Source organism: Suncus etruscus, chromosome 8 (genome assembly GCF_024139225.1).
Source record: "Suncus etruscus isolate mSunEtr1 chromosome 8, mSunEtr1.pri.cur, whole genome shotgun sequence".
Lineage (NCBI taxonomy): Eukaryota > Metazoa > Chordata > Mammalia > Eulipotyphla > Soricidae > Suncus > Suncus etruscus.
In genome coordinates this window covers 70717803-70789891 of record NC_064855.1, presented here as the reverse complement: position 1 = coordinate 70789891, position 72089 = coordinate 70717803, and the positions used below count along the sequence as shown (strand labels likewise).

Genomic DNA, 72089 nt, shown 5'->3' with positions numbered 1-72089 from the left:
GCCCCCCCCCCCAAAAAAAGTTGCCTTTTCTTTTTAAACAAATAGGAATATTTATAATGACAACTGTAATTATAAAGACTGGGGATTACAGCCAGTAGTTTAGCACTTCCTTGCATGTGTAAGGCCCTGAGTCCAATTGCTAAAAATGAAAGTTGTAGAGTGGGGCTCAGCCTAAAGATAGATCAGTAACAGAAAGTGCCTGTTCAGCAAGTAAAAGACCATTAATTTGAATCCTGTTCTGCCTGTATGCCACGAGCATGGTTTCATTAGTTCTACCTGTCTGGAATCTCTGGCACTGCAACAGAGTATATAATTTCCAACATACAGCCCAATATGAATGAGATGTATAACTGAAGTGTGCAACCTTGGCAAACATTGTCCTCTCATGGGTGAGCACCACCATGACCCTCAGCAAGCAGTCTGTGCATGAAATCCCCAGTAAGCACGGAAACCAAATGTATAGCCACTTTGAACACCAAAACTAAATGTGCAGGTACCACAAGCAAACATGTGTCTGAGTCCCTATTATCTCAACAAAGGAAGGAAAGTCATATCACATTTTATTTTATTTTATTGGTTTTTAGGTCACACCGGTGGCACTCAGGGGTTACTCCTGGCTCTATGCTCAGAAATCACTCCTGGCAGGCTCAGGGGACCATATGGGATGCCGGGATTTGAACCACCGTCCTTCTTCTGCATGCAAGGCAAACACTCTACCTCCATTGTATTTCTCTGGCCCCCATATCATGTATTTGATAGAATTATTCAAAAAACTCTCTCCAGGACAGAGGGCAGTTCAAATCCTGGCATCCCATATGGTCTCCCGAGTCTGCCAGAGTTGATTTCTGAGCAGACAGAGCCAGGAATAATCCCTGAGCTGAGCGCCGCCGGGTGTGACCCCAAAACCAAAACCAAACAAACAAACAAATGAAAAGCTCCCTGGCAGTTTTACTATAGTTTACACAAAGAAAATTGTATTCTATGTATGTATTTAATCTGACCATCTCTAAGAATTCAGCAATAGGGGCCGGAGATATAGCATGGAAGTAAGGCATTTGCCTTGCACACAGAAGGTCGGTGGTTTGAATCCTGGCATCCTATATAGTCCCCTGAGCCTGCTAGGAGCGATTTCTGAGTGTAGAGCCAGTAGTAACCCCTGAGCACTGCCGGGTGTGACCCAAAAACAAACAAAACAAAACAAAAAAGAATTCAGCAAGAAACTAAATTTAAACAGGTATTGTGACTAATGGTTTAGGCTTCAACACTGACAGAAATACGTTACTTTCGAAAACAGAACATCACAAAGATAACTCAGGCACAGAAAACGTTACTGTCTTGCATGGGATAAGAAAAAATTCTATTTTTCTTTATTATGCCGATTGATACCTCTTATTTTGAACAGAGGAACATTTGTTAAGATATTTAATACTACCATTGTTTATACAAAGTCATTTTTCAATATTCTATCCTTTTCAAATGCTGGAACATTCCATGACACAATGCCAACACTATAGCACATGATCTAAGATATATTAGGACACGATTTTGAAACTCAATTTAATAAGACAAGAGGAAACACCCGTATCTTTACTGCAGGGAAGCAAAGGGGAGGGGACGGGAAGCCTAGCCCAGGTTGTGTAGACTGTAATAACTCTTGAGGCTATATTAAATTGTCATGTTGATGAAATCTGGTCTGACAGATGGTACAGCAGAGATTGCTCCTTAATGTGAAAGAGAACAGTCACAGCAATATCAAAAATATTGGTGAGTAAACCAGCTTGGAACATGTGGGTCAGGACTATTCCCTAAGGGCAACAAAACAGGAAAACAAAATCTTGGGTCTCAACTGATTGAAGGGTGTAACAAATTATAATTTCAAATGAGAAAGCTTTAATTTAAATACTCTATGAATCCTCTTACATAGAAACACACTTAAAATCCTAACCAATGCACAAAATAGAACATTCACCTGTATCTTCTCTGTAAAATGAAGTCCTGAAGACACTGAGACTCTGGATCAGGCTTTGCCAAGGCTGAGTTTTTCATGAATACCATAAGAAAATTTTTTTCAAGAATAGGTGAACTAATATGCCATTTAAATTTTTAGTTCAAAGGGGCTGGAGTAATAGCTCAGTGGTAGGGTGTTTGCCTTGCATACAGCTGACACAGGATGGACCTGAGTTCGAACCCCGCATCCCATATGGTCCCTACCCTGAGCCAGGAGTGATTTCTGAGCACAGAGCCAGGAGTAACCCCTAAGCATCACTGGGTATGGCCCCCCAAAAAACAAAAACAAAACAAACGAACGAAAAGTTAGTTCTTAATTTTTTAGGGCACAAACATTCCTGCTTTGGAAAAAAATTTTTCTTGATACAAAGTCCCTTTAAACTGATCTTTCCAGAAATAACAAATTATTGTCCCAGAATTTTTTTTTCACTTTTGAGTTTCACTCAGCAATGTCAGGGCTACTCCCAGCTCAGTCCTCAAACCTATTGTTAAGGATTGACTGGGTTCCAGCATGCAAATTATATGCTCCAGGCCTTCAAGTCATCTCCCTGGCCCATCCTCAAGAATATTTCTGGGGCCAGGCGGTGGCGCTAAAGGTAAGGTGCCTGCCTTGCCTGCGCTAGCCTTGGACGGACCCGCGGTTTGATCCCCCGGTGTCCCATATGGTCCCCCAAGCCAGGAGCAACTTCTGAGCGCATAGCCAGGAGTAACCCCTGAGCATTACCGGGTGTGGCCCAAAAACCAAAAAAAAAAAAAAAAAAAAAAAAAAGAATATTTCTATAATTGAGATATGGTGGTTATATTCTCACCTCCAATACTAAAAACTACTGATTCCAATTGAGTGATAACTTTCTACAGAGTAAGTGATTATTTTATTTTGGGGGAGGGGCAGACCTGGAGATGGTAGAGGTACTCCCTGGCTCTGTGCTACTTCTAGTGGTGCTCAAGAGACTATTTGGTACGAGGGATCATAGCTGGGTCTCCCACATACAAAGTGTACTCTCAAACATCAATGTTATTATTATATTTTTCTGTGTTGAAAGACCACATCCTAAAGGCTCGTGGTGATCACTCACAGCAGTATCTGGGGGACATGAGGTACTAGGAATCGAACCTAGGCCTCCATTATGCAAAGTATGCACACTAGCCCATTTAAGCAACAATCCCAACCTCTGCATAAGTTGTTTTAAAAGAAAATGTCTCAGATATAAATGGAATGTAGTGCAACAATAGCTGTTCTTGAACCAATACACTTCCACAGAGGTAGAGGAAAAGAAGTTTGAATACACAGAAATATTTCACTAACACAGAGTCAAAGCAATAGTATAGTGAGTAGGGCATTTGCCTTGCACGTGGCCAATTTAATTTCAATCTTGCATTCCATGTGGTCCCTGGAACCTGCCAGGAGTTATTTCTGAGCACAGAGCCAGGAATAATCCTTGAGCACCTCAAGATGTGGCAAAAAAAAAAAGGAAGAAGAAATATTTCACTAACAAGACTGGAGCATCTGTGAACAGTATCATATAAATTTTCTTTTCTTTTTGTTTTAAAGGATGGAACATATATTGAATCATCTTATTGATTCTAAACTTAACATTAAGGCAGCCTAGAGAAAGGTGGTTCAATACTGGAGCACCTGACTTGGACACATGAGGCCATTCAATGCTTGTCACTACCCCCACATTTTCAGTTGCAATCCTTACACTGCCTTTGTAGCATACTCCAACCAAGTGGGTGAGAATATCACAATCAAGTCTGTGATCACCAGATATAAGAGAAGGGAAAATTAAAATATTAAAGAAGCATTCTTTGGTTTCAACTGAGTTTCTTTTTTTTTTTTCAACTGAGTTTCTATAAAAATTTTCCGTCTACCATTCCCATTTTAGCTTACGTGCTACAATAAATTTTCCTCCTGTAAAGTTAGGATGACACAAAGGGAGTTTTGAGTTTGTCAAGAACTGTCATAAATACTCTTACCTTGGATCCTAAGCTTCCATACCCTTAAAATTTTTTTTTTTTTTTGTGATTTTTTGGGTCACACCCGGCAGTGCTCAGGGGTTATTCCTGGCTCCATGCTCAGAAATTGCTCCTGGCAGGCACGGGGGACCATATGGGACGCCGGGATTCGAACCGATGACCTTCTGCATGAAAGGCAAACGCCTTACCTCCATGCTATCTCTCCGGCCCCAACCCTTAAAATTTTTAAATTAACAGTCTTAAAATGATAGATTATGAACAGGGCCAGGGAAATCATTCAAAGGGTTTGTTCACATGCTTTGAATACAGGAAACCCAATTTGTTCCCTGGCAGCCTAATGATCCCTAACCTTATCAGGAGTAACAAGTGCTTGCCAGGAGTATCCCCTGAGCACCATGTTTGGTTCAAAACACACACACAAAATTAGAAAAAAAAAATATATGGACCAGAGTGTACAGTGGGTAGGGTGCTTACCTTGCACACAGCCAACCTTGCATACAGCTTACCTGAATACAGGTTCAATCTTGGCCACTCCAGATTGTCCCTCAAGCCTGCTGGAGTAATCCCTGAGTGCAGAGGCAGGATTGGCCCTAAGCACATCCAACACTACCCAAAAGCACTGTCCTTTATATTCTGCTCAAGTGTATAAAATGTCACTCTGCTATCAGTGACAATAAACATAACAGAGGCATTAGCATCTTATTTTGAAGATTAAGATCTTGTTATTAATTATTAATTATAAAAATTATTAATTTTAATTAATCATTATTAATCTTATTAAGATTAAGATCTTATTATTGGGGCCGGGCAGTGGCGCTAGAGGTAAGGTGCCTGCCTTGCCTGCGCTAGCCTTGGACGGACTGGACCATGGTTCGATCCCCCGGCGTCCCATATGGTCCCCCAAGCCAGGAGCAACTTCTGAGCGCATAGCCAGGAGTAACCCCTGAGCGTCAACGGGTGTGGCCCAAAAACCAAAAAAAAAAAAAAAAAAGATCTTATTATTGAAGATAAGGGAAGATTATTCCAACTGGCTATGGAAAGATACACAATACAAGCATCTGTTTCTCATATATATGTACAATGATAAACATGCTTAGTAAATCATTGAGGTAAGCCTATAAGAGTTTCTTGTCTACACCCATATGTAAATTATGAACACTTGCCTTTTTCTTGGAACTAGATCAAAAGTTTTCTCCGTGTTTTATTTTTCTTGCCTTTCCTTTCTCCATGCTTTTAATAAGCTCAGGTACAGAAAATTAAATCCCTATTAAACTAAAAATAAAAAGAACTATTATAACTTTATTTTTATATGTCAATGGATAAATGCTTACTGTGGGGATGGTTTGGGCTACTCCTAGAAATGGTCAGGGTGTACTACTACCTCTGAACTCAGGGATCACTCCTGGTGAGTTCAGGGGAACAATACGAAGTGTCAGGGATTAAACACAGGTCAGCTACATACAAGGCAAGCACCTTATCCACTATATTAACTTTTCGGTTCCCTAATCCATCCTTTCTGAAACCCTAAATCATTTACAATTTGATCTTAAAAGAACTTGCAAAAAATCCAAGCTCATGGAGCCCGATTGATAGCACAACGGGTAGGGCATTCATCTTGCACGTGGCTGACCCAGGTTCTATCCCCAGCATCCTATACGGTTCCCCGAGCCTGCCAGGAGTGACATTTGAGCTTAGAGCCAGGACTAACATCAGAGTCCTGCTGGGTGGGTCCCTCCAAAAAAGATACACACTTTTGAGCTAGTTCAGACTATAAAACAGCTATAAAATTTCAAATGAAGATGATTATAAACCTTAAAAATAGTAATTCTGCAAACATATTGAACATTTATTGAAATATAATTTAAACTATAACTGAAAAATAATTAATTAAAAAAGCAACAGGATTTCAGCAATACCAGTTTTGTCACTGGGTATCTGAACAATAATCTTATATACCTAGTGAAACACAATTAAAAGCAAGTCAGAATTCTAGTACCAGTTTTTATTTATAACTAATCACATACAAATCACTTATCTATAAAATAATGATTAACATCTATTCCTTATTTCACAAACACATCACAAAACCAAAATTCTTCCCAGAAAACTTCTTTGTAAACAAATCTATTACTACTATTTAACTTAGGCTTTACCTCAAAGGCAGAAAATAACAAATTAAAGAATTTGTCATTTATAAATTGGCAGCATACTTAAATTCTGCAGACTGAATCAGCTTTATAGTATTTCATCCCGACAAGACAAACGTCCAACAAGAAGTTACTGGTGAAGAGAAGATGGCCAAAAAAAAAAAATAGCACTACTGAAAAACAGGATTGTGTTAAGTGTAATGCTTATACAACTCTGTTGTCAAATGGAACAACACTTAGCCTTAGACAACTAGAGCACGTTGGCCCTTTTGAAGGAACATGTACTGTTAGGACAAGTCACTAAAAAAAATGTTAAGCAGGAATGTTTTGTAGAATCTTCAGATGGCCAAATTAACTTAGATATTTTTACCTTTGTGTCTCCCTCTTTTCCTTTTTTATTCCTCTGTATATATTAAAAATTTAGCTCTAGGCAAAAGTACATTCCTTTATACTCTGCTCAAGTGCATCAAATGCCATTCTACTATCAGTAACAATAAATATAACAGAGGAATTAGCATCTTATTGAAGATTATGGGAGATTATTCCAAATGGATATGAAAAAAGATACACTATAAACATCTGGTTGTTTATCATATCTATGTACAATGATAAACATGTTTAGTAAATCGTTATGAGGTAAGCACTTACGAATTTCTTGTACTAAATCAGAGTTGTGTGATTTAGTCTAAAGCTTTGGACTTTCCCTTGACAGAAAGACTGGAACATGGTTCACAGAGAAACACAGAACAAATACAAATACTGTAACAAAATAGTCATGTATACCACTGCTTGAGGAATTTTTGACAAAAGAAATATACTTTCACTACTGGCCCTAACTGCCATCATCCACTTGTGTTATTTAACTGTATACTTTTAATACAAAAATATTTTTAAGCTGATAATAACATTTAGTGACTTACAAAACTGACAGGATATGTCAATGGCACACAAAACAGTTCTATACACAATGAAGTTTTAAAGTTCTTGGCTGGCACTTGATTTTAGAATTGATAGACACAACAACTATTGATTCTCAACAAAATACTATTCTTAGCTTATACATACTTTCAAAATCAATATTACCCACAAAACATTAATAATAATTACACTTGACAAAAATCTCTAAGATGAACACCAAAATTGTACCATCAAAATATTTTAAGAATCACATAAATTTTTTAAACACAATTAATAAAAATTTACATAATCATCTTCAGTGAAAAGGATTTCCTTTGATTCAATGAAGCATGTGTCAAGTATAGATTTTTTTTAAAAAAAATATGAACTACAAAGCAAGTTAAAATTTTATGTTTTTTTTTAGGCAATTGATGATATCACTAGAATGAAACTTTGTTAGATGAAAAATTGGTCACTTTTGGTAAATACACATTTTATATTGTAATTAAAACTGAAAGTTCCTTCAAATAAGAGTATCATGATTTTTTTGCTTTTACTTCAGTGAGTTTACAGCTATTTTGTCCATAACTGCAAATGAAATCACTAGTCAATCACATTAAATGTATAAGTATCATTCTTCACATAAAGAGCAAACTAAGCTAAAACTTAGCAAACTAAATTTTAATTGTAACACATTTAAAATAGTGTCAATGTTAATTTAGTGTTGACATCTATCACACTACACTGAAGGAAAAGATAAACTCTCAAAACTCTATCTAATAATTTCTATCTGATAAATTTTCTATTATAAAAACTAAAATTCAAGTTACAGCACTTGTGGCACTAAACAGAATGTAAGATTTAATAATAAAAATGTAAGAGCATATGAAATATAAATATACTAAATAAACCAATACTGGCATTGTATAACATTAAGTTAATTAAATAAGTGAAATTGAATGTTTTAAAATTCTGTATCATTAAGTGACATTAGTACTACAAACATACCCCTTCTAAACAAATACTGAAACCAGTCGTTAGTTTTTTTCTTCAGAAAACAGAAAGGGTATCTAAAATACATTCCAAAGCAGAAAACCACATTAGGTTTCAAACTATCTATTTAAAAAAACTGCCTATCCTGTGCATTTCACTGAGGCGCTACCTGTACCCATAAATCATCATCAGATAAAGAACTGGAGCTTCCTGACTCAGAATCCAGCTCACTGAATCCACCTAAGTCCCATTCAGTACTGGATTCACTTGGCACCTCTTCTTCCTCAGTGAGGAAACTGTGACCAGATTCCAGGCAGGAAGGATAAACACGAGCTGAAAGACAAAAAAAGTTGGAATCAAACTGGAAGAGACCTAATGTGGTACCTATATTAATCCACTGGTCTGCCCCGATGTCATATTCATATACAGTCACACGGTTTTTCTTCCACTGTGGAGTACGTGAGGTGATCAGCAATAATTTCTGACCATGATTGATGATTCGGTAGTTGTTGGTCTCCGACACCAGGGGAATGTTATTCATCTGCCTCCATTCTCCCCTGACTGGATTGTACACTTTCATGACAGGGATGTCACAGATACAGTAGATCTCATCATTGAAGACACAGGCTTCTTGAAAGTCATTCCGCTTAAGAGACACACACTTTAGCCATATATTATGGCTAGGATCATAGCAAAACATGCGCTTACTATTGAGAGCATAGAGATAGTTCTGAATTACCATTAGATCAAAGGATATGAAAGAGTGGGGTAGCGGTGCCACTAGAGCCCACTGATTCCTCTGAACATTGTAGCATTCCACTTCCTTCAGCTTAACTCCAGTAATGGGGTCTCGTCCACCCAAAATGTAAATGTAGCCATTGAGGTAGGCCACATCCATGCCTTCGCGGCAGAGCAAGCGGTCAGCCAACTGTTGCCAACTGTTCTGGGCTGGCTTATATACCCACAGATCCTTCCTGGGCTGAGCTGCAAGATAGATGTCATGGTCTGGAGATACACAGACTGCTAAAGTAGTCACAGACCTAGTGTGAGCAAGGCAGGTCACAGGTGAGGGCACTTTGTACATGTCCCCAGTATATGGGTCACAGCACAGAAAGGGATCTCTAGGGTGCCCAAAGAAGATCACCATCTTCTTGGCACACACCCCCAGTCTCTGGGATGAGTTTTCCACAGCAGATACAAGAGAGCTGCTGCTGCTGGTCTCAGGCTTGGGCACCACAGCCTTGTATAACATGTCCCCATAGCGCATCTGCAGGGCGCCTTCAATGAGCTCTGAGCAGTACTTCTTCACAGTATTATTGGTCAACAGTCCTTCCAGATAATCCTGATCTTGGTCAGTGAAGTGAGCCCAGCGGATGCACTTAAAGATTTCTGCAGCATTGGGCCCACGTTCCTTCGGGGCGGCCTCTAACCACTGCACCGCCACATGACACACTGTTTGCTCATGCTCTATGTTGAGGCTATCCAGGCGCAGGATGGTGAGCATCTGGGCCAGGGTCAGATCAGCCAGGCTCTCCTCCCGGATCGATCCCATCTGACTGAGCTGCTTGAAATTGTGTGCAATGAAGGCCTGGGCTTGCGAGCGCAGCTTGCGATGACCAAAAGCATCAGCAAACTTGAGGATGGCGGTGCAGTTGGACAGGTCGAGGCGCCGGGCCAGGAAGGAGGCGCAGGCTTCGCGCACGTACTCGAGCTGCAGCATGTCGGAGGCTGCATAAAGCCGCTCCACGTTGGCCTCGCTCAGGGCCACGCGCCCCGTGTAGCAGTAGTCCACCAGCACCTCGAAGGACTCGGCGTCCACGTCGTGCATGGTGATGCTGGTCTGCTGGCTCTCGAACATGCCGCCCGTGAACATGCTCTTGAAGTAGGGGCAGGCGGCCGCCAGCACGTTGCGGTTGCAGGGGAAGAGGCGGCCGGTGCCGGGCCCGCTGCCGGGCGTCACCACCTCGATGGTCACGTCGCACAGCAGCCGCGCGTCGTAGAAGGCCTTGAGCTGCGCCAGCAGCGCGGCCGAGTGCGCCGAGTCCTTGAGCTCCTCGGGGCCGGTGAAGAACGCCGCCACGGTGGGCTTGTGGATCCTCTTGGGCCGCTTGCCGCTCCGGGGACTGGCGAGGCGGCGAGAGCGTGGAGCTTCATCCCGGGATTGCATGGTGGAGAGAGATGGTGGCCCAGCACTGAGGACGCTGCAAATAGGTGCAAAGAACCGGGCTCTGCCTCCTCCTCAGGCGCCGCTTGCTGGCCCTCAGAGCTTGGAGTCTCTGCTGAGAGACTACTGCAGCACGTGTCCATTTATTTAATTGAACCCGGCTCGCTGAAGCCACCTCCCTCAAGCACGCTGACCGACGGACTGACTCACCCCTTTGCCAGTTCTGCGCCTCGGCTCGTCGTCTTCACTTGGAACTGCTGGCAAGAGCCAAGACAAGATGCTGCTGCTGCTGCTGCTGCCGCCACCGCCACCAACGCGTTGGCAGGACTGAGTGGTTCCCCCCACCCCCCCAGGGAGACTACAAGTCCCAGGTCGCCTCTCGAGCCTTGAGGCATGCCGGGGCCTCAGACTCCTAGGGAGAGGCTATGGGGCAGCTGCCGCGTTGCGTGTCGGGAGTTGTAGTTCCCGTGATGTCGCGAGATTTGGCCGGCCTTCATTGTCTCCGCTCCTCTCGGTTTTAGGGAATCGGAAAAATCGGTCCATGCTCTTTTCGCTTTTGCTTTTCATGGCGGAGGGTTTTTCTGGATTTTGAATGCATATGAGAGGTTCGTTCGATATTATTTGTCCTTTGGGAATTTTTATCTCGGAATTGGCTCCTGTGTGAAATGTACGATTTTTCTAAACACTTGGACCGTGAATGCAACTTGTATCGCGTGATGGCGTAGAATGCATCAAACACTTGGCGTAGATCTTTGTACAACACTGGTGGAAATAGAAAAAGGACTTTCATGGTGCCTATAAACTAAGAGCTTTAATACATTTTAGTTTTCCCCTCCATTTTTTTTATTTTAGCATTTATGAGAATTGGAGTATACCACCCGCAAATTTGATCAAGATTACAAGTGGGTAGGGAAAATTGGAAAACCTGCACATTTCAGCAAAAATCTATTTAAGTTTTTTCATCTTTTGATTACCACTTTTAATTTCTTTTTTAGATCAATGTTAGCTTTACAGGGAAAAGTACAGTTAAAGGTTGCTCACGTGTACTTAACCCCTTACTCTTTGTAGTTCTTAAGCCCTGGTTTTAGCATTTGGATTGCATTTGTATCAAATAAAGAACTTTCATAGATGTTATTAAATCACATAATTTTTATGCTTCTCTCTCTTTTTTACATTACACAATTGTATAGTTTTGAACCATATATAGTGTCATGCGCCCAACATTAAAGTAATAAACAGAATTTTCATCCCCCCCCCAAATGAATGTGCATATATAGGCTTATCCCTCCAACTCATGCCCCAACCTACCTGCCTAACTAGGAACCACAGTTCTTCTTACTCTATATGTAGTTTTACTTAGAACTATACAAGACAACATTTTAAAATATCAGTTCTTAATTTGCACCTGTGTCGAATCCTGAGGGTATCCTGTTGAGTGAAATTTTCTGCAAAGGAGAGATTGGGAACCGGAGAGATAGCATGGAGGTAAGGCGTTTGCCTTTCATGCAGAAGGTCATCAGTTCGAATCCAGCTTCCCATATGGTCCAGGAGCAATTTCTGAGCATGGAGCCAGGAGTTTCCCCTGAGCATGCCGGGTGTGACCCAAAAACTACAAAAAAAAAAAAAAAAAAGGAGAGATTGGGGCTGGAGAGATAGCATGTGGAGGTAGAGCATTTGCCTTGCATACTGAAGGACAGTGGTTCGAATCCTAGCATCCCATATGGTCCCCCGAGCCTGCCAGGAGCAATTTTTGAGCGTAGAGCCAGGAGGAACCCCTGAGCGCAGCTGGGTGTGACCCAAAATTCAAAAGCAAAAAAAAAAAAAAAAAGGAGAGAGATGAACAGTCTCAAATGGAGGAAATGAGGAAAAAAGCAAAGAAGCAACAAGACCAAAGACAAGAAAATCTTAAAACTGGTCTCCAGAACTGAGCTTACCTGGGTGAATTTACCTACTGGGAATGGAAAGGTACTATCCCTGGGACTTTGGTTCAGATAAGCAGGCATGGTCGTGGGCATGAAACTATGATTAGCAGCATTCTAAATAGGGTGCCTCAATTAAAATGGACAAAGGAAAAAAATGACACCATCTTTTATTAGTATTCATTTCAGATTTGTCAATTTATTTTCATGACTTAATAGCTCTTTATTTCATTGTGAACGATAGATATTACATTATATGGATTCAGGAGTTTACTAGTCAGTTCATTCACTGAAAGTTTGTTTGCTTTAAATTTTAGCATTTGTGACTTTGCCCTCTCAAGCTCATGTTCTCCCTTAAACATTTGTCTTTGCTTGTTTGCTTTTCCCACTCTAGAGAGCCCTTGTTCTCCTTTAATATATAGTCCTCTTTCTCTTCCCTCAATCTCCCTATAAATTTCATCAATTAAAATTTATCTTGCTCCACACACACAAATTTGCAGTTGCCTGCTACAGATACTCATCCTAGAAAGGCAAGGAAGGGGAACGAGAAGATTGTTTCTAATGATTTCTTTCTTTTGCTTTCTCTCCTCCTCTCTTCCTCTCCTCCTCTCCTCTTCTCTTCCTCCTCTCCTCCTCCTCCTCTCCTCTCCTCCTCCTCTCCTTCTCTCCTCTCCTTCTTTCTTCCTCCTCCTCTCCTCCTCCTCTCTTCCTTTCCTCCTCCTCTCTTCCTCTCCTGCTCTCCTCCTCCTCTCCTCCTCTCCTCCTCTCCTGCTCTCCTCTCCTCTCCTCTGCTCTCCTCCCTCCCTCCCTCTGCTCTCCTCCCTCCCTCCCTCTGCTCTCCTCCCTCCCTCCCTCCCTCCCTCCCTCCCTCCCTCCCTCCCTCCCTCCCTCCCTTCCTTCCTTCCTTCCTTCCTTCCTTCCTTCCTTCCTTCCTTCCTTCCTTCCTTCCTTCCTTCCTTCCTTCCTTCCTTCCTTCCTTCCGTTTGTTTATTTTTGGGCCAAACGCAGCACTGCTCAGATGTTACTACTGGCTCTGAGCTCAGAAATCACTCCTGGTGGGCTCAGGGACCATATGGGATGCTGGAGATTGAACCCAGGTTGGCTGCATGCAAGGCAAATGCCCTACCCACTGTGCTATCACTCTGGCCATAGTTTCTAATGATTTCTAACTAATTACATCAATGGTTCAATGCTAGGAGATGAGCTAGAGAGATCTCCTAACTGGAGGAGGGACCACAGCACTTGGTGTGTACCTTTTATGTTTCCAGACATAAGTTTAATTTTTCTTTCTTCTTTGAACAGTAGTTCGTAATACATATTGGTATATACTAAGGGGTGGTTGCTGAATAGTATGATAAGACTATATTGTGCTTTGTAAGAAAATGCTAAAAAAATGTCTAATATGGTGGCTATATTGTTTAAGATTACCAACAATTAATGACCATTTCTAATTTTTACAGTATTTTTACTGGTCCTGACAGTGTTTTGAATTTTAGATCTTATAAAACTTTACACTTGGCCTCTGGGATAATGAGGACAGAGTGTAATGTATTAAACATTCACAACTTCTCCAGATTCATTAAGTTGTTGTGTCTGTTAAATCTTCTAAAATAATACAAAGAGGAATATAAGGAGATGATTTGTGGTCTTATGAAATCACATTTTATATTTAAGAAAAGATGCTAAAATTAAAATATTTTCAGTAACCTTGTAATATAGTTTTACCTAGTTCAATACTTCTCCTTTCACTCTCCCCAAATCAACAGTTTAGAATTAGATATCTAGAATTAGATATATTAGTAATCACAAGGATTACTCCTAGTTCTGCTCTCAGAAATTACTTCTTTACATAATTATGGTGCTTAAATAAAGATAAAAAAATCACTTCTGGCAGACTCAGGGAATCATTTGGGAAGCTAGGGAATGGAACTCAGGTTGGACGCATGCAAGTAAAGGCCTTACCTGCTATGCTATTGATCCAGCTCCAGAATTTATTTATTTTTTTGTTTATTTTGTTTGTTTTGGACCATACCTTAAACTGGTGTTATTCCTGGCTCTACACTCAAAAACCACTCTGGACAGGCTCAGGAAACTATATGATATCCTGGGAATCAAACCCAGATCAACTATATGTAAGGCAATGCCCTACCTGCTGTGCTATGGTTCTGATCCTCAAAATCATTTTTTTTTTTTTTTTGGTTTTGGGGTCACACCCAGCAGCGCTCAGAGTTACTCCTGGCTCCATGCTCAGAAATCGCTCCTGGCAAGCTCGAGGGATCATATGGGGCGCTGGGATTCGAACCAATGACCTTCTGCATGAAAGGCAAACGCTTTACCTCCATGCTATCTCTCCAGCTCCCAGAATCATATTTTTAACTACCAATTTTATTCACTTTTTCTTTTTTTGGCCACAGTGCTAGAGGCTACACCCAGCATGGTAGTCAGAGAGAGTATAGTGGGGCCGGAGAGATAGCATGGAGGTAAGGCATTTGTCTTTCATGCAGAAGGGCGGTGGTTTGAATCCCGGCATCCCATATGGTTCCCCGAGCCTGCCAGGAGCGACCCCTGAGCGCTGCCAGGTGTGACCCCCTCATCCCCCCCCCCAAAAAAAAAACAAACAGACAAACAAAAAAAATAAAATAAAAAACAGAGAGTTGGGGCCAGGTAGGTGGCGCTGGAGGTAAGGTGTCTGCCTTGCAAGCGCTAGCCAAGGAAGGACCGCGGTTCGATCCCCGGCGTCCCATATGGTCCCCCCAAGCCAGGGGCGATTTCTGAGCACATAGCCAGGAGTAACCCCTGAGCGTCAAATGGGTGTGGCCCAAAAACAAAAAAAAAAAAACCCAGAGAGTCAAAGGATAAGTGGTTGCTTTGCATACTGCTGACCCAGTTTGACCTCCAGATCCTTATGGGCTCCAAACCCTTACCAGGACTGATCCCTGAGTGCAGAGCTGGGAGTAAATACAAAGCATGCCTGGGAGAGGTTACAAAACACAAAATAAAACTAAAATTAAAAACTCCCCCACCCCATTCAGTTACAATTCTATACTAACAATTTGAGGTCTGGGACAAAGACTATGTCAAAGAATGTATGGTCCAATGTGATAATAAGCTTTAAGAGTGCATGATACACTGGAGTGATAGAACAGTGGATAAGGTGTTTGCCTTGAACGTGGCCTACCCAGGTTTGTTCCCTGGCATCCTATATGGTCCCCCTAGCCTGCCAGAAGTGATTTCTGAGCGCAGAGCAAGGAGTAACCAGTGAGCCATGTGTGTCCCCCCCCCCAAAAGAATCTGATACAGAAGGCAGAACCGTAGCACAGAGGGGTAAGACATTTGCCTTGCATGTGACCAATCCAGGTTCAATCCTGGCATTACATATGTCCCCTGAGCCCACCAAGAGTGACTCCTGAGTACACTAACCCCAATAAACTTAATTTCATGGAGATTGAGCCACACCTGACAATGCTCAGAGACTACTCCTGATTTTGTGCTCTATGGTGGTATTTGAAAGACAATATGCAGTGCTACAGATTGACTGGCATCCATCATATGCATGACAAGTGTCTTAATCCATGTGCAATCTCTCTGATTCCATTTATGAATTTTAAATATATCACCATTTTTTTTTACTTATACCAGATTCTTATTTGTTTGGGTTTTTATTATTGGGGAGGACTGGTTGTGCTTCGGATTCACTCCTGTCTCTGTGCTTAGGGACCATTCCTTGTGATGCTCAGGGTACCAAATGGAGTATCAGGTATCAAATTTGAGGCAGCCATGCACAAGGCAAACACTCTTAACACTGTACTATTGCTCTGGCCCTGTACCAGGGGTTATTCCTAGCTCTTTCTTCATAAATTACTCCTGGCAGGCTTGGAGGACCATACGGGATGCCAGGATCAAACCTGGGTCAAGTGCCTTAACTGCTATGCTATGGCTTCGGCCCCACAAACCAGATTCTTTGTTTTTTTTGGGTTTTTCTTGTTTTTTTGTTTTTGTTTTTGGGCCACACCCGTTTGATGCTCAGGGGTTACTCCTGGCTATGCGCTCAGAAATCGCCCCTGGCTTGGGGGGACCATATGGGACGCCGGGGGATCGAACTGCGGTCCGTCCTATGCTAGCGCTTGCAAGGCAGACACCTTACGTCTAGCGCCACCTTCCCGGCCCCCAGATTCTTAATCCTTATCATCACACATGACCAAACATCCCTTAACTTAATCTTAGACCTAACTTCAAATAGTTAGCATGGAATTGTAACTGAATGAGGGAGGGTTTCTCTCTCTCTCTCTCCCTCTCTCTCCCTCTCTCCCTCTCCCTCCCTCTCTCATTCCCTCTTTCCCTCCCTCTCTCCCTCGCTCTCCCCCTCCCTCTCCCCTCCCTTTCCCTCTCTCTCTCTCTCTCTCTCTCTCTCTCTCTCTCTCTCTCTCTCTCACACACACACACACACACACACATCTACTTTTATAAAAACTTAAGGGGTGGGTCAGTATATAGTACAAGGGTCAGGGTACATCGTAGTATGAGCCCAACCAGGGATTGATTCCCCACCACTGCATATTGAGTACTGCCAGGAACAATACCTGAGTACCACTTGGGTGATTCAAAAAACAAACCAAAAATATTATCATGTTACCTTCCATTTATTTTTTAATTAAAAAAAATTAATTGGGGGGGTGGAATCATACCCAGCAATGCTTAGGCCTTACTCCTGGCTCATGGATTATGGTGTACCATCTAGGCTGCAGAGATCAAACCCAAGGCAGCCACAGGCAGGGCAAGCACCTTACCTGCTGTTCTATGGCTCTGGATTCTATCATTTCTGTTTTAATCTTTTGTTTGCTTGTTTATTTTGGTGCCGCATCCAGTGACGCTCAGGGGTTACTCCTGGTTATGCGTTCAGAAATCGCTCCTGGCTTGGGACGCTGGAGGATCAAACCGTAGCCTGTCCTTAGACGTGTTACGTGTTACAGCTTGAACCACCACTCCGGCCCCTTCTGTTTTAATCTTGATACATATTTCATACCACTAACCCACATACTTTAACAATGCTACTTGTTTCAGATTGTTTTTCGCACCATACAAAATATTTACTGGACATTGCTAGACATTGCACTATAAGTCCTAGAGCATTACTAGAATTTTGTAATGATGGAAATGTTATATACCCTCACATATTCACTCTGATAGCCATGATCCATGGGGATTTTTAAGCACTTGAAGTGGAGCTAATGCAACTAAGGAACAGCTTTACATTTAGAAATAGCATTGACAAAAATGTTTGTTTGTTTGTTTGTTTGATTTTTTTGGGTCACACCCATTTGATGCTCAGGGGTTACTCCTGGCTAAGTGCTCAGAAAGTGCCCCTGGCTTGGGGGGAACATTTGGGGTGCCAGGGAATCGAACCGCTGTCTTTTCTTGGCTAGTGCTTGCAAGGTAGACACCTTACCTCTAGCGCCACCTCACCGGCCCGACAAAAATATTTTAATCAATAAATATTTTAAAACAAATAACAAGAACCAATTGACAGCAAAACATTCAAAAGAGGAAAAATTTTCTACAAGTGGCAATAGAAATAGCTGGATCATGATATGAACAACAAACTTTGAGATCCACAGCATTGAATTTGATCTAATCCCTGTACCCTGAAAAAAGAGCAATAATTATATTCTCTCAACCTTTTTTCCCCAGATTTTCCCACCCTCTTGGGTTCACTATAGTTTACTATAAAAAAAAGGCAGTTACCTTTCCCCATATGATTTACATACACTCACTGTCCACTCTTTTTCATAGCTACCGTCATAATCACATGTTATGTCATAATCACTGTTATGTGTGAAAGGTTAAGCAAAATGTTTGCATTTTTCCTAGTCTTGCCAACAAAGCCACAGAATTTCTAACTTCTAGTCCTTTGTCTTGTGAATGAATACTATATCCCAAACCTGAAAACATCTGTATTCTCCTGTCCCATATTTGTGTACTCCAGTTATTCTTATTATACCCTTTCTTTTTTTATACCCTCCTTCTTAAAAACATTTTTTTTGTTTGGGGTCATACTTGGTGGTGCTCAGGTGATTCTGAGCTTGGGCATCACTCTTGGTGGGATATGGGGACCGGATGGAATGCTAGGGAATTGAACCTTGCTGGACATGTGCAAGACAAGCACCTTATTCATTGTACTATTGCTCTGGTCCCTAAAATTAATTTTTTGTTAAAGAATTCATAGTTGGGCCTGGAGAGTTAGCATAGCGGCGTTTGCCTTGCAAGCAGCCGATCCAGGACTAAAAGGTGATTGGTTCGAATCCCGGTGTCCCATATGGTCCCCCGTGCCTGCCAGGAGCTATTTCTGAGCAGACAGCCAGGAGTAACCCCTGAGCACTGCCGGGTGTGGCCCAAAAACCAAAAAAAAAAAAAAATTCATAGTTGATTATACTCATTCTCTCTCTCTCTCTCTCTCTCTCTCTCTCTCTCTCTCTCTCTCTCTCTCTCTCTCTCTCTCTCTCTCTCTCTTTCTCTCTCTTTCTCTTAGGATGCCTCTTAATAGGCATATTTCATAGTCTGAATCTCAGGCTTTCAGGGTTTATCCCTCTTTTATACACAATAAGAAAGGATTTTTTGAAAATGGTTACTAGAGGGCCCGGAGAGATAGCACAGCGGCGTTTGCCTGTAGCCGATCCAGGACCAAAGGTGGTTGGTTCGAATCCCGGTGTCCCATATGGTCCCCTGTGCCTGCCAGGAGCTATTTCTGAGCAGACAGCCAGGAGTAACCAACCCCTGAGCACCGCCGGGTGTGGCCCCAAAACCGAAAAAAAAAAATGAAAAGAAAAAAAAAAAAGAAAATGTTTACTAGAAAAGGCTATAATCACAAGTGTAACTAATCTGTTCCATAGTAAATTTTCAACTCAGGAGAATTCCTTTGTATTTTAATCAAAGAGGAACTACCTAAATGCTGATTGTTAAAATAAAACTTGCACTATCTTTACCACTCACAATTCTCCGCAAATGTGAAATAGGTCATTACCTTAATAAATTAATACTGGCAGACTTACTCAGGTGCTCAATCATCACAAGTCTTGAACTTAGCTTTGAAGAACTTTGAGTCATTCCCCCTTCAGACAGTATTTGGTAATACCATTATAAGATGCTACTGGAATATCTTTTTTTTTTAACTTTATTTATGTATTTATTGATTGGTTGGTTTATTGGTCTTTGGGTCACACCCATCGGTACTAAAAGGTTACTCCTGGCTCTGAGTTCAGAAATTGCTCCTGGCAGGCTTGGGAGATCAAATGGGATGCCAGAAATCAAATACCCTACCACTATACTATCTCTCCAGCCCCACTACTATAATATCTTACATTTTCTTTGCTTTAGGTGACTATAATTGCATCCAGTTCAGTTTATATTATTACATACACCCAAAGTATTATTAAACACACCCTATAGGCGCAAGGGTCCTCAAACTTTTTAAACAAGGGGCCAGTTCACTGTCCCTCAGACAATTGGAGAGTCTGACTATAGTAAAAACAAAACTTATGAATGAATTCTTATGCACACTGCATATATCTTATTTTGCAATGAAGAAACAAAACAGATACAAATACAATATGTGGCCCGCGGGCCATAGTTTGAGGACAACGCAGGGCTAAGGAAAGAGCACACAGAGGTACTTGTTTTTATGCTCATGACCTTAGTTTGCTCCCTTACACTGAGTAACCACATTTAGCCCCTTGAGGAAAAGTCCTAGAGGCCCCCAGTACCACAAAGTGTGGCCCTGATGGTACCTAATGTCAGGAGGTCTGCATAGTGTTGCATCCTTATGCCCTGGAATTGAACTGCCTGGCCTCGTATCTCCAATAGATTTCTGAGCCCCATGAACACTGCTTAGTAGCTCTTCCCCACCACAATGATTTTTTTCTAAATACATGTATTATGTCAACAGGTTAAGTTTTCTTTCCCACCATCTACCATATATAATCTTCTAAGCAATTTCATCTTCTAGAAAAAAATACGTTTTTTCCAAAGACCAAAGATGAATCTATGTACAAGTGAATGGGATCAAATTCTGTTTCCTAAACACCAAATTCTACTGAAAAACGGCAAGGGATAAAATTTGTACTTTCTGTTTCATGGAGCTTAGTAGTTACCACTCTGTTTTAACAACAAGCAAAACACTGAATAGATGGAAAATCAACAAGTCACCTGGGACCATGAGAAGGGATGAGAAATAGCAGTTTTCAAGATTAGAGAGACAGGATATTCTGGCTTACCTGATAAGAGAGGCACATATCTCTGTCAGGAGAGTAAACCCAGAGATGAATCGCTATCACTTCACTAGAATTGCAGCCAATTCTAGTGATAAAAATGTCAAGTGATCCTGTTATGAGGAATAGTTTACGTAGAAGTATGACTTAACTCCAGAAGCTCTACTAGTTTCACAACAAATATGAAGGAAATCTAGTCATACTTCTAGAAGGTAGAGGGAAAAGTTTCCATTTTTCAAGTTCACCAGAACTTGCTTTTTTTTTTTTTTTTTTTTTTTTTGCGCCACACCTGGTGGTGCTCAGGGGTTACTCCTGGTTGTCTGCTCAGAAATAGCTCCAGGCAGGCACGGGGGACCATATGGGACACCAGCATCGAACCAACCACCTTGGGTCCTGGATCGGCTGCTTGCAAGGCAAACACCGCTGTGCTATCTCTCCAGGCCCAGAACTTACTTATTAAAGCCTACTCACTAGTGAAACTAACTAGAACCTAACTTTCTGGGATCTTATTTGCCTAATTGATCTAAAAAAAGAAAAAAATTATAATTAGCCTTCCATGTGAGAAGGAAAACAAGTAACTACAGCTTCCTCTAGCCATTCTACCTATTGTATGAGCAAGAAAAAAGAAATAGGAGATTGGAGAAATAGTTGAAAGGGCTGAGAGAATGCTTTGCATGTGAGAGACATGGATTTGATCCCTATTACCACAATCCTGAGCACTTCTGGGAGTGACCCTAGTACTTTCTAGTGTAAGCCAAAAGAGTAAATAAATAAGTAAAAATGGGCACCTGAGAGTCAGTGTGTGCTCAGGTGATATAGTATATGTTTAGCATGACGTGTGAGTCAACCTTCACCTTAGCATCTCGGGATGTGATGTTTCTATAAAATAATAAGAAAATAGGGGCCAGAGTGATAGCACAGTGGATAAGGCCCTTGCTTTGCATTAAGCTAATCAGGGTTTTATCGCCAGTCTCCCATATAGTCCCCTCAAACACTACCAGTAGTGATTCCTGAGTGCACATCCAGGAGAAACCCCTAAACATCAATGGATATAGCCTAAAAACAAAAAAATAATGCAATATACCAGATACAATAATATAAATCCATGTTACTCAATAAAATAAAAAATACAAAATAAAATAAATAAAATAAAAAATACATAAATGTTGACCTATTTACCCATTAAGAGGTTGTTGCTATATATTGGCTATATATGTGTATATATATCATGCTATAGTGAACATGGGAATGCCTATAATAATTAGATACTAGTTGATTTCCTTTTTTGTTGTTGTATATATTATATACACAGGATTCTGATATTTATCTAATTTATTTGAAATTGTTTTATATATATATATGTATATATATATATATATATATATATTTTTTTTTTTTTGGTTTTTGGGTCACGCCCGGCAGTGCTCAGGGGTTACTCCTGGCTCTACGCTCAGAAATCACCCCTGGCAGGCTCGGGACCATATGGGACACCGGGATTCGAACCACTGACCTTCTGCATGAGAGGCAAATGCCTTACCTCCATGCTATATCTCCGGCCCCTATATATATATTTAGGGGGCCATATCCAGTGGTGCTCAGGGACTAATACTGGTATAGTGCCCAGGATCAGTCCTAGAAATGTTTGGGGACTATGCGTGATGCTTGAATCCAGGCCTCCTACATGCTATTCATATGCTCCAGCCCATTGAACTATCTCCTTACCCCTGAAAGTTTTCTTTTCTTTTCTTCTTTCTGGTTTTTGGGTCACATCCATATGCTCAGGGGACCATATGGGATGCCGGGATTCGAACCACCGTCTTCCTGCATGAAAGGCAAATGCCTTACCTCCATGCTATCTCTCCGGCCCCGAAAGTTTTATTTTATAATTAATAGTTAATATAAAAAATTATGACATTTGTATTTTATTCACAAACTGTGCTCAGAGATTACTCCTGGCTCTGCACTCAGAAATTACTTCTGGGCCAGAGATGTAGCATGGAGGTAAGGCGTTTGCTTTGCATGCAGAATGTTGGTGATTCGAATCCTGGCATCCCATATAGTCCCCCAAACCTGCTGGGGGCGATTTCTGAGCTTAAAGCAAGGAGTAACCCCTGAGCACTGCCGGGTGTGACCCAAAAATCAAAAACCAAAAAAAAAAAAAAGAAGAAGAAATACTCCTGGCAGGCTTGGGGGCCCTTTTAGAATGCTAGGGATCAAAGCCAGGTTGGCCACATGCATGGCAAACACTTTACCCTCTGTGCTATAGATCTGGCCCCTTTATTTCACTCTTAATAATTTAGTCAGTCTGGTTCTATAGCCAAATTCAATCACATGAAGTTTAGTAATAATTGAATGTCCAAACTTCTAAAGCAGAGGACTGTCACAAATACAGTCACAAATTAATCACTGCAAGATCTGTATGGCAAGGGGCTATGATAGATAGTACAGCTCTAATGGCTGTATTATCCTGGTACCTGGTCCCTCAGACCTTACCAGAAGTGATCCTTGAGCTCAGAGCAGGGAGTAAGCACTGCTACGGTGGAAACAAACAAACAAAAACAAAGAAATAAAAGATCTGTATGACTAAATATCTAGTCCTCACCTGCCACTTCAGTGAACCATTTTCAATTTTTATCAAATAATAGATATCTAGCCGAACACTCTATTCTTGAAAGAGATTTATACCAACCTATGAAAAATCATGGGTACACTGGTTTCACAGCTGAAAACAGTAATCATGAAGGAGACAGCTGTGAACCAAATCCCTGCCCTGTTGAAATTATGCTAGCTGCACCCACTACCCACAATTGCTGCTTCAACAATGGCCCAGCTTCACCACTCAACCACCAAGCTCTGCAGAAATACCAATTTGACCAAAATTCCGGGTATGCTGATATTTGGGTTGAACTCTCCATGGCTTTTTAGGAGTGTGGGCATTTTTCCTCCCTAACCCCCAATGTGTCTCCATTTTTTTTTTTACTTCCAGAAGTTTGGACAATTGAAACTATGCCTTGCAAAAGCCACAGAGTTTGCAACTCCACATTTTTTCAATACTGTCATCTCAGTACTGTTTTCAGCTGTGAAACCAGTGTACCCATGATTTTTCATAGGTTGGTATAAATCTCTTTCAAGAATAAAGTGTTCAGCTAGAAATCTATTATTTGTCATCAAGTTAGACTGTATTCTAACAGGTATTCAAAACCACCTAATATTCAGAAACAAAGCAATAGAAAATCAACTAACAATAAATTCTTAGCAAACCTTCTGACAATGACTTAATGATCTCATTGCATGATATATTAATTTTCACTAATTTTCTTGTTACTGTACTGATTGGGTTGGGTTACTCCTTATTTTGCCTAAAACAAAAATCATCCCTAGTTCCTTTGTGTGTTTGTTTACAGCTTGGATTTACCCCCAGAGATTGTCTTACTTGTAAACTTGGTGTGTTTACTGCCCCACCCAGGGGTGATCTTTGTCCTCAAAAATGCTGGGCTCCATACTAAGTAGAAGACAGCCAGACTACAAGGGCTTCACCCTCATCGTGCTTTTGATTATTTCTTGTGCAACTCTGATTCAGGCTTGAAGATATGGCGCATGGGATGATTTTACACTGTACTTTTAAAAAATAATTTCATTTTCACTTACCTGTAAACAGGCAATATAAAATATGTTATTTTATATCTGTCAAAGGCATAGGCATGGGAATGGGTAGGAATCAGGGGACAATGGTGAAGGGAATTTTATATTGGTGGTGGGACTGGTATTGAAACGAATGTATCCTGAGCAACTACATAATATATGGTCTTTCAATAAAATAATTTATTTAAAAAGAAATCTAGCTTTAGCTGACTCAAAGGTTTGAAATCTTATCTAATGTGTGGCACTGATTGCTTACTTAAAAGAAAACAGCAAAGGAGAAAAAGTTCAATGTGCTGAGCACATGTTTTACATGCAGGAGGTCTGGGTTTGATCTGCAGCACCACATGTTGTCCTTAACATCAAGCAAGGATTAGGATTAGCCTTTGATAACTGTTTAGTTTGCATGAAGAGTTCTAGAAATGTAACATGAAGCTCCTACCTATATGTATATCAAAATATCTTAGTGTTCCAGTACCCAGTTATTTTGTCATTACATATTATACACTGTTCCTCTTTTTCTCTTTGTCCTCTTGATACCCATCAATAATATCACATTGCATGTTATTGGATCTGTCTCCTTGCATAAGAGTGGTTGCTGATATTGACAAAATCCAGGAGATAAACTAGTGGATATCACTTCTTTTAGATAAGACACTGTTTATTGGTGTGAAAACTCATAATCCTCTGTATGAGAACAGCATTCTGAACTAGAGAGAAAGAATGTAGAGAATGAAATATTTATTCTAGGATCCATCTTGAAGCTGATTCTTCCTAATACATTTAAATCTAAGCTACATAAGAGAAAATGTAGTTTAAATGTGTGTAAAATACCCTTAGCATTTCTTCCTTCCTTTAGAAAATAGAAGTAAAAGAAAAACCTACATTCATGTCTTGCTGAATGGCACAGATGAATGCTGTATTATTGACTGCTAATTATGAAATTTCTATGACGACTAAGCCTTAATAAAATATTTCTCAGTCCCTAAATTGTCCCTACCTTACGATATGGACTGGGTTTGATTCCAGCAAGAAAAAATAAATATGTAATGCTAGGGAGAGAGTTCAAAGAACTACAAATGCATGCTAGAGCTCTCTCTGGCTTGATTCCTACCATAGCTTGCTCTCTCTGATAAATACCAGGAGTTACCTTTGAGCATTAAGCAGGGAGTAGCCGCCAAGCATTGCAAGATAGAGCCCTAAAAACAAAAATAATGCATACATAAAGAAATATGTGCTAGGCAGGAACAGAGGGTACTTTTTCCCCCTTTTTGAGCCACACTGGGTAGTGCTCAGGTCTTACTGCTGACTCAGTTCTCAGGGATCACTTCTGTTGGTCGATGGGGATCTTATGGGGTCCTAAGGGTTGAATCTTTATAGGCTGCAAGCAAAGCAAGCTCCCTACTTTCTGTATTCTCTCCAGACACAAAATACTTCTTTGAGAGGGAGAGAGTTGTCAGGGGTTATTCCTGAGCTCAAAGGTCGTTCCTGGCAGTGCTCAGGGAACCAAATAGGATGATAGGGATGGAATCCCAGTCAGTCACATGCAAATGCACCAACAGAAAGTACTTTTTTAAATGAATGTTTTCAGAAAAAAAATTTCTCTTTAACATGTTATTTTAAGCAAAAGGCAACAAGAAATATTAAGGAACCTTAAAAATCTTTGTTTGGCAGCAATTATCTTAGTAACTTGATCAGAAAAAAACAACCAAATTTATAAATACACATGGAAAGGTCAAGGCAATGAGTTTAAAGTGGAAATGTGTCTTGTATTGCTTTTTTTGTTTTTTTGTAGAAGCACTTACTGGTTTGAATAGATATTCCCTTTCTAATTCTCTCCCATATTCATGAAAGATAAAGAGAAAACATCTCAATGTCCTTTTATATATGAAAATATGATTTATAATAGCACCATTATTTCAAAATTGAAAATACAGTGTGGTCTTCTGTAAAAATACGTGCATCAGAATTAATTTGTAGCTCTGGAGGCCAGTGGATTGCTATAACAACCAGAATAAAAATGGTGCAGTAAAAGCTTTCCTCATATGGATAACTCAATAAATGATGAAATCTGTAAAAGCAGGTATTTGTTATATAAATGCAAGCAAATACCAAAGACTTTTATTTTTCATGAACACCAACTCCATATTTTGTACTATGCTAGGAACTTGTGAAAAAGATAGACTTGGTTCTTCTTATGGAGTAAACATTCTAGTGGAGGAAACAGACAATAACGAGTAAATAATATATTATTCCAACAGGCTAAAAAGGAACTGAAACATAGAATTGAGGCTGGACAAAGCAGAGAATTATTGCTGTAGAAAATAAATATATAATAAATTTTTTGTTTTGTTTTTTTGTTTTCTTTTATATATAATAAATTTTTACCTTAATGATCTTAGTAAAACAAAGGAATAAGTATAAAGTTGAGTTAGAGAGCTGGCATGGGAATTAGGAGCTTACCTTGCATGTGCCTTTTATATATAATTTTCTGAGTGTCCACCAACCTCAGACCCTAGAGTAGTCCCTGAGCACCATTGAGTGTTCTTTTAAAAAAACAACTCTTCCAGTAGCTGTAGCAATCGCACAGTGGGTAGAGCTTTTGCCTTGCACACAGCTCACCCAGATTCAATCTCTGGCATCCCATATCATCCTCTGAACCTGCTAAAAGTAATTTCTGAGTGTATAGCCAGTTGTAACCCCTTAATAGCACTGGGTGTGCCCTCCCCCAAATAAAATAATGCTGGGGCCAGAAAGCTAGTACAGTGGGCAGGGAGCTTGCACTTGTACTTGGCTGTCTTGGGTTCAATAAGTTTCTGCAAACTGGTCAGGAGTGATTTCTGAGTGCAGAAACCTGAGTGAAGAAATCCTGGTCACTACTAGATGTGGCTCCACAACAAAACAAGACATAAAAAAAAAACCCACAAAAACAATGCTTTGGAGATATTATTAAAATACTAGACTTTATCTTTTGTTTGTCTTTTGGGCCACACCCAGTGACACTCAGGGGTTACTCCTGGCTATGTACTTAGAAATCACTCCTAGGTTAGGGGACCATATAGGACTCTGGGGATCAAACCCAGGTTCATCCTGGGTCAGCCACATGCAAGGCAAATGCCCTACACTGTGCTATCGCTTTGGCCCCCAGATTTTATCTTTTTAAGTTTATAATTCACTTACTTTTTGATTTAATCATGATATAAAACTAGATAACTAATTGTGCAATCACCATTGCATCACTAATTCCAAATCATCTTTTCACCACCACCAAAAAAAGCTTCATACCCATGAAGAGTCTCTACTATTTCTACCAGATATCTAGGACTACCTGCTCCCTTACACTTAGGTAATCACCAATCTACTGTCTACCTTAATAGATTTTCCTAATGAGGGTATTTTATATAAATGAAATAATATAAAATGTTTTATGTTTTTTTACTTAGCATATCTTTAGTATTCATCTGTGCCGTAACCAAATTATATGGCCTAATTTATGGCCAAATAATATTCATTGCATTGATACTAACATTTTTCCATGTGCCTCAAGATGGCATACTCGTCCATTAATATACCATTTACTGGTCCTGTGATAATCTTGCTTCAGTTTGGAGTAACTACAAATTGTTTTCCAAAGCACTGGCCCCAGTTTATTGTGAAAAGGGGTATCTAATGTTGACTAAACTGATTCCATCTTGTATCCCAAACTCCATCTTACTAAACTGTTGTTTGCTTTGTAGGTACACTCAGCAATGTTCAGTCGTTACTTATCCATCATTTAAGAACTACTTCTGGCAGTGGGGGAGGGGACAATATGCAAAGCTGGGGGTTGAACCCAGATTCGGCCCCTTACCTTCTGTAGTATCCCTCCAGCCCCAATATTACTAAACTTTTTGTTTGCTTGGGGGCCACACCTGGTGGTGCTCAGAAATCACTCATGGTTCATTGCTCCTGGCTTTCAGTTTTGTTCTCTTGCATACAAAACATGAAGCTTCTTTGGGCCCTTCAATCATTAAAGTACAAAGGAAAATTAATAAAGGAGGTTCAAGAACTCCCTCAATTTCTCTTCTTTCCTTCTTTTGAGGGAGAATGGTGGCCCTGAGGGAGACTCCCAAGGCTAACGACCCTGTTAGCAGTTCTTAGTCAACTGAGCCTGCCTTTAAAAGAACCACGAAGGTGCAGTATTGTTCAGCCTGCAGCACCGGGGATTTCCCTGGCAATGCTTTCCTGGCACTGCTCAGAGGCTTCTGGGGCTCATTCAGAAGTTTTGGGACTATCTAGTGCCAGTAACCAAATCATAGTTAGGTATTATCTGATCTAACTATTGTGCAATATTCACTCAAACTTCCTCAAATTACATTTTTAAATTTTAGTTGCAAAAAAATTACAAATTGGGTTTACAGACATACAAAGTTTCAACACCAATCCATCCCTCCACCAATCCTCCCACCCACCCACCTACCAGTCAGCTTCTATAAAAGGTACTTTTGTTGTTGTTGTTGTTGGTGGTGGTGGTGGTTTGGGGGCCGCACCCGGTGACGCTCGGGGGTTACTCGACTATGCGCTCAGAAATCGCTCCTGACTTGGGGTGACCATATGGGACGGGGATCCAACTGAGGTCCTCCCTGGATCAGCCACGTGAAAACGTGCAAGGCAAACGCCCTACTGCTACACTATAGCTCTGGAATAAAAGGTACTTTTGATCTGTTTTGTTTTCTTTTTCTTTTTTTTTTTTTTTTTTTTTTTTTTTTTTTTTTTTTTTTATTGGGCCACACCCGTTTGACGCTCAGGGGTTACTCCTGGCTATGTGCTCAGAAATCGCCCCTGGCTTGGGGGGAACATATGGGACGCCTGGAGATCCCGCGGTCGGTTCCTTGGCTAGCGCTTGTAAGGCAGACACCTTACCTCTAGCGCCACCTTCCCAGCCCCTTGTTTTCTTTTTCACTGTAGTTTCCAGTACTGTTGCTGATAGGGTTTCACACATAACACTTTACTACATTTTAGGACCACCTCTTTTTCCTGGTTGAACACTTTCCTCCACAATAATCATTGTTCCCTCCATATCCTAACCCCCAGTGTCCTCATGTGGCATGGTTGCTACCAAATACTAGTTCTCAAGTTCTTTGTGTCCATAGCCTTTGAGCACTCTTTATTCCATTGTTATGCTTCTATATATCATTTTATGTTGGTCTCTCTCCCTCTGACTAATTTCACTCAGCATGATACTCTCCCGGTCTCTCTCTGTAGCAGCAAATTACATGTCTTCATTATTTTTTCCTAGTGACTTCACAGTATTCCATTGTGTGTATATACCAGTTTCTTTATTCCCCCCATTTTTTATAATACTGTAATTTCCCAAGTTGTTCATAGTACAGTTATTTTAGGCATTAAATGTTCAAACAACAGTCCCACCACCAGTGTGACCTTCCCTTCACCAGTGTTCCCAATTTACCACCACCACCATAACCTCCTCCATACAGACACAAAAGAATTTACTTCACTCTACCAGGGAAGACCTACCACCGCTTTGGCAGTGACTTACTCCAAAGAGTGCTCCCAACACCCAGATGACTCAGCAACAGTCTGTATGCAGGGCAGATCGCTCTGCATTTAATGGTATGCTGAAACTAGAGGATGCTCCACATTAGCCTAACATCGATGAAAGTAATGTACAGAATCCAGAGTCTTTAAATATAAGAATCTGTTACCAACAACAGCTAAAGTGTGAAAAAGTTTTACCAGGATCTTGAGAATGGCTGGAGTTGGACGGACTGGTTTGCATGGAACCCAGAGTCTGTCTTATGCCAATAAACTGAGGTGAAGCCTTTTTAGTAATCAGGTCAAGGATTTTTTTCCATTTTCCCCATTTTTCTGGACCTATGCAAACAATGGCAATTGCTACTAGCACACCTTTACTTTTTTTTTTTTTTTTTTTTTACTTTTTTCCTTTAAGGAAAAAAAAATACAACTTACTAAACTTAAAAACAATTATAGTAGAATGCCTGTCTCGAATACAGGCAGGGGATGGGAAGGAGGAAGGGGATAATGTTACACTGGTGAAGGGGGGCGTTCTGGTTATGACTGTAACCCAAATATAATCATGTTACTTAAAAAATATATTCAAAAAAAAAAGAATGAATGAGGGGACTGGAAAACCTGTCTAGAGTACAGGTGGGGGGGTGGGATAGAGGGAGATTTGTGACATTGGTGGTGGAAATGTTGCACTGGAGATGGGAGGTGTTATTTATATGACTGAAACCTAATCACAATCATATTTGTAATCAAGATGTTTAAATAAATAAAAATAAAATAAAATAAAAAGAATTTACTTCATACTGCTTGTTATAACATAAAGGCAAATGGAATTATTAAAACTGAGATCAACAAGGGTCAATTTGAAATGATTGTTACATTTGTCCATGTTGCTAAAGTCAAGGTCTAAGCTTTTGCCTCAAGGAAGACCCTCCAAACAGTTGTTTTACGGGTTGTGTCTTCCAGGCAGCAAGGGAACAGCATCCCAGGAGAAATTCAACACCACTCCTACAATATTATATATATATATATATATATATATATATATATATATATAATATATATATATATATATATATATATATATATATTTGGTTTTTGGGCCACACCCGGCGGTGCTCAGGGGTTACTCCTGGCTGTCTGCTCAGAAATACCTCCTGGCAGGCATGGGGGACCATATGGGACACCGGGATTTGAACCAACCACCTTAGGTCCTGGATCGGCTGCTTGCAAGGCAAACACCACTGTGCTATCTCTCTGGCTCCTACAATATTTTGGTTTTTAGTTTTTGGGTCACACCTGGCAGTGCTCAGGGGTTACTCCTTGCTATGTACTCAGAAATTGCTCCTGGCAGGCTCAGGGAACCATATGGGATGCCGGGATTTGAACCAGTGTCCTTCTGCATGCAAGGCAAATGCCCTACCTCCAGGCTATCTCTCCTGCCCCCTACAATTTCTTCTTTTCTCTTTCTTCTTTCTTTCTTTCTTTCTTTCTTTCTTTCTTTCTTTCTTTCTTTCTTTCTTTCTTTCTTTCTTTCTTTCTTTTTTTCTTTCTTTCTTTCTTTCTTTCTTTCTTTCTTTCTTTCCTTCTTTCTTTCTTTCTTTCTTTCCTTCTTTCTTTCCTTCTTTCTTTTCTTCCTTCCTTCCTTCCTTCCTTCCTTCTTTCCCTCCTTCTTTCCTTCCTTCCTTCCTTCCTTCCTTCCTTCCTTCTTTCCCTCCTTCTTTCCTTCCTTCCTTCCTTCCTTCCTTCCTTCCTTCCTTCCTTCCTTCCTTCCTTCCTTCCTTCCTTCCTTCTTTCTTTCTTTCTTTCTTTCTTTCTTTCTTTCTTTCTTTCTTTCTTTCTTTCTTTCTTTCTTTCTTTCTTTTCTTTTCTCTCTCTCTTCCTTCCTTCCTTCTCTTCCTTCCTTCCTTCCTTCCTTCCTTCCTTCCTTCCTTCCTTCCTTCCTTCCTTCCTTCCTTCCTTCCTTCCTTCCTTCCTTCCTTCCTTCCTTCCTTCCTTTCTTTTTTTCTTTCTTTCTTTTTTTTGGGGGTGGTGGTTTTTGGACCACATCCGGTGATGCTCAGGAGTTACTCCTGGCTATGCACAAAACACTCCTGGCTTGGGGGACCATATGGGACGCCAGGGGATCAAACCGCGGTCAGTCCTAGGCTAGCGCTGGCAAGGCAGATACCTTACCTCTAGCACCACCGCGCCTGCCCCTGTCTATTACTTTTTAATTTTTATTTTTTGAAACAATTGTGTTCAACAGAATCCTTCATAGTTAAATTTGAGATATACAATGAGTCAGGGATTGTCCCACCACCAGTGTCAACCTCTCTCCATCAATGTCCCCAGATTGCATCCTATCCCACCACCCTGTGCCCTGGCTTGCCAGTAAAACAAGCCCCTTTAAGTTTAGATTGTTTAAAGTTAGAGCCCTTGATTCTATTATCATTGACTTTGGCTTGGATATTTAGTTCTGTCCTTATTTATTTCCCTGCCAGTGCATCCGAGACCACTTGGCCCCTGGCCCTCAGCCTTTCTTTGATCCTTTCTTCTTAGTTTTATATAAAAATGTGGGAATATGTGGTAAAATGAAATAGTTTGTGTCCCAAGGTTCTATGAAAAGGCAGGATTCCCAATTTAATAGATAAGAGATTTTAAAAATACAATTAAAAATGTGTTTGGGGGGGGGGCCTGGAAGGTGGCGCTACAGGTAAAGTGTCTACCTTGCAAGCGCTAGCGTGGGACGGACCGAGGTTCGATCCCACGACATCCCATATGGTCCCCCCCTAGCCAGGGGCAATTTCTGAGCGCATAGCCAGGAGTAACCCCTGAGTGTCAAACGGGTGTGGCCCAAAAACCAAAAACCAAAAAAAAAAAATGTATTTGGGGCCGGAGTGATAGCACAGTGATAGGGTATTTGTTTGCAAACAGCTGACCCAGGACTGAGTTCAATCCCCAGCGTTCCATATAGTTTCCCAAGCCAGGAGCGTTTTCTGGGTGCATAGCCAGGAGTAACCCCTGAGCATCATCAATTATAAATAAATAAATAAATGAATTTAAAAAATGTGTGTAGCAGATTGTTTATTTGTTTTGCTTAGGTACAACAGCAAAATATGGGGGAATAGAAAGAAAAAAATTTTTGGCCTAAAAACTGGGAGATCTAACCCAAAAAGCATCATGGCATAAGACCAACTACAGACTCCAGAAATACTAAGTTTTTATTTATTTATTTTGGGGGGGTCCACACCCGGTGGTGCACAGGGGTTACTCCTGGTTGTCTGCTCAGAAATAGCTCCTGGCAGGCACGGGAACCATATGGGACACCGGGATTTGAACCAACCACCTTTGGTCCTGGATCGGCTGCTTGCAAGGCAAACGCCACTGTGCTATCTCTCTGGGCCCGTTTTTTAACCCCTAAGTCTTTCTCTGTAGTCCCAGTAAAAATTCTTCACAATCATGGTTAGTGAGGTCAGTATTCTGTAGTTAGAGACCCTTAGTTCTTGTACAGATGCTATGTAAGAGTCAGGATGAAGCATCTTCTGGTTTCATCTCACCATTAAGTGGCAATGCAGGGAGCCCTGCCCTGAAAGCAAGTTGTTGCTGTTACCAAGTCATCAGGGTGTCATATGAACCCACTCTGGAGCAATTCAATGCCAGGGCGGCATTAGGGCCATCCCTGATTAGAAGACCAATTCCTGGTGCTGGTGTAGAAAATCCTGGTGGTTCCATAGATGAGATCCAAGGTTCAGGGGTGAATAGCCAATGTCCAATTTTCTGGAGCCTAAGGCCTTTACACTATGACAAGTATTCAGGGTGTAAGTTTCCACTGCAATATAAAATTTATGTATTCCTGTCCCTATTAGATGAGAACTCTGCTTTCACATGTTAAGATTATCCCCATTTTTAATGTGCCTATGCAAAAAGGAACAATGCCAACATGGTACTACTGGTGTATATAAGGGCAAAAATAACAAGTCAAACAATCCCAATATTCCTGGTAGTAACATGAATCTTGGAGCACAAGAGGGACTTATCTACTAGAATTATCCTACTAAGTAGATCCAAAAAAGGGGAATGGGGGGAAACTTGCGCTTCATAAGAAGATAGACAATAATAATTAAAACTATTATGAGGATGGATCGATAGCACAGCAGTAAGGCATTTGCATTGCACGATGGTCAACATAGGATGGATCCCGGTTCAAGTCCCAGCACTCCATATGGTCCTCCAGTCTGCCAGCAGCAATTTCTGAGCACAGATCCAGGAGTACCTTACCCCCTATATGATCTCTGCAGACCTGAAGAACCTTTTTGTTTTATTTTATTTTGTTTTTGTTTGTTTGTTTGTTTGTTTATTTTTAGGCTCCACACAATCCTGGTGGGTTTAGGAGAATATTATGGGATACCAGGGATCAAACCTGGGTCAGCCAGCATGAAAATCAAATGCCCTATCCACTGTACTATCCCTCCAGTCCATGAAAGATCTTTTTAAGGCAATTATATTTGTGGTTTTCCTGTTTGTTTGTGCTTTTGGTATCATAGAAAAAATAAATAATTAAAGAGTAATGTGAAGGAGCAGTGCAGTGTGATTTTCCCCCTCTCCTTGAGGCCTCGTCTCTATGTTCTGCTTCTTTTCAATTAACAAAAAATCCTAATGTTAGTTCAACTTAGACTACAGGCATAGGGGTGGCCACAGAGATAGCATGGAGGTAAGGTGTTTGCCTTTTATACAGAAGGACAGTGGTTCAAATCCTGGCATCATCATATGATCCCCGAGCCTGCCAGGAGCGATTTTCTGAGTGTAGTGCCTGGAGTAACCCCTGAGTGCTGCCAAGGTGTGACTCAAAAACTTAAAAAAAAAAAAAAAACTACAGGCATAAACAATCTTCTTAAAGTCCAAAATCTTTGCTAGAAACTCACCAAAATAAAAAGGATATGTCATCCATTTTTGTTACAAGACTTTTTGTTTCCAGAAGTGTTCTTGCTCATGTTCAGTGTAACCCAGCCTCTTGTCCTTTGAACTCTCTCTCTCTGTCCTCTCTCTTCTTTCTCTCTCTTCTCTTTCTTTTTTTGAACTCTTTATGTGAATTATGGGCTTAGGATATTCATTATCCTTCAATGGCTTTTCAATTTATTTCTAATTTTTTGCATAAAACTAGAAAATCTTTAAGAATCATAGCAATGAAAAACACAATGTAGGTATTGTATTTTTTAGCAGAGATTGCCTATTATCTTCCAAAGAACAGTCCCTATATTTTCTTCCATCTCAGTATGTGAGAGAAGATAAGTTATTATTGATTTAGTGCCAATATTTCTGTTGGAAATTCCAGTCTACATGTGGCTGCTGCTGCTTCTTTTGTGTTTTTAATTTGTCGTATGGCCATTATCTTTCATGGTTTGATAATTAATATTTAGATATGACTCACTGGTAAAATGAATACTTCATATATGTGAGAGTCTGGGTTTAATTCCTGGCAACAAACAGACAAAAAAAAAACTTAAAAATTTTAAAATAGTGGGCCGGGTGGTGGCGCTAAAGGTAAGGTGCCTACCTACCTGTGCTTAGCCTTGGACGGACCGCGGTTCTATCCCCCGGTGTCCCATATGGTCCCCCAAGCCAGGAGTGACTTCTGAGCACATAGCCAGGAGTAACCCCTGACCGTTACCAGGGGTGTGGCACAAAACCCAAACAACAACAACAAAAAAAAAAAATAACAAAAGAAACAAACAAAAAATTTTAAAATTATTCTTTCCACCTATGTATTGTAAAGCCCTAGTTCTTTCCTGTTATGTTCTTTTTTCCTGTGGTATCTGCTTTCTTTTCATACCACTACCACACAGAAGATACTGTTCACATTTTGGTCACAAATCAGCAAACAATTCTTTAAGATGTTAGCTGAGTGTCCTGCAATTTCACTCAATTCTATCTGATGATAGTATCTGATCTCATATGTATAAGCTCAGTCTCACAAAGCTTCTTCAATCCAATTTCTTTTTTGTTTGTTTGGTTTTTTGGGGGGGGGCACACACCGTTTGATGCTCAGGAGTTATTCCTGGCTAAGCGCTCAGAAATCGCACCCTGGCTTGGAGGGACCATATGGGACACCGGGGGGATCGAAACCGCTGTCCTTCCTTGGCTAGTGCTTGCAAGGCAGACACCTTACCTTAGTGCCACCTTGCCAGCCCCTGAATTTAATTTCAAATAACAAGTACAAACAGTTTTGATTTACCCAAAACTTGATTAAAAATTGGAGATTTCTCACAACTCTCTCTTTGGGATATGATTGATTTGTTAGAGCAACTTTCATATTCAAGGAAACACTAAAATTAGTAATTAATATGATAAAGCAGTACTCTTCAACCAACTGGGCTGTAGCTAAAGATATGTTGAAAACCACTGATCTTACCACTTTGGTTATGACTGCCGGTTTGGGGGCTAATGTGCAGACAAATGCCAGTCTGCAGGTATAAAATGGTTGAGATAAAGGATACAGGTACATAATCAAGATAATGTGTGACATATTAAGTTCTGGCAGGGTCGGAGGTGAAACTGGAGTGAGCTGCACTCCTTCTCCATGTGGATGTGCTTATGAATTCTGCTACTAAAATTCAGTGAAATCTGTCTCTTTGAGACTTAATTTTTTCTAACTTCTCTCATCTCTCTGAGGATGAGGTAGTGGGACTAAAAGTTCTGTTTCTAATAATAATTTAGTCATTTGGTAACCTCGGTAGATCAAAAGATGTTCTTAGTTCTCTTATCATTTGAATTTCAAAGATTTTTTGGAGACTGGTAAATATTTTATATGATCTCCTCATTACCAGATTACAAGAGAAACATGAAACTTCAATCCCTAACACACATCTAGACAAGAAACTAACTTTTGCATTTACCTTACCTTTGTCATATAACCTTCAGCTCCCTGGTCCCTAAAAAAGACAATTTACAAGACCAGCTCAACCTATTTTAAACTATTTTTAATAGAGACCACTCCTGGCATCTCTGGAAGGCATATGGTGCTGGGGTGTCACGCTGGCATAGAGGTGTGCTGAGAGTAGAGTCCCATACTGTGTCATGGCTCTAACTCAGATCCTCTTATTCCTATATCTTATGCCTGCTCCTTGTTTAATCTATCTCACAATTATTATCTTTATTAGGTAACATCTACTCGTTCTAGTATCTGGAATAACAATGTTGCCCCTGATTCTGCCAAAACATCCAGAGGTCTCAATAAACCAAATTCAAACTTGTCAAGTGTCTACTTTAAAAATTCCTTGTGGGATATTATAAAAGGTAATGCACTTGCCTTGGAAATGTCCATATGGCTTGATCTCCAGCATTCCAGATAGTCTCCCAAGGCAACTCCAGGTCAGGAATGATCTTGAGCACATATCCAGGAATAAGTCCCGAGGCCACCAGGTGTGACTCAAAACCAAAAAATTCACATTGGGCAGCAAAAATAAATTCCTTGGCATGGTACATAAAGTCTTTGAGTTTTCTGATGCTTATAAACATTACCAACTTGTTCCCCTCTCAACTTTTTACATTCTAGCATCGAATAATCATTACATCAAAGTATATTTGATATATATGCACATTGATATATATATATATACCTTCAATGTAAATATACATCAGTACATTTATTATATCAAAGTGTATTCGGTCATTTCCTTATTTTCTTAGAAATAATTAAAAAACTATCTGTTTCAGATAATGTGATTATGATAGTGTTAATGTTTTTAATTTGATGTACAATTATTGCACCTCATCACCACCAAAGGCCAAGTGCACTAATGTCTTTATGTTTGGAAACTAAAGGTTTTAATCAAAATTATTTATCTTGGAAACAAGATCTTTTTTTTTTTTTTTTTTTTTTTGGTTTTGGTTTTTGAGCCACACCCAGCGGTGCGTCAGGGGTTACTCCGGGCTGTCTGCTCAGAAATAGCTCCTTGACAGGCATACGAGGGCACGGGGACCATATGGGATACCAAATTTGAACCAACCACCTATAGGTTCTGGATTGGGCTGCTTGCAAGGCAATCACCACTGTGCTAGTCTCTCTGACCCTGGAAACAAGATCTTTAATAGCGTGATTTCACTCAGCATTGGGATTCTTTTTTTATCAACATTATAACAAAATGAGATTACTAAAACAACTAAGAATCTGTAGTATCCTAATCATTCCCATCCTTGAAATTTAACTGTCTGGTCTCTCCCACTGTGAGACTTTAATATATTTTCATTGCAGTTATTTCCTTATTTATCTTCAACAGTTATGTTCTCTACAATTCCATTAAATTTTGGTTATTTAGAGTTCTAGGACTTCAGAATATTTTTCCAGGGATATCAGAACAAATGCCTAATACGCAGGATTTGTTTGTTTGTTTGTTTGTTTGTTTGTTTTTTGGGGTCACACTCAGTAGTACTCCTGGCTCTGTTATCAGGAACCATATGGAGTATCAGGGATTAAAGTCAACCTAGTCAGCCTCATGCTAAGCAAGCACAGAAATACCCACTTATTCTTGCTCTAGCCTCTACACAAGATTTTATTTTTGTGGAAGAGGCCATACCAGCAATGCTCAGGGGTTATTCCTACCTCAGAGCTCAGGAATTACTTTTGGTGGTGCATGAGGGATTATATGGGATCCTGGCAGTCAAATTCAGGTGGACTGTGTGCAAAACAAGTGCCCTACCCACTTTACCATCTCTTTGTCTCACCTACACAGGATTTCTAAGCTATATAAAGGTCTTGGGATTCCTGGTAATTATGTTGTCTATTGAGTGATAATGTCTAACATGACAGTTTGATAAAGATTACCTCTTATATTTAATATCTTTTTTCAACATTATTTTTGTTAATTTGTATTCTTGGGCCAGTGATAGCACAGCAATGTGTGTGTATGTATATATATATATATATATATATATATATATATATATATACTGTGCTATATATATATAGCAGGTATAACATATATATAGTATATACCACACATAGTAAACCTTACTATGTGTGTATATAAAGTATTTTTGTTTTAGATGATATAATTTGATGTATGATTTTTCCTCCTGCTCTTTACTTTGTTTCAATGTTTGGGGGTTGTGCTTATGCATACTTGGTTGCAGTGCATTGCAGATCCAAATCAGTAATGTGCGGCAGTACAAGGGATTGAATGCCCTGACTTCACACTGACAAAGCCCATAGTCTATGACTGGGCTACATCTCCAGTGTTCTCTTCCTCAGTGTTCTACAAGAATTTATCCCTTAATTTTGACTGTATGCTTGTGACATGAAAACAAAAAAATAAATAACTTCTCCTAGGCAACCTTGTTCTAATGTTTTGACTGTTTTACTCTATTGCTATTTATTTCACAGTTGTGAATATATTTTCAGCTGTTTTTCATTTGAGTTATGATTTGGGGGACTTATCTGAAAGTATTCAGAGAAAGTTGCTTGAGGTTGTCCTCCACATGCAAAGTATGGGCTTCATTTCTTTGAGATTCAAGGGCCTATCCCTTTAGGCCTTTGCTATTAGGTTTTGTTGTATGGTTCAGGGTCTTTATTTGGGCCACATCTAGAGTGATATTCCTTGTCATTTGAGGATCATTGTCAGGAGTTCTTCCCAGTTTGCCATGCCAAACTGCTTTAGCCTCAGAGGGGAAAGACCTGTTTTAATTCCAAATCTTTCTTCAGGATTGGTTCAATGAAACTGGAGTTTTCAAATCTAATTATTCTTGTTGTCCTGGGCTTGTCCCATAGAAATAGAGAATAAATTATCTCCCCATCACACTACTAAGTCCACGTTACTGCAAGAAATTCCCAGAGCTAAATATGACATAAAGCTGGTACAAAGGTGTCCTTTTGTGGTTCTTGGTACCAGATGGTTCCCCATCACTTCCTCAAACCCCCTGAGCACTTACCAGGTGTGGTCTAAAACAAAAACGAAACAAAGTGAGGGATGGAAACACCAGAAAATCTATTACCTATCTATAATTTTAAGATTTGGAAGCACTTAGCTGAGTCTATCCGTTGTATGTAAAAGACTAGGATTAGATTCTCAGCGTGGTCCCAAATACTAAGCCAGAAATAGTTCCTAAACACTGCCATATGTGGTAATATATATATATATATATATATATATATATATATATATATATACCCAATAAAGGACATGTATATATTTAATATATATTTAACTATATAATTCTGAAAAAGTTTTCCTAACCTTACATGGGTCACATTTTTCTTTTTCTTTTTTGGTTTTTGAGTCATACCCAGCAGTGCTCAGAGTTTACTCATGTGTGCTCAGAAATCACTCCTGGCAGGCTTGGGGGACCATATGGGATGCTGGGAATTGAACCCAGGTCAGTCTTGGGTCTGCCACGTGCAAGAATCTTCCCGGCCCCCTGGTCACATTTTCTGTAAATGATTGTCTTCTAATACTGTCCTAATTTATTCAATAAGTTATATTAAATATTCTTTTAAAGTTATAATCAATAGGTTTTGAAGTTTTTAAGCTAATATGGTTGAGATCTGATGAGAGAATAGATATAAGTAAAACAGCTAAGAAGCAAGCAACATAAAATGACTCCAAGGATTCAAATCTATATCAGACTAGATATCTACATTCTGGTGATATTTTAGGATTTCAATGACAAGCTTTATTTTATGGTTTAGGAAGCTGAGTTGGAAACATTTTATATCTCCAACTTAAAAATAAATGGACATAAAAACAAATTCAATTTTATAATTCATATTCTCTCAGCATAAAATGCTAAAAAAAAATAACACCAGGAAAATCATTGCTTTCAAGTTAATGAGCAATGAATAGAAAATTGATTCTAAATTGTTGGCTACATTCATTTTGGGGCCACACTCAGCTGTTCTCAGGGCTTACTCCTGGCTCTACACTCAGTGATCAGTCCTCAGAGGGGTTGTGAGACTACGTGGGAAGTCAGGTATCAAAACTGATCGGCCAGATGCAAGGCAAGATTTGCATTCTCTGGCCCCCCCCCTTTTTTTTTAACTTGTGTAGAACTTTATTAATAACATACTATTTTCTGTATAATTTATGTTTTGAGATGCTAGAGGTATAGTATGATAGGTGTAAAGCTGCCTGTCTTGCAAATGGCTGACCCAAGTTCAATCCGTAGAACAAGATACTGTTCCCCAAGCACTGCCAGGAGTGATTCGAGTAAAGAGTCTGGAGTAAATTCTGAGAAATGCGAGTGACTCAAGTAAAGAGTCTGGAATAAATTCTGAGAAATGCCAGGTATGGCCCTTTTTCCCCCAGAACAAGGCCAACTAAGACCATTAAGATGGTTTAAAGGTATGGAGTTTTGTGCTGGAAAGCCTCAGATTTAATTCCTGGCACTGCATGTGTTTCCCAATGCCAGTTTGGGTATGACTCCCAAAGAAATAGAAATGTCAGTTTTATCTCTGTTTTGAAGTACACTCTTACTGTTCATATCCTTTTCAGATGGCAAATATGCATTAAATGGTTTAGAAACAGCCGGAGAGATAGCTTGGAGATAAGGCATTTGCCTTTCATGCAGAAGGACGGTGGTTCGAATTCTGGCATCCCATATGGTCCCCCAAGTCTGCCAGGGCGGCCCCCCAGAGACCTCGTCCAGGCTGGGGACCACAACAGTTATTCACGGTCCACGAAGTGGATTCCAGTCTGAAAGAAAAGAGGGGTTTGGGAAGACAAAGGAGACTCAAGGCGAAATGTTCCGATCAAGAGTCCATTTATTTGGGGAGGGGGACAGCCTTTTATAGTCAGGCCAAACAAAGAGAAAGGGGCAAGGCATTCTCGGAATAATTGTAACTTTCCACAGGCACATTGTTTTTTCAAAATTAACAAGGCTGTACATCACGAAGCTGGTATTCATTAATCATGAGGCCCAAGTTGTTAGAGCAATAAAGTATAAGATCTAATCTCTGCCCAGGCCCACCTCTATCTTTATGGGAGCATCTTGGTGCCTGTGGCTGACTCCCCTAGGTCTGAGGAATGCAATGACTCCCCTTTTCTTTAGGTCCAAGGGAAAAGGCCACATTTTGCTAGCTGCTCAGGCTGGCAGCCTGCTGATTGTCACATAGGCACTTTTGCTCAAACTCTCAGAGACTTCATTTTGATTTTAGAATAAAGGGCTTTTAGTTATGCCAAACAATCTCCAACATGCCAGGGGCCGTTTCTGAGCGTAGAGTCTAGAGTAACCCCTGAGCACTGCCGGGTGTGACCCAAAAACCAAAAATTAAATAAATAAAATAAAAAATAAATGTCTTAGAAACAACATAATGCCCTTTTCCACCCCCTTACAAAAATCTGAGCAACATGATTTATGAAATATGCTAATTCCATTTTGTAGAAGTGTTTTGGGGCTGTCAAAATGTTCTTACCTCAGTGTGTGGGTGAACTGTAGCAGTGTTATACTCTTGAGATTATGGAACATAAGTATGTATATGCTTTTGGAGAATAAAAAAATTTCTTTACCAGATTCTCAAGATCCAGGTACCAAAATGGAAAATACACTGCTCAACTAGCTGGAACAAAAGGGAACACTTCTTTAACTGTATTCCAGGCCCAAAACTAATTAAGTTATTTACTAAATTAGTCTTTTTCATATTCTATTTAAAATAGCAAAGTTGTATACGGTTTGAATTTTAAAAGCATTTGAAATAATTTGGGTTCTCCAAGTTTTCAGACTACAAGCACACAATGGAAAAAAAGAGCATTCTATTCTAATGAAAAGTAGTCCTTCTATCTGTGAAAAGATGTGCCAATTAACTATTAAGTCAAGGGCACTTTTTCCTGTCAAAGGGAATTTCAACATCATACTTGTGTCACTCTGCAAGTTTTATTATACATTTAACAGAAACACTAAAGTAAAAGGTCAAGAAGACCTGAGTTCTAGTGCCTCTTTTTATTTGTAATTAATCAGGTACAAATCACATCTATAAAATAATGGTCATTCAGATATATCACAAAATCAAAACTAAAGTAAAAGGTCAAGAAGACCTGAGTTCTAGTGCCTCTTTTTATTTGTAATTAATCAGGTACAAATCACATCTATAAAATAAAGGTAATTCACAGATATATCACAAAATCAAAACCCTTCTCAATAAAACTCTTAAAATTATTTCTATTTAGCTTATACCAAACTCAAAAGATTGAGAATAACAACCTGGGAGAAATGTACTTCTATAAACCGGTTAAATAGCTTATTTCTACGGATGAATACTCTGAGATGAGCATTGTTGTCTCAACCATTCAAAACAAAAAGCTTTCAGCAAGAAATTATCGGTAAAGAGAGTTGACCAAAAGCAAAAACAAATACAAAAAAAGCCAACAGCACTATAAAGAAAGAATTTTTTGTATTTGAGTAGTGCTTAAAATGTCCCTGACATCAAATGGAACAAAAATTAGCTTCAGGCAACTAAAGCTTGTTTGCCTTTTAGAAGGAACTCTTAGTTCTATACAGCAAGAATCTTAATTTCACTAGAAATAATATTACAAAGGAATGTGCAGTGCATGCTTCAGTTTCAAATGGTCAGTCAAAACGCTAAACAAAACAGTGTAATTCTTTTCTTTCTTCCTCCTTTTATATTCAAAATTCACTTCCTAGGGCTGGAGCTAAAGCTTAGTGGTAGCTCACTGCCTTGGACTTGTGAGGCCCTGGGTTTGAATCCCCCGGCTGAGAAAAAAAATTCAGTGACTCACTCCTGAACAAACTCATCAGTACTGAGTATTAGAAAAGTTGGAATTTGATCACTAAAACAGAAACAAAAGAGGAATTAAATTATTGAACAAAAATTCAAGAGATAATTCTAAGTAAGCACAGAAAAGATGATCTAACTAAACAACCATATATACATTACCTAGCATGTGCTTGTATTGTGACAACCACATGTATAAAATCCTCAAAAGGTTAAGTACTCACATTTCCCTGTATTTCACAATAGGTTTTGTGCAATTTATTCTCTATTTCTGGACTCTCCCTTTCATTACGGTGAAACAAAAACAAGACTGAAACATGGTTTCAAGAGAACTACAGAATATATATATGACATAATAAAATAACCATGTATAGTATGCCACTGGTTAGGGAAATATTGTAGAGAAAACATACCTTCACTCCTGGCCCAAACTGCCACCCTCCATGTTTTTTAAATATCAACTTTTAAAACAAAAATACCTTCAAACTAATAATTATTTATGTTGACTTATAAAACTGACAGAATAGTTGTGACCCCCGGGGACCCTGGCCCGCAGGGTGGATGAGGGTCATGAAGTTATTCGTGAGTCACGAAGAGAATTCCGACCTGGAAAATAAAAGAGGGCTGGGAAAATTGATGGACTCAAGACGAAAATCCGATCAAGAGTCAAAGTTTATTGAAAGGGGGCTAGTTTTTATAGCAAGCATGAGAACATTTTCAGACAAAAGAGGGGAAGGGGTGGTTCAGTACTTTTCCATCATAACATTCCCATATATCACATATTTTCAGGGGGGTTATTAGTGAGTTATACATTTACTAGCAGTGATCCTACTTTTACTATACCTCTACTATAAGTGAACCTGTTATACATTAACTATAAGTGATCCTGGGATGCTCTGTTCTGTTACCAATGCTACAGATCTAAGCTCAACTTATAGCCTTTACATAGTATGTTTGTTCTTTATCCAATTACCTCTGGTAAAAGCTTTTTTTTTATGGTTAGCTTTTTCTTCTTAGGTTCATGGGGGAAGCACCACCAGTAACCTGTCACATACACAGACTTTTTGTCTTCTCAGGCATCAGAGACTCCATATTGCTCTCTAGTTAAAGGGCCTCCAACAATAGTCAGTGCCACACAAAAGAGTTCTATACAGAGCTTAAAGGTGTAACATTTTAACTATCTGCTAGCATTTAATTTTATTGCAGACTGATAGAATACTGATTTCAGTACAATTGTTTATAAATTCAAAACCTGTATTACTTCACAAAACCAATAAAGAATAAATCACTTCCTGCTGGAAAACCTAAGATAAACACCAAAACTATACAGCTAAAATATTTTAAGAAAGTATAATAATCATTTTAAAACAAGCATAAGGCATAGATGAAAACTTAGATTGCTCAACCATATGCCGAGAGACAAAAATGATTTTCCCTCTGATTCAAAGAACCATGTATCAGATATCAATGAAAAATATGAGCATATAAAGAAAGTTAATTCTTATTTGCAGGGATGGGGAGTGGTATTCAAAGAGTTTAAATAAGTGGTAACATTACTCAATTATTTATTTTTTGTGATAAAGGAATGGCCAGATAGCAAATAGACATTTTATATTCCAAAATTAAAGCTGAAATTCCTTTTTCTTAAACAGGAGAAATCCTAATTGTTTTTTCATTTCTGTGAGCTTTTAAGACCATTCCACATGTTATCAAAATGAAATGACCATCCAACAACTTCTCTCTATATACCGTTTTTTGGGTGTGGGGTTTTGAGCAAATGCTCAAGAGACCATATGCTGCTAGGGATCAAGCTGCTAGGGATCAAACTGAGTTCCTCTGCATGCAAGGCAAGCAGTCCCTATCTTTTCCATTCTAATAGTCCTTTTTTTTTTCCTTTGCAGATGGATAAAAACAAAACCAAATGTTAACAAGCTACATTAATTTAGAATGCTAAAAACTCTACTTATTTAAAATTTGGGACATATACTATTTTCATTATTCTGAAGGAAAAGAGGCCTTTCAAAACTCTACCAACAATTTCTAGTCCAGTCTATTAAAATTTTTATATTCTTTGCAGCACTAAATAGAATTTAAGTAAACAGAAATCTAAATTAGATAATCAAAATATAATCATGGAAACTAAGCAAAACAATACACCAGGGTACTGAATACTTTTAACAATGAAAACATAACCAAGCATTCTAACAAATTATAGAGCTCATGTTGTGTAATTTAACTCCAACTTTTAGTACATTAACAGGTTGATTTTGTGGACTTTATTACATTAGTAATTATTTTCTACCCTTTGAAAACCAAATGTGTGTTCCTAATCTACTTCTTTTCATGAAAAGGAAGACATTTTTAAAAGATATATTCCATAACAGTAGTAACATCTTAGTGTTTCAAAATATTTATAAAGAACCGTGCTGATCCTGCGCATTTCGCTGAGGTGCAACCTGCACTCAGATCTCATCATCAGAATATGAATATCTTTATTCAAAGTCTAGTTCAGTCAAATCTAAACACCATTCAGCAAGAGAGTCACTCCAGTCATCATCTTCCTCAGTGTTGAAACTTTGGACAAGTTCAAGGCAGGAAGGATATACACGAGCACAGAGGCAAATAAAGCTAGAATCAAACTGCAAAAGCTCTGACATTGTACCAATATAAATAAATCGGTCTTCCTGAATATATTCATAAACTATAACCTGTTTTTTTTTCCATAGTGGAGAGGTAGAAGTGATCAGCAGCAACTTTTGGCCATGATTAAGAATCTGGTAGTTGTGGGTGTCTGAATACGAGGGAATATAACTAATCTCCCTCCATTCTCCCCTGGCTGGATTGTAGACTTTTATGACAAGGGGGGTGTCACAGATACAGTAGATCTCGTCATTGAAGACACAGGCTTTCAGAAAGTAACTCCGTTGATATGTGGCAATGTTGAGCCACATGTTATGGCTAGGATCATAGCAAAGCATACGCTTACTGTTCACAGCATAAAGATAATTCTGAACCACTATTAGCCCAAAGGAAGAGAAAGAATGAGGTACAGGTGCCACCAATGCCCACTGGTTCCTCTGAACACTGTAACATTCCACTTCCTTCAGCTTATCTTCAGTAATGGGGTCTTCTCCACCCAAAATGTAAATGTAGCCATTGAGGTAGGCCACAGCCATGCCTTCACGGCAGAACAAGCGGTCAGCCAACTGTTGCCAACTGTTCTGGGCTGGCTTATACACCCACATTTCCTTCCTGGGCTCTACTGCAAGATAGATGTCATGGTCTGGAGATACACAGACAGCTAAGGAAGTGATAGTTTTAGTGTGGGCGAAGGTGGTCAAAGGTGAGGGCATTGTATAAATGTCCCTTGAGTAAGGGTCAAAGCAGAGAAAGGGATCGCTGGGTTCTCCAAAGAAGATCACCATCTCCTTGGCACACACCCGCAGTCTGTGGGGTGAGTTTTCCACAGCAGATACAACAGAGCTGCTGCTGCTGCTGCTGCTGTTGCTGCTGCTGGTCTCAGGCTTGGGCACCACAGCCTTGTATAACATGTCCCCATAGCGCATCTGCAGGGCGCTTTCAATGAGCTCTGAGCAGTACTTCTTCACAGTGGTATTGGTCAACAGTCCTTCCAGATAATCGCGATCTTGGTCAGTGAAGTGAGCCCAGCGGACACACTTGAAGACTTCTGCAGCGTTGGGCCCTCGCTCCTTCGGGGCGGCCTCTAACCACTGCACCGCCACATGACACACTGTTTGCTCATGCTCTATGTTGAGGCTATCCAGGCGAAGGATGGTGAGCATCTGGGCCAGGGTCAGATCAGCCAGGCTCTCCTCCCGGATCGATCCCATTTGGCTAAGCTGCTTGAAGTTGTGTGCAATGAAGGCCTGGGCTTGCGAGCGCAGCTTGTGATGGTCAAAAGCATCAGCAAACTTGAGGGTGGCGGTGCAGTTGGACAGGTCGAGGCGACGGGCCAGGAAGGAGGCGCAGGCTTCGCGCACGTACTCGAGCTGCAGCATGTCGGAGGCCGCGTACAGGCGCTGCACGTTGGCCTCGCTCAGGGCCACGCGCCCCGTGTAGCAGTAGTCCACCAGCACCTCGAAGGACTCAGCGTCCACGTCGTGCATGGTGATGCTGGTCTGCTGGCTCTCGAACATGCCGCCCGTGAACATGCTCTTGAAGTAGGGGCAGGCGGCCGCCAGCACGTTGCGGTTGCAGGGGAAGAGGCGGCCGGTGCCGGGCCCGCTGCCGGGCGTCACCACCTCGATGGTCACGTCGCACAGCAGCCGCGCGTCGTAGAAGGCCTTGAGCTGCGCCAGCAGCGCGGCCGAGTGCGACGAGTCCTTGAGCTCCTCGGGGCCGGTGAAGAAGGCCGCGACGGACGGCGTGGAGATTCTCTTGGGCCGCCTGTCGCCGCGGGGACTGGCGAGGCGGGGAGAGCGCGGCGCTTCTTCCCGGGACTGCATGCTGGAGACGGCGGGGCCCTGCGGCCGAGAACAGGTGCAGCGACCGGGCTCCGGCTCCTCGTCAGCCTCCTCTTGCAGGCAGAAGCCCGCGGCGCCCCGACGTGCTTCCTTCCAGCAGGGGCCGCAGTTACTTAATGCAGGCTCTCAGGCGCAACGCCGCCTCCCTGGATCGCGTAGACAGTGTCTGACTCACTCTTCTTTTTTTTTTTTAGTTCCGCGCCCTTTAGCTACCTCAGCTCGCCCTCACAGGAACCGCGCTGAGGAGGCCGACAAGAGGCGCCGCTGCCGCGCTTGCAAGACCAGTAGACGAACAGAACCACAACTCCCCGGATACTTTGCGCGCCGCGAGGCATGCCGGGTCCTCTAAACTGCTGGCTATTAGCTTGCTTAGCGCGATCGCCGCCTCTTGGCATTCTGGGAGTTGTAGTTTCGGTGGTATATCGCGAGGTTTCTTGCGGTCGATTGCTTCAGCGAGCGAGTTGGCCTGTTGACCCTAAAGTTGGAAGTAGAGCTCCTGGTTTAATAAACACTAGTGTGCCTTGCCCCAGAACTTTCATACTCTTTGTATCGCTGGGATAATACATATTCTAGGGGTTGTGACAGGAAAGGGTGCCTCGGGAAGTACTTATTGACTAGAAGCAAGATTAAGTGCTTGCTTGCATCGTGCTGAGAAATCATTAAGTTAGTTTTTTTAAGTGAGAACACTCACGAATCTGAACATGAGCAGATTCTGCGGGAAAAGAAATATTTTTTTCCTGTTTTTAATGTTGCCTCTTTTGAAAGAAACTCAAGAATACATTATAGTATTTTCAATACTAAATCAAATCGGGAGGTTCATCAAAAACATCCACCAAGTGAGGTTTTTGAGATAAGCATTTATGGATAACCTCAAATCGGGCATATTGGTGCATGATTGCCCTCTCACTGAGTGGTCACTTTATCTCCTAGGAAGCAAGATTATTATTCTATGATTGTTTTCAAAGGAGATTTACTTTCTTTCCACAGATAAGCAAATGTCTTTAAGGATTGTTAGGGAAAGTTTTAAATAAAAAGATTGAAATAAATAACCTGTACAAAAAGGACACTTTGAAAAACTATTCATTTGGGCCCGGAGATATAGCACAGCAGCGTTTGCCTTGCAAGCAGCTGATCCAGGACCAAAGGTGGTTGGTTCGAATCCCGGTGTCCCATATGGTCCCCCGTGCCTGCCAGGAGCTATTTCTGAGCAGACAGCCCGGTGTAACCCCTGAGCACTGCCGGGTGTGACCCAAAAACCAAAAAAAAGAAAAAAGAAAAACTATTCATTTATGCCCTGATTTTTCTGGTATCAATATAATATAGTCTTTGCTTTCAAAATGTGTTTTATATATGTCTTCATCAATATTGTATTTATGCAAATATTCAAAATCAAGTGCTTAAAAGTTTGATTGGTGGGTTTCCCCTCCCCCTTCCTTTTTGGGTGCTATGCCCTGCTGGTGCTTTCTTGGCTGGGAGCTATCTTTATCTTCTCTTCCCATATAAAAACTTTTTCTTAAAATAAGACTGCTCCCACTATTCGTTTACCATGTGACCTTAACCCAATGAATAAAATCTTCAGTATAACTTGAACAGGTGGTTATCACAGAATACTGCCTCAAGTTGTTTTCTCTTTTTTTCCTATTAACTGATTAGGGTCTACTGAAAACACATGAGAGCAGATACATTAAGTTCTTCCGGACACTAGGCCTACAACTCTATACTTAATCATCTCTCAGATACTTCAAAGATAATTATGTCAACCACCACCAACGAAAGTGTAACATAAGGGAGATACTCAAAAGGGCTGGAGTGAATGCTTTGCCAAGTGGGAGGCCCAGGTTCCAATCCAGACACCATATAGTCCCTAGAACATAATTAGGTGTGGTCTTAAACCTAATTCACTACCAAAACTGGTAAAAATTAATTTAAACAAAATTGTAATATTTTGCCTATAAAGTATCAATTAAAAGAAGAGCTCATGCCTTGCAAATTCAAAGCCCTGAGTTCAATCCCTAGCACCAGAGAGTCCCTGGAGAGCTATTGACCCCTAGCATGAAACAATTAGGCCTATATAGCTGGGCATCGAGAGAAAAATGAGCAAAATCATATACGGCACTACTCAGAAATAAGATATACAAGTACTGACTAATAAAATAGGTTTTAAAATTTTACTGAATGAAAGATTCCAAATATAAGAATATGTTTAGTATAACCATTTTACTTGAGGTTTCAAAACAGCTAAAATAATTCTGGTGAATGAAAATCAGGCTGCAACTCTTGGGGGTAAGGAGTTAACAGATTGTTAGAGCAATGGGAAAGGAACATGTAGGTACTTTCAGGGGTTATTTTCTTGGCTGATGGTTACAATTGCCAGACTTAATGAACTGACTCTTAAAAGCTGTGCCACTGGGCCGGAGTTAGCATGGAGAGCCTTGCATGGAGAAGGATGGTGGTTCGAATTTTGCCATTGCATATGGCTCCCCGAGCCGGCCAGTAGCAATTCCTTTTTTTTTTTTTTTTTTTTTTTTTGGTTTTGGGTCACACCCAGCAGTGCTCAGGGGTTACTCTAGGCTGTCTGCTCAGAAATAGCTCCTGTCAGGCACGGGGAACCATATGGGACACCGGGATTCTAACCAACCACCTTAGGTTCCAGATCAGCTGCTTGCAAGGCAAACACTGCTGTGCTATCTCTCCGGGCTCCTCAGGAGCAATTTCTAAGCATAGAGTCAGGAGAAACCCCTGAGCACCGCCGGGTGTGACCCAAAAACCAAAACCAAACAAACAAACAAACAAAAATCTGTGTCACTCATTTGCAGTAAATTTACTTCTTCTTAGGAGGAGCTATATAACTGGTACTAAATAAAGTAGCAGAATTGTTTGCACTGAATTTGTCAAGATAGTTAAATAATAAAGCATTACTTACTCCTCCTACTCTTCTAGGTCATGGCTGATTGTCTGGATGTATGGCTTTCCAGAGCCCTGGGACAAAGGCGTTCAGAGCAACTATGATTCAGGATATTGGGGTTTTTCAAATGTGTAGAGTAGTGGAATGTTCCAACATTATACCCCAATATTTTTTTTCATTCATGTAACAGCTTAATTAACAGCACACTTTTTATTACCAGTGTTTTCTCAAGATTTTTTGGGGTTACTCTTGGCTATGTGTCCAAGAATCACACCTGGTAATGCTCAGGGAACCATATGGGATGCTGGGAATTGAATGTGAGTTGACTGTGTGCAAGGCAGACACCATACCTGCTGTACTATTGTTCTTGCCCCAAGCTTTCTTTCTTTTTTGGGGGGGGGCACACCTGGAAGTTTTCAGGGGTTACTTCTGGCTGTCTGCTCAGAAATAGTTCCTGGCAGGCACAGGGGACCATATGGGACACCGGGATTTGAACGAACCACCTTAGGTCCTGGATCGGCTGCTTGCAAGGCAAACACCACTGTGTTATCTCTCCGGGCCCTTTTTCTTTTTTCTTTTTAAAGTAACAAGTTCATCCTGAGTGCAGAACTAGGAGTAATGTATGAGTACTGAGAGGCGTGTCTCCCCCAAAGAAGCAAACCCTTAGTACCACCCAGTGTGGCACAAAAGAAACAAAGAAAATAAAAAACAATTTTTATAAAATCAAGTGCTGATGTTAGTTACAAGGCTGTGGAAGTATAACTTGATCCACCATTTTGGAGAATAAATCGGCCTTATCTCATGAAGAGGAACGATTCTATGAGTCAGCAATTCCGCTCCTCACTTGTGCAGCATGTGCAAGTCAACAAGATTGCTGACTGCAGCATTGCAGTGACTAGAAAATGGAAGGGACCTCTATGTCCATAGCTAGTAAAATGACAAGTAAACTCTGTCCAGTTATACAGTGGTACATTGATAAAGCAGAGCCTATGTCCACATGGATAAATCTAAAACTAGATGTTGAATGCAAAAGTTGTTTTAAAAAAAGGAATGTATTCATAATAATAATAATAATAATAATAATAGAGGCAATAAATTTGAAATTCTGAAAAAAAAAAGTAACAAGTTCATTAACATACCATTGTACAGGGGCCGGAGAGATAGCATGGAGGTAAGGCGTTTGCCTTTCATGCAGGAGGTCATCAGTTCGAATCCCGGCATCCCATATGGTCCCCCGTGCCTGCCAGGAGCAATTTCTGAGCATGGAGCCAGGAATAACCCCTGAGCACTGCCGGGTGTGACCCAAAAACCACAAAAAAAAAAAAAAATACCATTGTACATGTTACCAACATTTTTGTTTTTTTCAGGTCATACCTAGCAGTGTCTAGGGCTTAATTCCTGGTGGTACTCTGGGAACCATATGCTGTTCCAGGGATAAAACCCAGGTTGGCCACAAGGCAAGCACCTTCCTTAATGCACTATCAATCCCACGTGATCAGTTTTTCGTAATTTTGATTCCAAATAAAAAATCACAATAGGGTAATATATTTTAAGGGAGATAGATCAAAGGGCTGATTTGATCCCCACCATTATATGAACCCCACTAGCACCAGTGAATGTGACCCTCAAGTACCACTAATTAGTATAGCCCTAAAACAAAAAATAATCACAATATTCATTATTAATTAAAAGCACAAAAAGGGTGGTGATGGTCTCTGATAGGTATAGTCTGGAATGAAAAAAGACGATGTTTACTTAGGTGGGTCTGGGTTGATGTCAAATTTCTTAAGCTTCAACTTTGGGGCCAGAGAGATAGCACAGTGGTAAGGCGTTTGCTTTGCATGCAGCCAACACAGGACAGACCTTACTTTGACTCCTGGCACCCCATATGGTCCCCCGAGCCGGCCAGGGGTGATTTCTGAGCAGAGAGCCAGGAGTAACCCCTGAGCGCCGCTGCTGCTGGGTGTGATACAAAGTCCAAAAAAAAAAAAAGCTTCAGTGCAGATACTGAGATCCCTAGTCACAGAGGCCTGATAGTATCACCCAGCACAGAGCAGAGGTCTTACAAACACCACAAAAGCACCACCAGGAGAGTAACTGATCCTGAACAGAGTCTATAGTTGATCCCATGACAATACACTCCAAGAGCGGAGAAACCCCATATCTTTTAGGCCAAGTGAATTCCTTTTCGAATGACCCCAATATTTACTGTGCCTGGGCAGGAGGGAAAAAAAAAAAGTACAAATCATTATTTTTTTATATATACTATTTTATTTTCATTTATTATTATTATTTTTATTTACCCATCTATTTTTGGTCAATTTCTCTGTTTGGGTGTGATAATTGAAGTTGTCCCCAGTTATACTTACTCTTTCTCTTCCTTACTGTTCTTCCTTTGTATGCTATGCCATGTTTCCTATATCAAGACCATGACATTTTTTATTTGTTTGTTTGCTTGTTTTGTTTTGTTTTGTGTTTATTTTTGTGGGTTTTTATTTATTTATTTATTTTTTTTTTTTTGGTGCTTGTGCTTATTGTTGGAGCCCTCACGGGATATTTGACACTTCTTTTTGTACTGGTGGAATGTTTCACCTTTTTTCTCTCCTTCATTTCTCAAACCGATGTTGAAAACCTCTGGAAGAATTCCACTTATTTTCGGCATATTAGACTTTTACCCCAGTTTATTACTTTTCTCTCCTTTAAACAAAACCACGTAACTTGAACTAGCTAGTCCTGCCCCCCCAATTAGAGGGGGAAACAAGGGAGACACCAGGACCAAAGAGGTGCAAGACTACTATGCAGTAGGCTAGATACAGAGGAGACCACACATCCTAGCTACCCCGGGGGTGAGGGAAGAGGATATGGGTGGTAGGACAAAAACGGAGGTGTAGGGAGGACAATTTGGTGATGGGAATTCCCCCTGATTTTATGTAAATATGTACCTAAAATATCATTGTCAACAATATGTAAGCCACTATGATCAAAAATAAAAAAAAAAAATTACAATTAAAAAAAAAAAAAAAAGCTTCAACTTTTCTTCCTTCTTTTTGGTCTCCATCTATTGAAATGCTCTGTTGGTCTTTCAATATAACACCATGATGTATCTGTTACATTGAATCCCAAAAGTCAATCATAGGTATTCTTGGCATTGAAGATATCTTCATAGACCACATAAGCTGTTCCTCTATTATCCAGTGTGCTATGCTCCCCACTGATTTGACGAGGTCCATATTTCCCAAGTACATGATACATTTCTTCAGTTGTGATTTTATATAGTAAATGTATTTTATACCAAAATTTATTTACTTCAGGAAGAAGGATAAAGTTCTTTATCTTTCTTTGCCTCTTACATTGTCACTCTGGCAATGTGATGAACTTTGTGCAGAAATTCCTCCAGACACTACTAGAGCTCATTCAGCTTCAAGAGCAACATGGTGTCACAGGCAGGACATCAACGTCTCAAGATTTCTTAAAATTTTCATAATACTTTACAATGGAATCAAATTTTTCTGAACCGAATGATAAGTTATTTTGTCTAGTAAACCTAAGTTTGTCACCAAACCATGTCACAATTCTATGTATGTATGTATGTATGTATGCATGCATGTATTATTTTGGGACAATATTCAGCAATCCTCAGGGGTTAGTCCTGAGTTGTGTTCAGGCATCACTCTTGTTTGGTTTGGGGGCCACACCCAGCAGCACTCAGGGGGTTACTCTTGGCTCTGCATTCAGAAATTGCCCTGGCAGGCTTGGGGGACCACATGGGATGTCGGAAATTGAACCCACACACAGATGCCTCACCCCCTGTACTATCACTCCAGAAACAAATTAAACAATAACAACAAAAAAATTAAAAGATCTATTTTAGCTAGTCTTTTTTTTTTTTCTAGCATACAGTTTTCTTAGAAATGTCTAAAATTTTTGGTTGAGGCAGGGCACACTCGGTGGTGTTTAGGATGATTCCAGTTACTCCTAGCTCTGTGATCAGGAGACCATGATCAGGGGATCAAACTTACCCCCTACCCCTGCCTGCATGGAAATCAGTTTCAGTACAGGAATCAAACCCAGAGACTGATATGTATTCAAGGTGTGTGCTCTATCACAGTCACATCTGTACATCTCTAATTTTTTTCCCTTTGGTTTTTGGGTACAGCCAGCAATGCTGGTGCCTTACTCCTGTCTCTGCACTCAGTGATCACTCCTAAGATTCAGGGAACCACTTGTAGTGCCAGGGATTGAACCTGGGTTGGACATGGGCAAGGCAAGAGCCTTACCTGCCTCCTTAAATTTTTTTAGACATGTCTAAAAATCTTAGAAATTTCCTGCCAGAGGTATAGTACAGTAGCCAAGGCATGTATCTTCCATGAAGTTGACCCTGGTTTCTCTTAGTTGATCATCTCGGATAACAGCTAAATGGGGTGAGCACATTGCATCTACAAGACTAAGGCTGATCCCCAGCAGCCCATGGTCCTTTAGTATCTTTGGGAGTACAAAACTATTACTCCCTCAGCACAGAGATGGGAAAAGCATCCCCAGCACTGTAGTGTGGTCACAAAACAAAATGAAACTTCCTGACAAAAATTCTATAAAATTTCTTTTGACTTCAGAGGAAAAAAATAAGATAAGTTTACCTGGGAAATGAGAGGAGAGAGAAAAAGGGGAATACTTGTTAAGGGAGAACATGAATTTCACCAGAGTAGAAAAGTCAAAATCCACATTGTTGGTCTTTTCTTTCTTTTTCTGTTTTCTTTTCTTTTTCTTTCTTTCTTTCTTTCTTTCTTTCTTTCTTTCTTTCTTTCTTTCTTTTTCTTTCTTTCTTTCTTTCTTTCTTTCTTTCTTTCTCTCTTTCTCTCTTTTCTTTTTCTTTCTTTCTTTCTTTCTTTCTTTCTTTCTTTCTTTCTTTTCTTTCTTTCTTTCTTTCTTTCTCTTTCTTTCTTTTCTTTCTTTCTTCTTTTCTTTCTTTCTTTTTCTTTTCTTTCTTCTTTCTTCTTTCTTTCTTTCTTTCTTTTCTCTTTCTTTTCTTTCTTTCTTTCTTTCTTTTTTTCTTTCTTTCTTTTCTTTCTTTCTTTCTTTCTTTCTTTCTTTCTTTCTTTCTTTCTTTTTTCTTTCTTTCTTTCTTCTTTCTTTTCTTTCTTTCTTTCTTTCTTTCTTTCTCTTCTTTCTTTCTTTCTTTCTTCTTCTTTCTTTCTTTCTTTTTCTTTTTCTTTCTTTCTTCTTCTTTCTTTCTTTTCTTCTTTCTTTTTCTTTCTTTCTCTTCTTTCTTTCTTTTTTCTTTCTTTCTTTCTCTCTCTTTCTTTTTCTTCTTTCTTCTCTTTCTTTCTTTCTTTCTTTCTTTCTTTCTTTCTTTCTTCTTTCTTTCTTTCTTTCTCTTTCTTCTTCTTCTTTCTCTTTCTTTCTTTCTTCTTTCTTTCTTTCTTTCTTTCTTTCTTTCTTCTTTCTTCTTCTTTCTTTCTTTCTTTTTCTTTCTTTCTTTCTTTCTTCTTTCTCTTCCCTCCTCTTCCTTTTCCTCCTTCTTCTTTCTTTCTTTTTCTTTCTTTCTTTCTCTCTCTTTTTCTTTCTCTCTCTTTCTTTCTTTTCTTTTTCTTCTTTCTTCTTTCTTTCTTTCTTTCTTTTCTTTCTTTCTTTCTTTCTTTTCTTTCTTTCTTTCTTTTCTTTCTTCTTTCTTCTCTCTCTTTTTTTCTTTCTTTCTTTCTTTCTTTCTTTCTTTTTCTCTTTCTTTCTTTCTTTCTTCTTTCTTTCTTTCTTTCTTTCTTTTTTTCTTTCTTTCTTCTTTCTTTTCTTTCTTTCTTCTTTCTTTCTTTCTTTTTCTTGAATTATGGGAACTAAATATGTGGTTGTGACAATGAAGATGAATAAAAAGAACCCTACATTATTTTCATCTTTTTTTAAATCGTATTTCATTTAGAAATTCTGACGAAGAGAAGAGAAGAAAGGGAGATAGTAGCATGTTCAAGAGAGACTCAACTTTTTACATTCTAGTATTGTTATAATCATTACATCAAAGTATATTTGATATATATACACATTGATATATATACATCAATGTAAATATACATCAGTACATTTATTATATCAAAGTGTATTTGGTCATTCTTATTTTCTTAGAAATAATTTAAAAACTATTCTGTTTCAGATAATGTGATTATGATAGTGTTAATGTTTTTAATTTTGATGTACAATTATTGCACCTCATCACCACCAAAGGCGCAAGTGCACTAATGTCTTTATGTTTGGAAACTAAAGTTTTAAGCAAATTATTTATCTTGGAAACAAGATCTTTTTGTTTGTTTGTTTTGGTTTTTGGTTTTTGGGCCACACCCGGCGGTGCTCAGGGGTTACTCCTGGCTGTCTGCTCAGAAATAGCTCCTGGCAGGCACGGGGGACCATATGGGATACCAAGATTTGAACCAACCACCTTAGGTTCTGGATTGGCTGCTTGCAAGGCAAACACCGCTGTGCTATCTCTCTGACCCTGGAAACAAGATCTTTTTTTTTTTTTGGTTTTTGGGCCACACCCGTTTGATACTCAGGGGCTACTCCTGGCTATGCGCTCAGAAGTCGCTCCTGGGTTGGGGGGACCATATGGGATGCCGGAGGATAGAACCGCGGTCCGTCCTACGCTAGCACTTGCAAGGCAGACACCTTACCTCTAGCGCCACCTTCCCGGCCCGAAACAAGATCTTTAATAGCAATTTCATTCAGCATTGGATTCTTCTTGTCAACATTATAACAAAATGAGATTACTAAAACAACTAAGAATCTGTAGTATCCTAATCATTCCCATCCTTGAAATTTAACTGTTTGGTCTCTCCCACTGTGAGACTTTAATATATTTTCTTTCTTTTTTTTTTTTTTTGTGGTTTTTGGGTCACACTCGGCAGTGCTCAGGGTTACTCCTGGCTCCATGCTCAGAAATTGCTCCTGGCAGGCATGGGGACCATATGGGACGCCGGGATTCGAACCGATGACCTTCTGCATGAAAGGCAAACACCTTACCTCCATGCTATCTCTCCGGCCCCTGACTTTAATATATTTTCATTGAAGTTATTTCCTTATTTATCTTCAACAGTTATGTTCTCTACAATTCCATTAAATTTTGGTTATTTAGAGTTCTAGGACTTCAGAATATTTTTCCAGGGATATCAGAGCAAATGCCTAATACGCAGGATTTGTTTGTTTGTTTGTTTGATTGTTTGTTTTTTGGGTCACACTCAGCAGTACTCCTGGCTCTGTTATCAGGAACCATATGGAGTATCAGGGATTAAAGTCAACCTAGTCAGCCTCATGCTAAGCAAGCACAGAAATACCCACTTATTCTTGCTCTAGCCTCTATACAAGATTTTATTTTTGTGGAAGAGGCCATACCAGCAATGCTCAGGGGTTATTCCTACCTCAGAGCTCAGGAATTACTTTTGGTGGTGCATGAGGGATTATATGGGATCCTGGCAGTCAAATTCAGGTGGACTGTGTGCAAAACAAGTGCCCTACCCACTTTACCATCTCTTTGTCTCACCTACACAGGATTTCTAAGCTATATAAAGGTCTTGGGATTCCTGGTAATTATGTTGTCTATTGAGTGATAATGTCTAACATGACAGTTTGATAAAGATTACCTCTTATATTTAATATCTTTTTTCAACATTATTTTTGTTAATTTGTATTCTTGGGCCAGTGATAGCACAGCAATGTGTGTGTATGTATATATATATATATATACACATATATACTTTGCTATATACATAGCAGGTATAACATATATATAGTATATACCACACATAGTAAACCTTACTATGTGTGTATATAAAGTATTTTTGTTTTAGATGATATAATTTGATGTATGATTTTTCCTCCTGCTCTTTACTTTGTTTCAATGTTTGGGGGTTGTGCTTATGCATACTTGGTTGCAGTGCATTGCAGATCCAAATCAGTAATGTGCGGCAGTACAAGGGATTGAATGCCCTGACTTCACACTGACAAAGCCCATAGTCTATGACTGGGCTACATCTCCAGTGTTCTCTTCCTCAGTGTTCTACAAGAATTTATCCCTTAATTTTGACTGTATGCTTGTGACATGAAAACAAAAAAATAAAAAACTTCTCCTAGGCAACCTTGTTCTAATGTTATGACTGTTTTACTCTATTGCTATTTATTTCACAGTTGTGAATATATTTTCAGCTGTTTTTCATTTGAGTTATAATTTGGTTGACTTATCTGAAAGTATTCAGAGAAAGTTGCTTGAGGTTGTCCTCCACATGTAAAGTATGGGCTTCATTTCTTTGAGATTCAAGGGCCTATCCCTTTAGGCCTTTGCTATTAGGTTTTGTTGCATGGTTCAGTGCGTTTATTTGGGCCACATCTAGAGTGATATTCCTTGTCACTTGAGGATCATTGTCAGGAGTTCTTCCCAGTTTGCCATGCCAAACTGCTTTAGCCTCAGAGGGGAAAGACCTGTTTTAATTCCAAATCCTTCTTCAGGATTGGTTCAATGAAACTGGAGTTTTCAAATCTTAATTATTCTTGTTGTCCTGGGCTTGTCCCATAGAAATAGAGAATAAATTATCTCCCCATCACACTACTAAGTCCACGTTACTGCAAGAAATTCCCAGAGCTAAATATGACATAAAGCTGGTACAAAGGTGTCCTTTTGTGGTTCTTGGTACCAGATGGTTCCCCATCACTTCCTCAAACCCCCTGAGCACTTACCAGGTGTGGTCTAAAACAAAAAACAAAGTGAGGGATGGAAACACCAGAAAATCTATTACCTATCTATACTTTTAAGATTTGGAAGCACTTAGCTGAGTCTATCCATTGTATGTAAAAGATTAGGATTAGATTCCCAGCGTGGTCTCAAATACTAAGTCAGAAATAGTTCCTAAACACTGCCATATGTAGTAATATATATATATATATATATATATATATATATATATATACATATATATACACACACACACCCAATAAAGGACATGTATACATTTAACTATATAATTCTGAAAGAGTTTTTCTAACCTTACATGGGTCACATTTTTTCTTTTTCTTTTTTGGTTTTTGAGTCATACCCAGCAGTGCTCAAAGTTTACTCATGTGTGCTCAGAAATCGCTCCTGGCAGGCTTGGGGGACCATATGGGATGCTGGGAATTGAACCAGGTCAGTCTTGGGTCTGCCATGTGCAAGGAAAAACGCTTTACTGCTGTGATATCTTCCCGGACCCCTGGTCACATTTTCTGTAAATGATTGTCTTCTAATACTTTCCTATTTTATTCAATAAGTTATATTAAATATTCTTTTAAAGTTATAATCAATAGGTTTTGAAGTTTTTAAGCTGATAGTGTTGAGATCTGATGAGAGAATATATATAAGTAAAACAACTAAGAAGCAAGCAACATAAAATGACTCCAAGGATTCAAATCTATATCAGACTAGATATCTACATTCTGGTGATATTTTAGGATTTCAATGACAAGCTTTATTTTATGGTTTAGGAAGCTGAGTTGGAAGCATTTTATATCTCCAACTTAAAAATAAATGGACATAAAAACAAATTCAATTTTATAACTCATATTCTCTCAGCATAAAATGGTAAAAAATAACACCAGTAAAATCATTGCTTTCAAGTTAATGAGCAATGAATAGAAAATTGATTCTAAATTGTTGGCTACATTCGTTTTGGGGCCACACCCAGCTGTTCTCAGGACTTACTCCTGGCTCTACACTCAGTGATCAGTCCTCAGATGGGTTGTGAGACTACGTGGGAAGTCAGGTATCAAAACTGATCGGCCACATGCAAGGCAAGATTTGCATTCTCTGCCCCCCCCTTTTTTTTTAACTTGTGTAGAACTTTATTAATAACATACTATTTTCTGTATAATTTATGTTTTGAGATGCTAGAGTTATAGTATGATAGGTGTAAAGCTGCCTGTTTTGCAAATGGCTGGCCCAAGTTCAATCTGTAGAACAAGATACTGTTCCCCAAGCACTGCCAGGAGTGATTCAAGTAAAAAATCTGAAGTAAATTCTGAGAAATGCCAGGTATGGCCCTTTTTCCCCCAGAAAAAGGCCAACTAAGACCATTAAGATGGTTTAATGGTATGGAGTTTTGTGCTGGAAAGCCTCAGATTTAATTCCTGGCACTGCATGTGTTTCCCAATGCCAGTTTGGGTATGACCCCCAAAGAAATAGAAATGTCAGTTTTATCTCTGTTTTGAAGTACACTCTTACCGTTCATATCCTTTTCAGATGGTAAATATGCATTAAATGGTTTTGAAACAGCCGGAGAGATAGCATGGAGGTAAGGCATTTGCCTTTCGTGCAGAAGGATGGTGGTTCGATTCTGGCATCCCATATGGTCCCCCAAGTCTGCAGGGGCGATTTCTGAGCGTAGACTTTATAGTAACCCCTGAGCGCTGCTGGGTGTGACCCAAAAACCAAAAATTAAATAAATAAAATAAAAAATAAATAAATGTTTTAGAAACAACATAATGCCCTTTCCATCCCCCTTACAAAAATCTGAGCAACATGATTTATGAAATATTCCATTTTGTAGAAGTGTTTTGGGGCTGTCAAAATGTTCTTACCTCAGTGTGTGGGTGAACTGTAGCAGTGTTATACTCTTGAGATTATGGAACATAAGTATGTATATGCTTTTGGAGAATAAAAAAATTTCTTTACCAGATTCTCAAGATCCAGGTACCAAAATGGAAAATACACTGCTCAACTAGCTGGAACAAAAGGGAACATTTCTTTAACTGTATTCCAGGCCCAAAACTAATTAAGTTATTTACTAAATTAGTCTTTTTCATATTCTATTTAAAATAGCAAAGTTGTATACGGTTTGAATTTTAAAAGCATTTGAAATAATTTGGGTTCTCCAAGTTTTCAGACTACAAGCACACAATGGAAAAAAAAGAGCATTCTATTCTAATGAAAAGTAGTCCTTCTATCTGTGAAAAGATGTGCCAATTAACTATTAAGTCAAGGGCACTTTTTCCTGTCAAAGGGGATTTCAACATCATACTTGTGTCACTCACTCTGCAAGTTTTATTATACATTTAACAGAAACACTAAAGTAAAAGGTCAAGAAGACCTGAGTTCTAGTGCCTCTTTTATTTGTAATTAATCAGGTACAAATCACATCTATAAAATAAAGGTAATTCACAGATATATCACAAAATCAAAACCCTTCTCAATAAAACTCTTAAAATTATTTCTATTTAGCTTATACCAAACTCAAAAGATTGAGAATAACAACCTGGGAGAAATGTTCTTCTATAAACCGGTTAAATAGCTTATTTCTATGAATGAATACTCTGAGATGAGCATTGTTGTCTCAACCATTCAAAACAAAAAGCTTTCAGCAAGAAATTATCGGTAAAGAGAGTTGACCAAAAGCAAAAGCAAATACAAAAAAAGCCAACAGCACTATAAAGAAAGAATTTTTTGTATTTGAGTAGTGCTTAAAATGGTCCTGACATCAAATGGAACAAAAATTAGCTTCAGGCAACTAAAGCTTGTTTGCCTTTTAGAAGGAACTCTTAGTTCTATACAGCAAGAATCTTAATTTCACTAGAAATAATATTACAAAGGAATGTGCAGTGCATGCTTCAGTTTCAAATGGTCAGTCAAAACGCTAAACAAAACAGTGTAATTCTTTTCTTTCTTCCTCCTTTTATATTCAAAATTCACTTCCTAGGGCTGGAGCTAAAGCTTAGTGGTAGCTCACTGCCTTGGACTTGTGAGGCCCTGGGTTTGAATAACCCCGGCTGAGTAAAAAAATTCAGTGACTCATTCCTGAACAAACTCATCAGTACTGAGTATTAGAAAAGTTGGAATTTGATCACTAAAACAGAAACAAAAGAGGAATTAAATTATTGAACAAAAATTCAAGAGATAATTCTAAGTAAGCACAGAAAAGATGATCTAACTAAACAACCATATATACATTACCTAGCATGTGCTTGTATTGTGACAACCACATGTATAAAATCCTCAAAAGGTTAAGTACTCACATTTCCCTGTATTTCACAATAGGTTTTGTGCAATTTATTCTCTATTTCTGGACTCTCCCTTTCATTACGGTGAAACAAAAACAAGACTGAAACATGGTTTCAAGAGAAATACAGAATATACATATGACATAATAAAATAACCATGTATAGTATGCCACTGGTTAGGGAAATATTATAGAGAAAACATACCTTCACTCCTGGCCCAAACTGCCATCCTCCATATTTTTTAAATGTCAACTTTTAAAACAAAAATACCTTCAAACTAATAATTATTTATGTTGACTTATAAAACTGACAGAATAGTCAGTGCCACACAAAAGAGTTCTTTCTATACAGAGCTTAAAGTTGTAACATTTTAACTTATCTGCTAGCATTTAATTTTATTGCAGACTGATAGAATACTGATTTCAGTACAATTGTTTATAAATTCAAAACCTGTATTACTTCACAAAACCAAAAAAGAATAAATCACTTCCTGCTGGAAAACCTAAGATAAACACCAAAACTATACAGTTAAAAAGTTTTAAGAGAGTATAATAATCATTTTAAAACAAGCATAAGGCATAGATGAAAACTTAGATTGCTCAACCATATGCTGAGAGACAAAAATGATTTTCCCTCTGATTCAAAGAACCATGTATCAGATATCAATGAAAAATATGAGCATATAAAAAAAGTTCATTCTTATTTGCAGGGATGGGGAGTGGTATTCAAAGAGTTTAAATAAGTGGTAACATTACTCAATTATTTTTTTTTGTGATAAAGGAATGGCCAGATAGCAAATAGACATTTTATATTCCAAAATTAAAGCTCAAATTCCTTTTTCTTAAACAGGAGAAATCCTGATTTTTTTTCCATTTCTGTGAGCTTTTAAGACCATTCCACATGTTATGAAAATGAAATCACCATCCAACAACTTCTCTCTATACCCGTTTTTTGGGTGTGGGGTTTTGAGCAAATGCTCAGGAGACCATATGCTGCTAGGGATCAAACTGAGTTCCTCTGCATGCAAGGCAAGCAGTCCCTATCTTTTCCATTCTAATAGTCCTTTTTTTTCCTTTGCAGATGGAAAAAAACAAAACCAAATGTTAACAAGCTATATTAATTTAGAATGCTAAAAACTCTACTTATTTAAAATTTGGGACATATACTATTTTCATTATTCTGAAGGAAAAGAGGCCTTTCAAAACTCTACCAACAATTTCTAGTCCAGTCTATTAAAAATTTTATATTCTTTGCAGCACTAAATAGAATTTAAGTAAACAGAAATCTAAATTAGATAATCAAAATATAATCATGGAAACTAAGCAAAACAATACACCAGGGTACGGAATACTTTTAACAATGAAAACATGACCAAGCATTCTAACAAATTATAGAGCTCATGTTGTGTAATTTAACTCCAACTTTTAGTACATTAACAGGTTGATTTTGTGGACTTTATTACATTAGTAATTATTTTCTACCCTTTGAAAACCAAATGTGTGTTTCTAATCTACTTCTTTTCATGAAAAGGAAGATATTTTTAAAAGATATATTCCATAACAGTAGTAACATCTTAGTATTTCAAAATATTTATAAAGAACCCTGCTGATCCTGCGCATTTCGCTGAGGTGCAACCTGCACCCAGACCTCATCATCAGAAAATGAACTTGAACTTCCTGATTCAGAGTCTAGTTCACTGAATCCATTTAAATCCCATTCAGTACTAGATTCACTCCGGGCATCATCTTCCTCAGTGATGAAACTTTGGCCAGGTTCAAGGCAGGAAGGATATACACGAGCACAGAGGCAAATAAAGCCAGAATCAAACTGCAAAAGCCCTAACATTGTACCAATATTAATCCATTGGTCTTCCCGAGTATCATATTCATAAACCGTAACCCGGTTTTTTTTTCCATTGTGGAGTGGTAGAAGTGATCAGCAGCAACTTTTGGCCATGATTAACAATCTGGTAGTTGTGGGTCTCTGAATCCAAGGGAATATTACTAATCTGCCTCCATTCTCCCCTGGCTGGATTGTAGACCTTCATGACAGGGATGTCACAGATACAGTAGATCTCGTCATTGAAGACACAGGCTTCCTGAAAGTCACTCCGTTTAAGAGAAGCACAGTTGAGCCACATATTATGGCTAGGATCATAGCAAAGCATACGCTTACTGTTCACAGCATAAAGATAATTCTGAACCACTATTAGCTCAAAGGAATAGAAAGAATGAGGTACAGGTGCAACCAATGCCCACTGGTTCCTCTGAACACTATAACATTCCACTTCCTTCAGCTTAACTCCAGTAATGGGGTCTCGTCCACCCAAAATGTAAATGTAGCCATTAAGGTAGGCCACATCCATGCCTTCACGGCAGAGCAAGCGGTCAGCCAACTGTTGCCAACTGTTCTGGGCTGGCTTATACACCCACAGATCCTTCCTGGGCTGAGCTGCAAGATAGATGTCATGATCTGGAGATACACAGACAGCTGAGGAAGTGATAGTTTTAGTGTGGGCGAAGGTGGTCAAAGGTGAGGGCATTGTGTAAATGTCCCCTGAGTAAGGGTCATAGCAGAGAAAGGGATCTCTGGGATGTCCAAAGAAGATCACCATCTCCTTGGCACACACCCCCAGTCTCTGGGGTGTGTTTTCCACAGCAGATACAACAGAGCTGCTGCTGCTGCCGCTGTTGCTACTGCTGCTGGTGGTCTCAGGCTTGGGCACCACAGCCTTGAATAACATATCCCCATAGCGCATCTGCAGGGCGCTTTCAATGAGCTCTGAGCAGTACTTCTTCACAGTGGTATTGGTCAACAGTCCTTCCAGATAATCGCGATCTTGGTCAGTGAAGTGAGCCCAGCGGACACACTTGAAGACTTCTGCAGCGTTGGGCCCTCGCTCCTTCGGGGCGGCCTCTAACCACTGCACCGCCACATGGCACACTGTCCGTTCACTCTCAATATCCAGGCCGTCTAGGCGCAGGACGGTGAGCATCTGGGCCAGAGTCAGATCAGCCAGACTCTCCTCCCGGATCGATCCCATCCGGCTGAGCTGCTTGAAGTTGTGTGCAATGAAGGCCTGGGCTTGCGAGCGCAGCTTGTGATGGTCAAAAGCATCAGCAAACTTGAGGATGGCGGTGCAGTTGGACAGGTCGAGGCGACGGGCCAGGAAGGAGGCGCAGGCTTCGCGCACGTACTCGAGCTGCAGCATGTCGGAGGCCGCGTACAGGCGCTGCACGTTGGCCTCGCTCAGGGCCACGCGCCCCGTGTAGCAGTAGTCCACCAGCACCTCGAAGGACTCAGCGTCCACGTCGTGCATGGTGATGCTGGTCTGCTGGCTCTCGAACATGCCGCCCGTGAACATGCTCTTGAAGTAGGGGCAGGCGGCCGCCAGCACGTTGCGGTTGCAGGGGAAGAGGCGGCCGGTGCCGGGCCCGCTGCCGGGCGTCACCACCTCGATGGTCACGTCGCACAGCAGCCGCGCGTCGTAGAAGGCCTTGAGCTGCGCCAGCAGCGCGGCCGAGTGCGACGAGTCCTTGAGCTCCTCGGGGCCGGTGAAGAAGGCCGCGACGGACGGCGTGGAGATTCTCTTGGGCCGCCTGTCGCCGCGGGGACTGGCGAGGCGGGGAGAGCGCGGCGCTTCTTCCCGGGACTGCATGCTGGAGACGGCGGGGCCCTGCGGCCGAGAACAGGTGCAGCGACCGGGCTCCGGCTCCTCGTCAGCCTCCTCTTGCAGGCAGAAGCCCGCGGCGCCCCGACGTGCTTCCTTCCAGCAGGGGCCGCAGTTACTGAATGCAGGCTCTCAGGCGCAACGCCGCCTCCCTGGATCGCGTAGACAGTGTCTGACTCACTCTTCTTTTTTTTTTCAGTTCCGCGCCCTTTAGCTACCTCAGCTCGCCCTCACAGGAACCGCGCTGAGGAGGCCGACAAGAGGCGCCGCTGCCGCGCTGGCAAGACCAGTAGACGAACAGAACCACAACTCCCAGGATACTTTGCGCGCCGCGAGGCATGCCGGGTCCTCTAGGCTGCCGGCTATTTTCTTGCTTAGCGCGATCGCCGCCTCTTGGCATTCTGGGAGTTGTAGTTTCGGTGGTAAATCGCGATGTTTCTTGTGGTCGATTGCTTCAGCGAGCAATCCCTGAGGTCCCAACTTGACCCTAAAGTTGGAAGTAGAGCTCCTGGTTTAATAAACACTAGTGTGCCTTGCCCCAGAACTTTCATACTCTTTGTATCGCTGGGATAATACATATTCTAGGGGTTGTGACAGGAAAGGGTGCCTCGGGAAGTACTTATTGACTAGAAGCAAGATTAAGTGCTTGCTTGCATCGTGCTGAGAAATCATTAAGTTAGTTTTTTTAAGTGAGAACACTCACGAATCTGAACATGAGCAGATTCTGCGGGAAAAGAAATATTTTTTTCCTGTTTTTAATGTTGCCTCTTTTGAAAGAAACTCAAGAATACATTATAGTATTTTCAATACTAAATCATATCTGGAGGTTCATCAAAAACATCCACCAAGTGAGGTTTTTGAGATAAGCATTTATGGATAACCTCAAATCGGGCATGTTGGTGCATGATTGCCCTCTCACTGAGTGGTCACTTTATCTCCTAGGAAGCAAGATATTTATACTATGATTGTTTTCAAAGGAGATTTACTTTCTTTCCACAGATAAGCAAATGTCTTTAAGGATTTTTAGGGAAAGTTTTAAATAAAAAGATTGAAATAAATAACCTATACAAAAAGCACACTTTGAAAAACTATTCATTTATGCCCTGAGTTTTCTGGTATCATTAATATAATATAGACTTTGCTTTCCAAATGTGTTTTATATATGTCTTCATCAATATTGTATTTATGCAAATATTCAAAATCAAGTGCTTAAAAGTTTGGTTGGTGGGTTTCCCCTCCCCCCTTCCTTTTTGGGTGCTATGCCCTGCTGGTGCTTTCTTGGCTGGGAGCTATCTTTATCTTTTCTTCCCATATAAAAACTTTTTCTTAAAATAAGACTGCTCCCACTGTTGGTTTACCATGTGACCTTAACCCAATGAATAAAATCTTCAGTATAACTTCAACCGGTGGTTATCACAGAATACTGCCTCAAGTTGTTTTCTCTTTTTTCCTATTAACTGATTAGGGTCTACTGAAAACACATGAGAGCAGATACATTAAGCTCTCTTCTGACACTAGTGCCTACAACTCTATACTTAAGCATCTCTCAGATACTTCAAAGATAATTATGTCAACCACCACCAACGGAAAGTGTAAACATAAAGGGAGATACTCAAAAGGCTGGAGTGGATGCTTTGCCAAGTGGGAGGCCCAGGTTCCAATCCAGACACCATATAGTCCCTGGAACATATTTAGGTGTGGGTCTTAAACCTAATTCACTACCAAAACTGGTAAAAAGTTAATTTAAACAAAATTGTAATATTTTGCCTATAAAGTATCAATTAAAAGAAGAGCTCATGCCTTGCAAATTCAAAGCCCTGAGTTCAATCCCTAGCACCAGAGAGTCCCTGGAGAGCCATTGACCCCTATCATGAAACAATTAGGCCTATATAGCTGGGCATCGAGAGAAAAATGAGCAAAATCATATACGGCACTACTCAGAAATAAGATATACAAATACTGACTAATAAAATAAGTTTTAAAATTTTACTGAATGAAAGATTCCAAATATAAGAATATCTTTAGTATAACCATTTTACTTGAGGTTTCAAAACAGCTAAAATAATTCTGGTGAATGAAAATCAGGCTGCAGCTCGGGGGAAAGGAGTTAACAGATTGTTAGAGCAATGGGAAAGGAACATGTAGGAACTTTCAGGGGTTATTTCTTGGGCTGATGGTTACAATTGCCAGACTTAATGAACTTACTCTTAAAAGCTGTGCCACTGGGCCGGAGAGTTAGTATGGAGAGCCTTGCATGGAGAAGGATGGTGGTTCGATTTTTGCCATTGCATATGGTTCCCCGAGCCGGCCAGAAGCAATTTCTCTGTCATCTTTTTTTTTTTTTTTGTTTTTGTTTTTGTTTTTGGGTCACACCGGGCCGGGTGCTCAGGGGCTACCTTCTGGCTGTCTGCTCAGAAATAGCTTCCTGGCAGGGGCACAGGGGACCATATGGGACATCGGGATTGAACCAACCTCCTTAGGTTCTGGATTCGGCTTGCTTGCAAGGCAAGCACCACTGTGCTAATCTCTCCAGGGCCGCTCAGGAGCAATTTCTTTCTTTCTTTCTTTCTTTTTTTTTTTTTTTTTTTTAGGAGCAATTTCTAAGCATAGAGTCAGGAGAAACCCCTGAGCACTGGTTGGGGTGTGACCCAAAAACAAAAACAAAAAAATCTGTACCACTCATTTGCAGTATTTTTACTTCTTCTTAGGAGGAGCTATATAACTGTATACTAAACAAAGTAGCAGAATTGTTTGCATTGAATTTGTCAGGATAGTTAAATATGTAAAGTATTACTTACTCCTCCTACTCTTCAGGTCATGGCTGAGTTTCTGGACATATTTTTTCCAGAGCCCTGGGACAAAGGTGGTTCAGGGCAACTATGATTCAGGATATTGAGGTTTTTCAAATGTGTAGAGTTGTGGAATGTTTCCAACATTATACCCCAATATTTTTTTTCATTCATGTAACAGCTTCATTAACAGCACACTTTTTTGTTTGTTTTTTTTTTTGTTTTTGTATTTTGGGCCACACCTGGCGGTGCTACAGGGGTTACTCCTGGCTGTCTGCTCAGAAATAGCTCCTGGCAGCACAGGGGACCATATGGGACACCGGATTCGAACCAACTACCTTTGGTCCTGGATCCGGCTGCTTGCAAGGCAAACGCCACTGTGTTAGTCTCTCCGGGCTACAAGAGCACACTTTTTATTACCAGTGTTTTCTCAAGATTTTTTGTGGTGAGGGCCACACCTGGTGTGGCCTCAGTGATTACTCATGGCTATGTGTCCAAGAGTCACACCTGGTAATGCTCAGGGAACCATATGGGATGCTGAAAATTGACTGTGGACAAGGGCAGACACACATACCTGCTGTACTATTGTTCTTGCCCCAAGCTTTCTTTCTTTCTTTCTTTTTTTTTGGGGGGGGGCACACGCTGGTAGTGCCTCAGGGGTACTCCCTGGCTGTCTGCTCAGAAATAGTTCCTGGCAGGCACAGGGGACCATATGGGGACACCAACCACCTGAGGTCCTGATCGACTTCTTGCAAGGGCAAACACCGCTGTGCTATCTCTCCGGGCCCTTTTTCTTTTTAAAGTAACAATTTCATCCTGAGTGCAGAAGTAGGAGCAATGCCTGAGTACTGAGAGGTGTGCCTCCCCCAAAGAAGCAAACCCTTAGTACCACCCAGTGTGGCACAAAGAGAAACAAACTAAAAAATCTATTTTATAAAAGCAAGTGCTGATGTTAGTTACAAGGCTGTGGAAGTATAACTTGATTCACCCACTTTGAAGAACAAATCGGCCTTATCTCATGAAGAGGAAAGATTCTGAGTCAGCAATTCCGCTCCTCACTTGTGCAGCATGTGCAAGTCAACAAGATTGCTGACTGCAGCATTGCAGTGACTAGAGAATGGAAGGGACCTCTATGTCACATAGCTAGTAAAATGACAAGTAAACTCTGTCCAGTTTATATAGTGATACATTGATAAAGCAGAGCCTATGTCCCACATGGATATATCTAAAACTTGATGTTGAATGCAAAAGCTGTTTTAAAAAAAGGAATGTGGGTTCGGGCGGTGGCGCTAGAGGTAAGGTGCCTGCCTTACCAGCGCTAGCCTTGGACGGACACCGCTTCGATCCCCTGGCGTCCCATATGGTCCCCCAAGCCAGGAGGGACTTCTGAGCGCATTGCCAGGAGCAACCCCTGAGTGTCACCAGGTGTGGCCCAAAAACCAAAACCAAAAAAAACTAAATAATAAAAAAATAAAAAAGGAATGTATTCATAATAATAATAATAATAATATAATAATAATACGAGGCAATAAATTTGAAATTCTGAAAAAAAAAGTAACAAGTTCATTAACATACCATTGTACATGTTACCAACATTTTTGTTTTTTTCAGGTCATACCTAGCAGTGTCTAGGGCTTAATTCCTGGTGGTACTCTGGGAACCATATGCTGTTCCAGGGATAAAACCCAGGTTGGCCACAAGGCAAGCACCTTACTTACTATCAATCCCACGTGATCAGTTTTTCGTAATTTTGATTCCAAATAAAAAATCACAATAGGGTAATATATTTTAAGGGAGATAGATCAAAGGGCTGATTTGATCCCCACCATTATATGAACCCCACTAGCACCACTGAATGTGGCCCTCAAGTACCACTAACTAGTATAGCCCTAAAACAAAAATAATCACAATATTCATTATTAATTAAAGCACAAAAAGGGTGGTGATGGTCTCTGATAGGTTTGGTCTGGAATGAAAAACAAGATGATGTTTACTTAGGTGGGTCTGGGTTGATGTCAAATTTCTTAAGCTTCAAACTTTGGGGCCAGAGAGATAGCACAGTGGTAAGGCGTTTACCTTTGCATGCAGCCAACACAGGACAGACCTTACTTTGACTCCTGGCACCCCATATGGTCCCCGAGCCTGCCAGGGGTGATTTCTGAGCAGAGAGCCAGGAGTAAACCCCTGAGCAACCGCCGCTGCTGGGTGTGATCCAAAGTCCAAAAAAAAAAAGCTTCAACTTTTCTTCCTTCTTTTTGGTCTCCATCTATTGAAATGCCCTGTTGGTTTTCAATATAACACCATGATGTATCTGTTACATTGAATCCCAAAAGTCAATCATAGGTATTCTTGGCATTGAAGATATCTCCATAGACCACATAAGCTGTTCCTCTATTATCCAGTGTGCTATGCTCCCCACTGATTTGAAGAGGTCCGTATTTCCCAAGTACATGATACATTTCTTCAGTTGTGATTTTATATAGTAAATGTATTTTATACCAAAATTTATTTACTTCAGGAGGAAGGATAAAGTTCTTTATCTTTCTATGCCTCTTACATTGTCACTCTGGCAATGTGGTGAACTTATACCATGTGCAGAAATTCCTCCAGAGACTACTAGAGCTCATTCAGCTTCAAGAGCAACATGGTGTCACAGGCAGGATATCAATGTCTCAAGATTTCTTAAAATGTTCATAATACTTTACAATGGAATCAAATTTTTCTGGACTGAATGATAAGTTATTTTGTCTAGTAAACCTAAGTTTGTCACCAAACCATGTCACAATTCTATGTATGTATGTATGTATGTATGTATGTATGTATGTATGTATGCATGCATGTATTATTTTGCGACCATACTCAGCAATCCTCAGGGGTTAGTCCTGAGTTGTGTTCAGGCATCACTCTTGTTTGGTTTGGGGGCCACACTCAGCAGCACTCAGGGGGTTACTCTTGGCTCTGCATTCAGAAATTGCCCTGGCAGGCTTGGGGGACCACATGGGATGTCGGGAA

At 40.1% G+C, this 72089-nt stretch overlaps 3 protein-coding genes and 1 long non-coding RNA gene across 4 annotated transcripts; all 4 read right to left on the bottom strand.

Annotated features, from left to right (window-relative positions):
* Window positions 1–7357: 7357 nt before the first annotated feature.
* Window positions 7358–10481, bottom strand: LOC126016207 (kelch repeat and BTB domain-containing protein 6). The gene has a single exon (XM_049778774.1). It carries the CDS (start codon window positions 10186–10188, stop codon window positions 8176–8178), a length of 2013 nt encoding a protein of 670 aa, XP_049634731.1. The 5' UTR covers window positions 10189–10481; the 3' UTR covers window positions 7358–8175.
* Window positions 10482–44829: 34348 nt separating this feature from the next.
* Window positions 44830–63940, bottom strand: LOC126016327 (uncharacterized). Its single transcript, XR_007498263.1, has 2 exons — window positions 63551–63940; window positions 44830–44972 (listed from the first exon to the last, which is right to left on the bottom strand). It is a non-coding gene; the product is annotated as an uncharacterized LOC126016327 (long non-coding RNA).
* LOC126016210 (kelch repeat and BTB domain-containing protein 7-like) lies at window positions 45728–47706 on the bottom strand. Its single transcript, XM_049778777.1, has one exon. It carries the CDS (start codon window positions 47699–47701, stop codon window positions 45728–45730), a length of 1974 nt encoding a protein of 657 aa, XP_049634734.1. The 5' UTR covers window positions 47702–47706.
* A 46-nt stretch (window positions 63941–63986) lies between the features above and the next one.
* On the bottom strand, window positions 63987–66306 carry KBTBD7 (kelch repeat and BTB domain containing 7). Its single transcript, XM_049778794.1, is given in 2 exon segments — window positions 63987–64529; window positions 64531–66306. Coding segments are annotated over 2 exon segments (2067 nt in total). The 5' UTR covers window positions 66277–66306; the 3' UTR covers window positions 63987–64208.
* Between the last annotated feature and the right edge of the window lie 5783 nt (window positions 66307–72089).

Excerpts from the sequence above, each read along its gene's own strand:
- LOC126016207 (XM_049778774.1), bottom strand. The coding sequence starts at position 10,188 with ATGCAATCCCGGGATGAAGCTCCACGCTCTCGCCGCCTCGCCAGTCCC.
- LOC126016210 (XM_049778777.1), bottom strand. The coding sequence starts at position 47,701 with ATGCAGTCCCGGGAAGAAGCGCCGCGCTCTCCCCGCCTCGCCAGTCCC.